General features: G+C 42.0%; 1 protein-coding gene across 1 annotated transcript; it reads right to left on the reverse strand.

The window, feature by feature from the left end:
- Positions 1 to 12,511: 12,511 nt before the first annotated feature.
- LOC134602696 (fatty acid hydroxylase domain-containing protein 2-like) lies at positions 12,512 to 49,502 on the reverse strand. The gene is made up of 9 exons (XM_063447845.1): positions 49,399 to 49,502; positions 35,126 to 35,170; positions 31,791 to 31,882; positions 29,068 to 29,171; positions 23,886 to 24,007; positions 23,484 to 23,689; positions 21,241 to 21,346; positions 19,769 to 19,935; positions 12,512 to 13,331 (listed from the first exon to the last, which is right to left on the reverse strand). Exons 2-9 carry the CDS (start codon positions 35,168 to 35,170, stop codon positions 13,175 to 13,177), a joined length of 999 nt encoding a protein of 332 aa, XP_063303915.1. The 5' UTR covers positions 49,399 to 49,502; the 3' UTR covers positions 12,512 to 13,174.
- Between the last annotated feature and the right edge of the window lie 22,587 nt (positions 49,503 to 72,089).

The raw sequence follows: 72,089 nt of genomic DNA on the forward strand, positions 1-72,089 counted from the left end.
TCATTTGGCCAATCTCATGGTGTAATTGTAATCCCTCATTATGCACATTATCTTTACCTCACATTGGGTTCACTTATATCTTTTTAGGCAAGTTTATTTTAACCTTCATAGATATCATATTGAAACTGCTCACATTATTATTATTATTATTATTATTGCCATTTATATAGCGCCAACAGATTCCGTAGCGCTTTACAATATTTTGAGAGGGGGGGATGTAACAATAAATAAGACAATTTCAAGAAAACTTACAGGAATAATAGGTTGAAGAGGACCCTGCTCAAATGAGCTTACAGTCTATAGGAGGTGGGGTATTAGAAACATTAGGATAGGAAATATCAAGTAGGAGTGAAGCAGAGCTGGAGGAGAGAGCAAAGCACTATCCCATAGGGACAGGTATGTAAGGGAGAGATTACTCTGGGAGGCCATACGCTTTTAAGGCCCTTCTTAAATGATTGAAGACTAGGGGAGAGTCTGATGGCAGTAGGCAAGTTATTCCATAGGAGAGGAGCCGCCCGTGAGAAGTCCTGCAAGCGTGAGTTGGCCGTACGGGTGCGAGCAGCGGTCAGGAGGTGGTCGCGGGCAGAGCGGAGGGTACGAGGAGGGGCATACCTCTGGATCAGTGAAGCGATATAAGAGGGGCTGGAATTGTTCAGTGCTTTAAATGTATGGGTTAGCACTTTGAATTGACTCCTATAGGATACAGGGAGCCAATGTAAGGACTGGCAGAGGGGCGAGGTGTGAGAGGACCGACTGGATAGGAAAATCAGTCTAGCTGCAGCATTCATTACAGACTGTAGCGGGGCAGTACGGCTTTTGGGGAGACCAATCAGGAGAGGGTTACAGTAATCCATGCGGGAAATTACTAGAGCATGGACAAGCTCCTTGGTAGCATCTTGCGTAAGAAAGGGGCGGATGCGGGCTATGTTTTTGAGTTGGAACCTACAGGACTTGGCAACAAACTGGATGTGAGACTCAAAGGTGAGACCAGAGTCAAGTATGACGCCAAGACAGCGCGCTTGTAGGGATGGACTTATGTGGATATCACTGACTTGAAGGGAGAGTGAGAGAGGAGGATCAGTATTAGGAGGAGGAAAGACAAGGAGTTCAGTTTTAGAGAGGTTAAGTTTGAGAAAGCGTGACGACATCCAGTCAGAGATGGAAGAGAGGCAAGCAGTGACACGTTGCAGGACGGCCGGGGAGAGGTCCGGTGAGGAGAGGTATATCTGAGTGTCATCAGCGTACAGGTGGTAGTTGAATCCAAAAGAGGCAATAAGTTTTCCAAGAGAGGCAGTATAAAGAGAAAATAGAATGGGACCAAGGACAGAGCCTTGGGGAACTCCAACCGAGACAGGGCGAGGGGAGGAGGTATCCTTGGAAAAGGAGACACTAAATGAGCGTTGGGAGAGATAGGAGGGAAACCAAGAGAGGACAGAGTCACAGAGACCGATAGCAAGGTTGTGAGTAAATGTTAACCTGGTCTTGTTTCAGGTCCAATGCCTTTACACATGGCCATACTGGGCCTTCATTTCATTCCCATCATATGGCCCTCTATGGGCAGCCCAACAGGACCAATTCAGCCCATCATTTGGGCTTTGCATAAGTACCTTTCTGCATCATGGGGGTTATATGTATACACCACTCTTTCTTACAACATTTCATTACACCACTTATACTTGCTAGGCTTATACCAACCATACGACAGAAGAAGAGTAAGTGCTAATTAACAGTAGGGCAGCAACCCTAAAAAGGGAAATCCCTCAGACCCTTTTAAATACAGAGAAAAAATGACAGAAAAAGCCCTTATTTCTATTTATTTTTCTATCATTTCTTTTCGCTTATACCAACCAGCCTATACAACCCTAACTCGGTCTGCAAAACTCCATGGTACGTTAATTCCTTATGCTATACATTGTATCCTTACTTCACATGCTGTCACTTTGTTCTTGCACAGTATTAGCAATGTTATGTATCAAGTCACCTACATTGAGACACCATATAATATATTGTGTTGGTTGTATACTGGTCATCCTTTGGCATGGGCCTTATAGTTAGCCTCCACTGCATGCCACATAACCATCCTTCTAACCTAACTACTATTCTTACCTTTACAGATGGACTGGACAAAACACTAGGGCTTCACTTTTGGCCACTTCACAACACCTGCACCTTGTTATGCTTATCCTTCTTTTGTTTGTTCTATACATCCGTACCCCTCATACAGCCCTATTTCTCCATCCAGCAGCTCAGGACTAACATTGAGAACTCTGCCTTCTGCTACAATAAAGAGGCCTCACTAGGCCTTCACCCCATACGTTTACACATACTTTTACACATGGCCATCCACGGGCACTACGACAATTTCGGCTCCTCATTTGGGCAATAACATATGTCAATTTCCTGAAATACAACCTTTCATACTACATTCCAATATTACACATGGCCTCGTTAGGCCCACGCAAGTATTTTCCATATGGCCTTCTCTCGACATACTCCCGAGAACCTGGAATCTATCACTGTGACGGTCTGTCACTATTTTAACTGTTTAGTGCTTCCACTTTAAGGCACTTGCTAGTTCTGGCATTTCGCTTCCTGCAACACGCTATGGGATTTGATTAGATGTGATGGTTGGTTATTTCTCAGGCAGTGGCGGAACTACCGTGGTCACAGGGGTCGCAGCTGCGACCGGGCCCATCACACCAGGGGGCCTGGCTGCCCTACAGAATGGGCCACCCTTTACTGCGGGTCCCACCAGTTATGTAATGGGGCCCAGGCTTGCACGGTGTAACCGCCGGGGCTGCATTGAAGGGGCCCATTGGGTGGCCCATGCTGTTAGGGCCACCGGATGCTATGTATTTCCAGGGGGCCCAGTCAGCGCTTTAACAGCGCAACCGGGCCCCCTCTGATGATGTTAGAAGGTGGGAGGAAGTGACTGCCCCGGTCACTTTCTCCCAGCAACCACCAGGAGCCGCGCGCGAGGAAGGAGAGGAGGGAGTCAGCGTGGGAACTATGACCCCCGTCAGGCTGAGCCACTGGACCCCAGGGAAAGGTATGTGTGTGTGTGTGTGTGTGTGTGTCTGTCTGTGTGTATGTATGTCTGTGTGTCTGTATGTGTGTGTGTCTGTATGTCTTCTGTATGTATGTGTGTGTGTGTGTCTGTATATGTGTCTGTGTGTATGTGTGTCTACATGTATGTGTGTCTGTGTGTGTATGTGTCTGTGTGTGTGTGTGTGTTTTTATGTGTGTCTGTGTATGTGTGTGTGTCTGCATATGTATCTGTTTGCATGTGTGAGAGGAGGGGGACGGTAGACGTATGGGGGAGAGTGGCAGGGGAGTAGACAAGGGGGGGGGCAGGCAATTTGCCCTGTGGTTTCTAGTTACGCCTCTTTTCTCAGGGTGTTCTTTTTCATACATTGTTCAGGTCCTTCTTGTGGAAGTATGTGCAGTGGGAACTCATCCCTAGATTCAGTACAATCTGGTATCAGGTACCAGCTTTTGATGTAAACTGTTAATTTTCAGTTACTCAATATGTCTGCACTGTTATGTTTTATATTATACCTTTATGTCACTATCCTCAACTTGATTATTTGTGAACTATACCCTCACCTCTTGACATATACTTCACAGGGGTCTTGTTGTTCAATTATTCTGATCACCTCCTTAATGGCCTATATCATTATGCCAAGTCTCACCAGGTATTCTTTATACCGACCATTGCATATCTGGGGGTACTTTTGCATTTATGGTCAACTGAGTCATTTATTACATTGTTCAATTTCCTTTGGTTAGTTTGGTAACAGATATTAATAGAGTATTTTGTGTCCTGGGCTCATTACACTTACCGTATATACTCGAGTATAAGCCGAGTTTTTCAGCCCATTTTTTGGGCTGAAAAACCCCAACTCGGCTTATACTCGAGTCAAGGTCTGTATTATGGCAATTTGCATTGCCATAATACAGACTGGGGGGAGAGGGGGGCTGGCAGAGCTGTACTTACCTTTCCTGCAGCTCCTGTCAGCTCTCTCCTCCTCCGCGCCGTCCGTTCAGCACCTCGGTCAGCTCCCAGTGTAAGTCTCGCGAGAGCCGCGGCTCTCGCGAGATTTACACTGGGAGCTGACAGAAGAGCAGAACGGACGGCGCAGAGGAGGAGAGAGCTGACAGGAGCTGCAGAACAGGTAAGTACAGCTCTGCCAGCCCCCCTCTCCCCCCACTGAACTGCCACTGGACCACCAGGGAAGGAGAGCCCCCCTCCCTGCCATATATCAAGCAGGGAGGGGGGACGAAAAAAAAATAAAAAAAGAAATAAAATAATTAAATAATTAAAAAAAAATTAATAATAAAAAAAGGGGTATAAGGACCACTATGGGAGGGGGGGGGGGGTATAAGGACCACTATGGGAGGGGGGGGGTATAAGGACCACTATGGGAGGGGGGGGGGTATAAGGACCACTATGGGAGGGGGGGGGGTATAAGGACCACTATGGGAGGGAGGGGGTCGGTTAAGGACCACTATGGGAGGGAGGGGGGTATAAGGACCGCTATGGGAGGGAGGGTGGGTATAAGGACTACTATGGGAGGGAGGGGGGGGGGGGTAAGGACCACTATGGGAGGGAGGGGGGGATAAGGACCACTATGGGAGGGAGGGGGGGGTATAAGGACCACTATGGGAGGGAGGGGGGTATAAGGACCACTATGGGAGGGAGGGGGGGTATAAGGACCACTATGGGAGGGAGGGGGGTATAAGGACCACTATGGGAGGGAGGGGGGGATAAGGACCACTATGGGAGGGAGGGGGGGGGTATAAGGACCACTATTGGAGGGAGGGGGGTATAAGGACCACTATGGGAGGGAGGGGGGGGTATAAGGACCACTATGGGAGGGGGTGGGATAAGGACCACCATGGGAGGGAGGAGGGTATAAGGACCATTATGGGAGGGAGGGGGGGGTATTTGGACCACCATGGGAGGGATGGGGGGGATAAGGAACACTATGGGAGGGATGGGGGGGATAAGGACCACTATGAGAGGGAGGGGGTGGGATAAGGACCACTATGGGAGGGGAGGGGGAAGTAAGGACCACTAGGGGAGGGGAGGGTAAGGACCACTGGGGGAGGGGTGAGTCAGGACCACTGGGGGGGGGAGTGAAGGAACACGGGGGTGGGGAGGTAAGGACCACTGAGGGAGGAGGAGGGGAAGTCAGGACATATGGGGGGGGAGGGGGCGGCAAAAAATTTTTTGCCTACGGCGGCAAATATCCTTGCACCGGCCCTGCACACACTGCATTCATGCACACACACACTGCATTCATGCACACACACACACTGCATTCATGCACACACACACTGCACTCATACACACACGCTGCACTCATACACACACACATACGCACACACTGCATTCATTATACACACACTGTAAATAAATATTCAATTAATATATTTTTTTTAGGATCTAATTTTATTTAGAAATTTACCAGTAGCTGCTGCATTTCCCACCCTAGTCTTATACTCGAGTCAATAAGTTTTCCCAGTTTTTTGGGATAAAATTAGGGGCCTCGGCTTATATTCGGGTCGGCTTATACTCGAGTATATACGGTACTTTACCTACCTTACCGGCAATCTCTGTTGCATTTTCATTAGTGTTGGTGTCGTAGTTCTGAATTATAATTATTAAGTTCTTGGGTCTCTCTCTCTAGTTGGATTTCGGTTCTGGACCTCCGTAAACATTTTCTTGTGCCCTCCACTTTCTATTCACCTATTCTTACCACCAACTTTTAGCATATCTTTCATTTATCTGCCAGGTGTATATCTAATCATGCCACATTTATTGTTTTGCATTTACGTTTTTCAAGTCACCACCAAGTGATTGGCTTAACGATACTAGCTCCCTTATTACAAAAACCACTCGCTCTACAGAACTTATCTTTAGCTTGGTCTGGCTCTTTGGGTACCCTAAGTGGCTATACATAATTTTCAGCTCCTTGTGCCATTATATAGATGTCCCATGAGGCCAACTCCCATCCTCAACTACGGAGGTATTAGTTCCTCAGGCCAAATCATAGTTACTGCCTCGCATCTCTGCCCTCTTGGCAAAAGCAGTTAGGGCCTCACCTGTCACAGCCAACTTATTTTGAATCCTCACCAAGAGGCCAACATCCCGCCACAATGCTCGTTGGCAAACATACCCAACGGGCCAAATCCTAGGTAGAGTCTCTCATCGCCACTTGGCAACTAGTTAGGTTTACAAGTCACCAATTTAGGGTCCACAAAACATTGCATTGATACAATAGGGTACAATAAAATACAAAAACAATATTAATACACAATATATACAAAATTTAACATAGAACACGTAGGAAATATATAATCAACCATAACACGTGCATTCTGTTTTGAGGTATGTAGAGAGGGATCTCTTAAAGGACTTTAGGCTTGGGGAAGATTTTAAAGTGTGCGGGATGTCGTACCATAATTGCGGTGCTCTGAAAGAAAAGGAGGATCGGGCCGCTTTCTTTTTGTATTGAGGTAGACTAAATAAAGTGCTAGTGCTGGATCGGAGGTTATAGAAGGTGGGAACAGCCGAGGAGAGCATTCTGCTCAGGTAGGATGGGAGCTTCCTAGAAAAGCTCTTAAACACAAGGCTGGAAAGATGAAGAGTGCATCTGGATTCCAGCGATAGCCAGTTTAGTTCTTTTAGCATGTCACAATGGTGGGTCCTGTAATTGAATTGTAGCACAAATCAGCAGAACGAGTTATACAATGTATTCAGTTTATTAATGTGGGATTGCAGTGCAGGTGCGTATACTACATCCCCATAATCATTTATTGGCATCAGCATTTGCTGTACAATCTTTCCTTTACTGTAGGGCTTAGGCAGGATTTGTTTCTGTACAGGGCACCTAGTTTTGGATAAAGTTTAGATGCAAGGTTTTCTACGTGGAGGCCAAAAGATAGATTGGGGTCTAACAACCTACCCAAGTATTTGAAAGAGTGGTCAGTGTCCTATTTGAATTTGTTTTGATGGATAGGAGGAAATTGTGTAACTTGTGTAATTTAGGTACTGTTCCAAAGATCATTGTGACAGTTTTGTCAGTGTTTAGGAATACTTTGTTTTTTGAGATCCACTTTTCTACCTCTGTGAACTGGTCTTGGAGCACAGCCTCAAGCTGCGGTAGATCGGATTTGCTTGCATAGATTACTGTGGCGTCTGCGTTCATGTGTACATTTGAGGATTTGCAGACATTAGGCAGATCATTTATAAATAATGTGAATTCACACATACTCCCAAGGCGTACCGCAATTTTGAGTGCGGTAACCCTCCAGAGTATAATTATTGTTGGGTTTTGACCAGGTCCCTGGTGTCATGCACTCAACTGCTTGCAAGAGGTCTTTTTTTCTGGTTTTCGTCCAATCAGCATAATTAATGAATTTTTAGTGAGAGCAGGTGTGTATGCAAAAACATTGCAGTTTACTGACGAACAAGCAGCAGCTATCCTGTTGCCTTAATTGATTCTGAAATAGATTTTGAACTTCATGCAATATACCTTTCTAATTATTAAAGGATAAGGCTTCTGTATCAGGAATATGCCCAAAACTAGTGGGAATAACCCTGAAATGTGTAGAAGGTGGGTAGCTATTTCTAATAAATGTGCCTTGGAGTATATGTTACTGGTGATTGAGGAGGTGGGAGATTAATTAAAAGTTCTATTTTTATTTTTTTTTTTTTTTTTTTTATCTATTGAAGTCCAATGTATAAAGAATACAAAAAATTGACATTATTATAATAAATAGTTTACAACAGTCACAATATATCAGAAAAAAATTCAATTTTAATTTTAATCATCAAGCATTCCAGTCCTCATTCATACTCCATTCATCAATCATTCTGGTGCAGGGTCAGAAGAGGGTTGTTCAGGGATTAACAGTTAGATTCGATTATTCGTATTGGTCACAGTTTAATGTTCTTGTTTAAGTTTTTATATCGTATTATAGGAAAATGTTTGCCAATTATCCCATATTTTATCAAATAGATTCAGTTGGTTATTCATCGACTAGTAACCTTTCTCCATGGAACACTGGTAATTTATTTGGGTTGTGATATCTTGCCAGTTTTTGTACCCTTGACTTTCCATTTGGGGAAAGTCTAAATGGAGAAGACAAAACTGCAGAGTCAATAGTATCTCTTTCCCCAAAATGTCAGAGAGGAGTAATTTCCGATTATTTTTCAAAGTATCTAGCCCAGAACACTCCCACCAGATATGAAGATGGGATCCCTTAGCATTACTACATCTCCAACATTGGTCAGAATAGTCATTATATATTTTATTTAATTTTGTTGGAACCATGTACCACCTGTATAAAACTTTAAAGTACAACTCAATCAAATTTACGCAATGTATACCCTGTTTGACTTGTTTGATACTTTGTTTCCAAGTCTGTACCTCGAACATTTTTTTTAAAATCTAGTTCCCATTTCAATATTGGAAACTCTTTAACAAAAGTATCGTTAATACTGAGACATTTCAGTGTACGGGATATTCTCTTTTGAGGGTTGTGAGTTTCTGAGAAATCAGTAATATCATTATGATCTAAAGTTTGTTTACTAGATATGTAGTTTTTTACTCTCAGGTATGTAAACACTTCACCTAGAGCGAGAGGATATATAGACTGTAACAGGTGGAAAGGAATTATGCTGCCCTTAGAGAAGATGTTCAAAAGCTGGCTGATACCGCATCTTCTCCAGCTACTCAATCGAGATCTCTTATATTAATTTCCAGTAGTTCTAATGGAGAAGAAAGGACAATTCCATTTATTTGATTAAATTTTTTCCTTATGTTTTTAACTGTACTCAGTCGCCTTTATAATAGGATGTTTTGTAATTTTATCTAATGGGCATCTTTTATCTATCCAGAAACAATCGTAAATAAAGTCGGCTCTAAACTCGTATTAGTTATTATTTTTTATCCCAGGCTAGATAATGGGATAACATCTGGAAATCCCAAACCTCCATTTCTTCCTGATTTCTTAATTTATTGAGAAATTCTTGTTTCTAGTGTCCCAATAATACGTTCTTTTGTGTGTTTAGTGTATTTTGGTATTGACCAGGCTTTCTCTTGTCTACTCTGTTTTGTTCTGACGTTTCCTTGTATTATTTTTATCTATCCCGACGTTCTAAGGACCGGTTTAGAGACCTTTTTATCTGTTTTCATTCTTCTGGTGGATTTCATTCTGTGTGTTGAGTATAAACGTTACAGAATGGAGATAGTCCAGTACTACAACTTTGCAACCAGTTTCAACCTCCAGCTACAAATGCAACTATTAAAACCTTTGTCCAAAACCTACATTTTGAATTTGACATAATTCTGAATATAAAGTGTGTCCAACATTCAAATATCACCAAGAAAGAAAGATTAGCTCTCTAGAGAGGACGTCTAAGGACCCAACTATTACTATTTGCTCAGCGGACAAAGAGGGCAGTAGATTTATCACTAATTATTCTGATCACCATATAGAAATACTAGACAATTGCTAGTGTGGGCACCTAGGAGGAAGCAGACTGTAACCCTTGTGCGCAGTCCCAAAAGAACATTTATACCACTTTACAGAGTGGCCTGGACAAGAGAGTGAGTGCGGATTAAACCTTCAGGTGCTCTATTTGTCACCACGAATGTCAGCAGCCTTTACATGACAATACTCCATGAAGGAGGAATTGAACCAGGAAACATATTGGTAGCGTTGTTATTATGTACAGCGAACAGATATATTAATGGGTTGACAATGCCCCACATGTACCCTAATGTCTACATGTATGTGCATGAATTTAAACATACTTAGATAGACTGGGGTACCGGGCACTCAAATGGCAGATGAAATTTAATGTTGAAAAATGCAAAGTTATGCACTTCGGGGTAAAGAATACACAAGCAACGTTTACCCTTAATGGAAGCCAATTAGGGATAAAAACACACAAAAAAGACTTGGGAATTGTTATAGATAACAAACTATGAAACAATATGCAATGTCAATCAGCAGTGGCTAAGGCATGAAAAACGGCATTCATTCTCGGGATGAGAATATCATTTTGTCTCTTTATAAATCACTGGTAAGACCACATATTGAATATGCTGTGCAATTTTGGGCACCTGTTCTAAAGAAGGATATTATGGCACTAGAAAAAGTGCAGAGGCGGGCTACAAAATTAATAAAAGGAATGGAACATATCAGCTATGAAGAAAGGTTAACAAATTTAAACCTCTTTAATTTAGAAAAACGTCAACTTAGAGGGGATAACATTATACAAATATATTCGGGGCCAATACAAACCATTGTGTGGAAATCTATTCACAATCCAGACTTTACATAGGACACGAGGTCATGCGTTTAGACTGGAAGAAAGAAGATTTCATCTAAGGCAAAGGAAAGGTTTCTTTACTGTAAGAACAATCAGGATGTGGAATTCTTGCCTGAAGAAGTGGTTTTATCAGAGTCCATACAGATGTTCAAACAGCTACTAGATGCATACTTGCAAAAACAGAATATTCAAGGATATAATCTTTCAATGTAGGGCAATAACTGCTTGATCTAAGGATTAATCTGACTGCCATTCTGGGTTCAAGAACGAATTTTATTTTTAGCTTATTGCAAAATTGGAAGTGCTTCAAACTGTTTTTTTTGCATTCTTTTGGATCAACAGCAAAAAACTAATTTGAGGAAGGCTGAACTTGATGGATGCAAGTCTCTTTTCAGCTATGTAACTATATATTTTGTCTCTCTACAAACAATAGATTAACTGTTAACTGTTAAATGCACTTCAATGGTTACCTGTTTCTAATCTCGGCAGATTTATCTGAAATTCTCCACAATTTGCAGTTTCTGGATAGGAGCTCTGCAATTGATAATCCGTCATGACAGGTTGCCTGCTGGCTGACCTTCTTAAAAGCATCTCTACAAGTGTTGGCATTTTGTTGTAGGCCCTGCTTTTGACTTGGATACATGTTTCAGCATTTATTGATTCCTTGTACATATGGCAGTTATTTAAAAAAAAAAAAAATGATCTACAGCTCTTTGGATTATTACAGGAAGTGTAAAACAGGATGGTCTTTATTTTATCAGAACAGTTTGCCGTTATTACACCATTGTCTATTTTTTATGGTATAGACAAAAATATTTACATATTGTTTATCAATGTCTAGATTTAATAAGTGTATCAATGATTTCTAGAAATCTTTATACACAATATACAGGAATTCCTAACAACCTTTGTGTTGAGTGAGCTATTTTTTTTAATAATACTGTTCCTAGAATTATTTAGTACACTAACTTAGGAATCATCACAAGCTGTCAGATATGTTTTTACCATGAAGGGCAGTATGTGTATTATACAAAAATCTTAGGAGTACTGCAAAATAATTAGAGAACATTTAGTTTCCTTTCTATGCCATCCACATTGAGCTACATGACTATTCCTGCGAATATAATTTAGTTATAATATAGCATAATGCATCCTAGATTTGGATACACAATTTCGCTACATCTTAACAATTAGGATAATTTATAAATGGGTTAGCTCCTTTAGTATCTCTTTATTAAAATCTACCTTTCAATCTTTCACTACCAATTTGTTTTTTTTGCCCCATATGAGGAACACTTTCTGTTTATATTTTTATTGAAATGGTTAGATTTAGCAAGGCATCTTCTAAAGGGACATTTTAGCCATCCCGGATACTACCCTTATGGCTAAAATCCACCATATTTGTCAGTGGTAGTTTGGTCCTAATTCTACCCCTGCAACACACATTTGGCTGCAGGGATAATAATGTAGAGGCTAGCAAGCAGCTATTAGTTAAATAATTCTCTATGGGTTTAATATGAACTGGTGAATAAACACCTCTGATAAAAGAGGAATGTATCTATGTGTTGTAACGTCCATTATTAATTTTGATAAATTAATCCGTATATTGTTGATGACAAAGGTTTTTGTTTAGTTTTTTTTTAAATTTGACTTATCTGGAAATCTCCAAGAGTCATCTCCTTTTCCCTGACTGATTAGCACCAACATTCAGCTTCTGTGGGTTGTGCAAGCTTCTTGATATGATGTGCATGTTGAGAGTTGTAGAGGTTGTCAGCTGATGATTTCCTGGCTAAATGTACACCATATAATATGTAACTTTTACGTTTTATTGATAAATTAAAAATAAAAGCCCTTTCTCTAGATATCGTACTACAACTTTTATAATGACTTTAATTGCGATTTCCAGCCACATTAAAATTACTATTACAATTAACAATTACTATACAATAGCTTATTCATTTAAGGAGAGATATGATTACCATTCAATAGTCAATAAGGATTTTTTTCTAGTTTTTTGCAAAATTGGAAGGCACTTCAAACTGAGTTTTTTGCCTTCTTTTGGATCAACAGTAAAAACAGATAAGAGAAAGGCTGAACTTGATGGACACATGTCTCTTTTCAGCTATGTAACTATATACAGATGAAAACTAAACACAAAACAACTGCAGCCATGCATCAGATTTAATCTTAATACAGTAGCATGTGGATTGGCACATTTTATAAAGGAAATGTATTAATATATTTTTAACTCATCAGAGAACTGGCAATACAACTATAATTATAAACTATAACCGGTTATGTAAACATAATTGGGATTTCTTATTAAACTGATAATTGTCTGAGAATTTGCAGTATTTGTTTTAGATTTGTAGATTATTTTTTTCATGAGATAATTTGGACTAAAATGTGTACTTCACCTGTCAATTATCCACAATTTTCGGGTTGACAGGGTCTCCTGTAAATCAAATACCAATTTATCTAAAATTAGAATTACACATAAAAAAAGAATCCCAAAGCTACAAATATTTTACCTTTGGCTATTTAGAAATGTGAGACTGACTCCTGGAAACATAACTTTATAGAGACAGTGTAATGAGTCTACAGGGTATAGAACCAGTGCAGTAAAACAAAGCCTAATCTACCACATTTCCATGTCTATTTAGGATCCAAAACAATAGTAAAAGAGGTAAGGGGTCTTGAGTAATTTTTTTGTTAATGATAAGCATGGATCCTTGGACAATAAAGTTAAATCTAGGATAGCCTGCTTTGTGTAGTTTCTAAATATGAGTCCTGCATTTTCACAGTCTCTGAGAGTTACACACTAGATTACTGGGATTTTTTGGTGGTTTCAGGAATGCTTTGATTTAGTGGGGTAAGGTTAAGTAGTAAGATGTGTCTGTCATAAGCCTTAGTTTGTTTAAACACCAAGTCTGTCCCATGCAGTCGATCCAGAACTCCCAAAACGCCATAACACTGGTTAAACCTAAAATGCAGTAAATGATAATATTAGTACATTTTAACTTCTGATTCTAATTCTAAATGTCTAAATAGTAAAAATACAATCTAAAGTGTGTTACATTGTCTAGCGGTTCATGACTGCGATGCATTTTTGATGGACACACTTATAATTGGAGTTTTCAAAAAGCATAAGGGACCTGCTAAACTTTTTTTTTTTTACAGTCTGTTGGAACAGGTAAACACATTCACAAGCAGTTCACGTCCTTCTTATACAGTCGAGACAGCGGTCACCTGTGACATTAACTAAACATTACATACCAACTTTTACTTTACATGTTATAACTCTTATGTGTTCTGGTTTGTTAAATATTTATCGCTGCTAACGGATTTGCACATTGACATAGTTAGTGCCCGTCTTGAACAAACTGCAGGCGCAAAAATTTGCACATAATCACATGAAATATAACCATAAATCGAATTTACAGAAAGAAAATTTACAAAACAGACAAAAGAAACGGTTACAGGGATAATCAACGCTTCCATACATTTGCAGTCACATTTGTCTGTAACTACCTGACTTAACACCTGTGTTGGTGCTCTATTGATACCAAGGCCCCCTTTAATGTAAGGACTTAAAGTGCTCCCCCCTTATTAAGTGCTAAATGTCTCCTCTCAGGCATCCCATCTGAATTCCCCTCACTTTCACCTCGCCCAGATTTATTCATGAGTGTCATGTTTACCCGCTATCCTGCATTGAAAGTCGCTTCCCTTATTGTGCATAGTAATGGTACTTGTGTGGTTTTCCATATAATCTAGCTATAGCATTTTCTTTGGCCATTAGAATGTGTATAATCATTGCAGTTTCCTGCCAGAGTATACCATTGGTCATGATATGTAGCAAATAGATTTCTGGTTGTGGGGGCACCTATATGTTTGTGACATTAAATATCAGTTGTTGGCTTTGTTTCCACAGGATAGCAATCGTTTTGCAGTACCAGAAGATATAAGCTATGGACCCCTTCCGCTGCCCCACACCTCCAACACATCCTTGTGTTCACCCAGGGTATATACGTGCCAGTCGTTTGGGTGTCATGCACCAGCGCAGCAACATTTTGTGTGTTGCTTCTATATGTTGTATGTTGTATGTGGCTGCCTTGGTCAATTTCATAGCCCCATACCAATGGGAAGAATCCCATTCATTGTTTAAATCCTTCTCCCGTTGTATCATGAAAGGCAGTTTAGCGGGTTTTGCTATATTTAACAATCTCCTATAACATATTGAAAGAGGCTTAACCCAGGATTGGCCCCCAGACATAACTTCCCAAATTCATGCACCTTGGATGCTTCCACAACTACCACTTGAACTTTCATTAAAATTAGTTTAACCCTGAGGTACGTATACAACTCCCTATTTTGAAGAGAATAATTCATTTGTATATCCAGGAATTGGTGCATGCCGTGCCTGTTATTAAATGTTAGAATTGGTTATCCCTGGACTTATCCATGTTGATAAGTTTAAGTCCCTTGTGTAACATGTTAGACTATGCAAGGTTGCATAATAGGGGTATGTGTCTCTTCCCAGAAGTCTAGGGGCCCAGTTCCTCCACATCTGCAGGGAGGTTTGTGTTGTGGATAGAAAATTAGGTCGGAGGGTTAAGCATGATGCGCTACCCAGATAAGGTCCAGTATCTCATGATGGGGTGCAATGGATTGTTATAATATATGCCGCAATGGTGTGATGGTCTTGCCTAGTAGCGCCGCTGTCTGCACCAGTAGAGATGCTATATAATATTTCTGAATATGAGGTATTCCTAAACCCCCCTCTGTCATTTTACAGCTCATTGTGTTCAGTGATACCCTCGGGGGTTTACATTTCCAGATATGTGCATTGATGGTGTTCTGAAAATCAGTTTGAACTGCCTTAGGGATCATTATTGGTAAAGTTCTAAAAATAAATGGTATCTAAGGTAGGATGCACATCTTAACAGAGTTAATCTGTCCCACCCAAGATGTAGTCCCCCTGTCCCAGGGCTCTAATGTGTCTTGTACCACTTGCAGTAATTTACAATGGTTGTTCGCAATCTTAACCTGTTTCGAGGCTGATAACTGAATACTAGACATGTGCAATTAGTTTCGGTCCGAATATGAATTCGGACGAATTTCGGGCAATTCGGACATTTGGGTACTTCCGAATGTCCGAATTGCCGAGGTCCCGAAGTTCCGAAATTAACGAAGTGCTGAAGTTCCGAAGTGCTGAAGTTCCGAAGTGTCAAAGTGCCGAAGTTCTAATATACTTACCCAGTGAAAGAAGAAGAATGTTACATTGTATACAATTTTAAATAAAAAGTATACAAACCTAGCCAGGATTCACCTGTAAGCATTTGCAACACTTACAACAATCAAGTAACATACATTCATATAAAATGTAAGTGACTTGGCCAGTCAGTGTAATGACAGGAATGAATAAGTAGATAACTCCCTAATTCCCACGGTATTCGGGAGCTATCTACTAAAAGGCTGAAAGACCTAAATTGGTCTTTCAGCCAAATTTACTAATACTAAGTAAAGATTACTTAGTATTAGTAAATGATGCCCCTACTCGCTATACCGCGAGTAGGGGCATGTCAATTAAACAGTGAGCAGCCTGTGGCTGCTCACTGTTAAAAAAAAAAGAAAGGTCCCCCTTCCCGAGCCCCCACCCACGCTTTTAAACTAAAGGGGGGACCAATTGCCCCCCCGCCCCTGAGCGGCGGGTGGGGGCCCTAAATTATAATAAGGGGGGGACCTAATGTCCTCCCCCCTGGCCCCCACCCCTGAGCGGTGGAAGGGGGCCCTACAGTAAAATAAAGGGGGGACACCTAATGTCCTCCCCCCTGGCCCCCACCCCTGAGCGGTGGGTGGGGGCCCTAAATACTAATAAGGTGGGGGACCTAATGTCCTCCCCCCTGGCCCCACCCCTGAGCGGTGGGTGGGGCCCTAAATACTAATAAGGGGGGGACCTAATGTCCTCCCCCCTGGCCCCCACCCCTGAGCAGTGGGTGGGGCCCTACAGTAAAATAAGGGGGGGGACCTAATGTCCTCCCCCTGGCCCTCACCCCTGAGCGGTGGGTGGGGGCCCTAAATACTAATAAGGGGGGGACCTTATGTCCTCCCCCCTGGCCCCCACCCCTGAGCGGTGGGTGGGGGCCCTACAGTAAAATAAGGGGGGGGACCTAATGTTCTCCCACCTGGCCCCCACCCCTGAGCGGTGGGTGGGGGCCCTAAATACTAATAAGGGGGGGACCTAATGTCCTCCCCCCGTCCCCCACCCCTGAGCGGTGGGTGGGGGCCCTAAATACTAATAAGGGGGGGACCTAATGTCCTCCCCCCTGGCCCCCACCCCTGAGCGGTGGGTGGGGGCCCTACAGTAAAATAAGGGGGGGGGACCTAATGTCCTCCCCCCTGGCCCCCACCCCTGAGCGGTGGGTGGGGGCCCTAAATACTAATAAGGGGACCTAATGTCCTCCCCCCTGGCCCCCAGCCCTGAGCGGCGGGTGGGGGCCCTAAACACCAATAGGGGGGGACGTATTGTCCTCCCCCACGGCCCCCACCCCTGAGCGGCGGGTGGGGGACCTAAAAAAAAATGTTTCCCCCCCAGGTGACTAGGGGTCCCCAAACCCCTAGTCACCCCCTCCCCCGCCCCCAAAAAATGATGTCCCTACCTACCCCCCTCACCCTAAAAATAATGAGGGGGAGACCTTTAACTTAGAACCTGTAAAAAAAAATGTAAAAAATAACTTACCATTCGATGTTTTCTTTCTTCTAAAATCTTCTGTTTTCAGCCCCAAAAAAGGCCAAATAAAAAACCATAATAACCGACGCAATAAAAAAAATAAAAATAAATAAATAAATAAATAAATAATCCATCTTCACCCATGGAGGGCTCCGCGCAGACTGAGCTCTGAAAGGCGGGGGAAGGCTTATAAAGCCTTGCCCCGCCCTGCAATTAGACTCAGAGCACTCTGATTGGTGGGTTTAAGCCATCCAATCAGAGTGCTCTGACAGGTAAATGAAGAGACTGACAGGTAAGTCTCTACATTTACCTGTCACAGCACTCTGATTTGTTGGTTTGAAATCCACCAATCAGAGTGCTCTGTGTCATTTTACACAGCGTGGGAAAGTTCTTTGGAATTTTCCCACGCTGTGTAATTTGACTCATAACTCTCTGATTGGTGGATAAAGTAACCAATCAGAGAGTTATGAGTCATATTACACAGCGTGGGAAAATTCCAAAGAACTTTCCCACGCTGTGTAAAATGACACAGAGCACTCTGATTGGTGGATTTCAAACCAACCAATCAGAGTGCTGTGACAGGTAAATGTAGAAACGTACCCGTCAGTCTCTTCATTTACCTGTCAGAGCACTCTGATTGGATGGCTTAAACCCACCAATCAGAGTGCTCTGAGCCTAATTGCAGGGCGGGGCAAGGCTTTATAAGCCGTCCCCCGCCCTGCAGAGCTCAGTCTGCGCGGAGCCCTCCATGGGTGAAGAAGGATTATTTTTGTTTGCGCTCTTTTTTTTTTTGTTTGTTTTTTAATTGCGTCGGTTATTATTGGGTTTTTTATTTGGCCTTTTTTGGGGCTGAAAAAAGAAGATTTTAGAAGAAAGAAAACATTGAATGGTAAGTTATTATTATTTTTTTTTTACAGGTTCTTAGTTAAAGGTCCCCCCCCCTCATTATTTTTGGTGTGAGGGGGTTAGGTAGGGGGATAATTTTTTTTTGGGGGGGGGAGGGGTGACTAGGGGTGGGGGCTGGGGTGGGGGCTGGGGGGGAGGACAATAGGTGTCCCCCCCTATTGGTCTTGAGGGCCCCCACCCACCGCTCAGGGGTGGGGGCCAGGGGGGAGGACATTAGGTCCCCCCTCCTTATTAGTATTTAGGACCCCCACCCGCCGCTCAGGGGTGGGGGCCCGGGGGGAGGACCTTAGGTCCCTCCCTTTTTAGTATTTAGGGCCCCCACCCGCCGCTCAGGGGTGGGGGCCAGGGGGGAGGACATTAGGTCCCCCCTTATTAGTATTTAGGGCCCCCACCCACCGCTCAGGGGTGGGGGCCAGGGGAGAGGACATTAGGTCCCCCCCTTATTAGTATTTAGGGCCCCCACCAACCGCTCAGAGGTGGGGGCCGGGGGGGAGGACAATAAGTTCCGAAGTGACGAAGTTCCGAAGTTGCCGAAGTGTTGAAGTGCCCAATTGCCGAAGTCCCGAATCGCGAAAATTCCGAATTTCGGAATGCCGAACCGAACCAAACATTTTCCCCATGCACATGCCTACTGAATACGCAGATATTTTATGGAGTCCTTTGTCCACTCAAATGGGTACTCAGTTTTTAGTTTTTGTATAGTTGATTGAGGCATGTTTATGGGTAAGGCTTGGGTTTTGGTGATATTATTTCTATAGTACGACACTTTGCCGTAGTCCCTCAATAAATCCATCAACGGTAATTTTGCATTTTGTGGGAACTGCTAAACGTAAAGGAACACTATAAGCACCAAGACCTATAACCTGATTTGCGCTGTGCAGTGTTTTGAACACACTAGCCTCCCACTGCTTTCCTATAGAAAAAGAGGCTGAGTGACATCCCAGAGACGAATCCTGCTTGAGACAAAGGTAAATAAGGTTTTTCTGATGAAATGAAATTGTACATAAAATTTGGGCTTTCATTTATCTAAAGCATGATGTTAATGTGAATTAGGAGTAAAGCATGTAACAGCACTATACTCCAAATTTATGCAGCCTGCTGTATCCTCTAAATTAAAAATGCCCTTGAGGTAGGTGTGTTTACCCACATCCCACCACATATTTTTGTTGGAACAGGAAGGAGAAACTTTGCCTGTAGGCTTCTTTTTTTCAACAGATTGCAAACATGGAGCAACTTAAATCTATTTAAAGAGACGCGATAGTTTTGGTGACTATAGTGTCCCTTTAAATATACATCCAAACTAATACATAGTAGTCATTCAGTGTTTGTTGACTTTTCAGGCTTATATTTTACAACTCACTATATTCCCCTGAAACATGTAAGATTTTTTTGTTTTCTCTCAATTTGCCTCAGAATTGCTTTTCTGTATACATGAATGACAAATTAGAGACAAATTTGGGAATTATCTCTGAAAACTATGATTCGGAGATAAATGAATAATTTCCTCTGGGTTTATGAGAAGGGAAGCTGACACTGAGAATTTACATGTAGACTGTTAATAGTATATTTTATTACATTTCTTGGTCAAACAATCTTGGAAAATAAATTCTCACACATATTTTACCTCCAGACACACTCAAACTAGATATTCGTATGTATGCTCTCCTAGATGCCAACTTTATTTCCCTTCCTAAGTGTCTATTCACGCAAAACACAGGATTTTCTCCCCACAACGCACGTAAAATGACAATCCATGAGATGAATTATGGAGATATAATACTTACTTGAGATGATGGAAATCATGGAATTCTGGGGATGGGAGGAAGGGCAGGTGGTAGCCGCAGTGTGAGATTGTGGTGGAAACCAAAGCAAGACAGAACCATAACATAATGGTGGCAACATGAGATCCCATCAGCATTGGACCAACCATGGGTGGCAACATGTTAGATAACTGCAAAGATGATGGATATGGTAAATAAAACACAAAAAAGAAACAAAACAAAAACTATTTTAGATTATTGTGGAAAACATGGGCAATCTAGATAACCGTACAGATGCTGCAGATAATACGGCCTTCAGTTAAAGTTTTAATTTGAAATCTCAAAGTTCATTATTTTATTTTCAAAACTTACTTTTGTTCTATTTTAAAATATCACCTTCTTGTCTTACTACTTGTTTCATATTGTACAATTGATAATATTCAGCTTTTCACTAATTGGGCAGAGTGACAACAAAGAGCCAACTGTAAAGCTTGGTAGATAAAGAATAATGGTCTGGGGCATAAATTAATGCTATTCCTTGATTTTGTTGTAGTAGTTTGGGGAAAGTCTATTCTTAGTTACTTACCAAATCTATTTATCATAAATGTCTTAAATTTTAATAGGGCTCAATAACTGAATGCAAAGTTATATTCAAATATACATCCAATGCTAAACTAACGTGAAAAGAAGAAAAAAAAAAAAAAAAGGGAACACCTTGAACAATCCAAAATTTTAAACTATCTTTATAATATTAATCTGTCCTAGTATTTACCTCCCTTTTTACCCTCCCACTTCTCCTTCCAACCAACGTTTTTAATATTCCTTTCCTATATCCGCATGAAAATGCTGCAATGAAGAAAGAGGTCCAAACGGAATTGGTTTATTGAAATAAGTGTAGATGAAACAGAGTGGCCTGCATAGAAGAAACTGAGTTTAACCCAACCAAACACCTTTCGGATAAACCAAAATGCCGTCAGTGTCCGAACTATGTTTCAACATCTAGTTGAAAGCCTTTCTAGAAGAATGAATGCAGTTAAAGAAGCAAATGTTAATTCTCACAATTTTGGAATAAGGTGTAATTTCAGTAATGACTGATTAACCCTATTAATTATCCTACTCATTTTGTATGTTTTTTTGATACTCCAACAAAATAAAAGAGAAACAAATAGAATTTCCACTATTAATTATTAACTAAACTTAACATTCAGTGATTGTTTTACTGTAAAAATATTCTTAAATTCTATACTATACCATGCATTAACAAAACAAACACATATCTGATAAACACATTAAATACACGAGAATAAGGGGATAGTATGGTTCTGCACAAATACATTTACACTTTAAGCCCAAAGGTCCACGTAAAGTGATTCAACTGATAGGAATCATCAGTTGGGTATTGGCAAGTCTTGATGGAGTAGTGGGTCCTTATCTACTGTTAAATGCTACGTTACTTATAGAAATATTTATATATAGGGCTTTTTTGATATACGTACTATGTGCTCCAAAGGGTGAGCATAGAGTGACACAACTCCTACTGGAGCAGTCCATTCGTGGTGCTTCTTGTGGACATGTTTGTATAAACTAGGGTGATGGACCAACCTACATCAGAAGAAAAATACATTAGTCATTCAATAGTTCTATCCATGATATGGGTCCATTCATTTGTGTCGTGAAACTTTAACAGAACTGAAATGTATATATACACTCGTCAGCCACAACATTTTAACCATTGGCAGGTGAACTGAATAACATTAATTATATTGTCACAATGGCACCTGTCAATTGGGTGAATATATTAGGCAGCAAGTGAGGCATGTCAGTTCTTGAATTTAATGTGTCGGAAGCAGGAAAATGTGGAAGCAAAAATGTCGGAGTGACTTTGACGAGGGTCAAATAGTGATGGCTACATCTCCAAAATGGCAAATATTCTGGGGTGTTCACAGTATACAGCAGATAATACAAAAAAAAAAAAAAAGTGGGGCAAGGAAGGACAACCCATAAGCCCGGCTCATTGATGCATGTGGGGAGCAAAGGCCATCCCTTATAGTCCTATCACACCAAATAGTTATTGTAGCTCGAAAAAGTGAAAAACTTAATACTGGCCATTACAGAAAGATGCCAGAACAAAAACTGCATCACAATTTGTGGAGCATGGGACTGGATAGCCACAGACTGGTCAGAGTGCCTGTGATGACCCCTGTCCACCACTGTAAAAGCCTTTAATGGGAACATGAGTGTCAGAACTTGACCATGGAGCAATCGAAGAAGGTTGCCTTGTCTGATGAATCTTGTTTCTTTTGAATCAAGTAGATGGCTGGGTGCGTGTGCGATGTTTATCTGCAGAAAAGATGGCACAAGCTGCACTATGGGAAGAACGCAGGCCACTGGAGGCAGTGTTATGCTGTGGGTGATGTTCTTCTTAGAAACCTTGTATCCTGGCATTTATGTGGATCTTACTTTGACCTGTAGCACCTAGCTAGAGATTGTTGTAGACCACGTACAATAGTGTTCCCTTATGGCAGTGGACTCTTTCAGCAGGATAATGCACTCTGGCAATTTGCAAAAATTGTTCAGGAATTGTTTGAGGAACATGACAAAGGATTCAAGGTGTTGAATTGGCCTCCAAATTTCCCCGCACTCATTCTGATTGAGCATCTGTGGGATGTGCTGGAATAAATCAGATCCACGGAGGCCCCAGCTTGCAACTTGCAGGACTTAAAGGATCTGCTGTTAATGTCTTGGTGCGAGGTACCAAAGGACACGTTTAGAGATCAGACATGATACTAAGCAGGTGGTTTTTATATTATAGCTTATCAGTGTATATAAAAATGTTAGTATATAAACTAAGATGAGCGCACAAGGTTAAATTTACCCAAGTACATTGAGATGCAATCAGAGGGATAGGCAGGAACTTTTACTGTAAATCTATATCTGTTTAAGCACCGCCTTAAAGGGTAGCCTAAGCATCATAACAACTAAGGCATGCTGTAGTGATTATGGGGATAGGAGTCCCCTTTTGCCAAGGTAAGCAGTCAATATGTTTTTGAATGGTCTGAACTACTCTTTAGATATACTTAAAGGGACTTTTCATCTTATTGAATTGGTTATGGTGCCTGGAATCCACTGACATTGTCCCTCCATTCACTGTTAAACCATTTTTGAGCAAAATAATACTGAAACTTAACACCCTCACTGGAGGTGTGGCTAAGGCAGAGATTGCACATTTCCTCCTAGTTATACCAATTCATATCTGACGGGGCACTGTGATAGGCTGAAAGCAATCAGCTGACACTCTCAGCCAATCACACCCGCTCACTGCTGCTGAAGCTATTGCTTCCTTATTACTCTGAGCAGCACAAGGGGATGAGTTGCTGGGAATTCTTGTTTAGCATTAAAATATTAAAAATGGAATGGAATGGTGCCCAGGGGACTCCAGACACTATAACCACTTCAATGAGATGAAGTAGTTACAATGCCTACAGTGTCCCTTTAAAGAGGATGCTCACTTTCAGCATTAGATACATCAATGTCATGTCTAATTAGATGGCATTTTGTAAAAAAAAAAAAAAAACAGGCGGAATTGATTAAAATGGTCCACTTACTGATAGGGAACTATAAATTTAAAAAAATGTTTCATGCAAAAGGGTTGGAGTAACCCTTTAATAGAGCCCCAAATGTGAACATCACATACAGTGTTTATTTTCTTTAGTCTAACATTGCGCATTGTGTAACTGACCGATGTGAGTAATAAAAGAGTATTTCTTCCACCAGTACAAAGACCGCTAACTCCAATAGGACCCAGTGGAATGTTGGTAACTCTGTGCCACATGGATTCCCACGACTTTTCATAAATGGATACATGAGAAGAACCATTGGGAAAGAAATTAGGAGCTGGTTTAAGAGTACAGTGATCACAGCATGTCGGAGCTTGGCAGAATCCACCTGAGAAGAAAACACATACAGATAATTGTAAAAAGATTGGCACTTACAGTAAACATGACAAAAGATGAGAGGGTAAGTTATAGAGTCAGATGGTGACATAGTGAGAAAGTACATGAGACAAGCTAGGTAACATTGGAGATAAGTAGGAAAGGGACTAATCACAGATTACATCATATACTCAAAAATCTGAACATACTGGATCATTCTTTTCAATCTGGATTCTGTATCGAGTGATGAAATTAGGCTTTCCAGTCAAGTCGATAATCATCAGGACTGCATTATACATCCAGAAAGACAGGCTTGGTATCACCATGGCGCCTGCAGGTTAAATGGATTTATATTTGTTAGCTTAATTACTTAAACTATGCATTGGGGTTATTTAGTTACACCCGAATTATATATTTGTGCTAACATAAAAGGGTTTCATATTGTGAATTGTGCTGAGTTAAAAACTAAATGTAAGCTTACTAATAAATAATTTTTTCCTTTGTGATGTCATGGTCAGGGCCGGCCTTAGGGGTGTGCGAGCTGTGCGGCCGCACAGGGCGCCATGGAGCAGGGGGCGCCCTGCGGCTGACACAGCTCACACATGGCCGGCGGAATAAAAAAATTAAAAATTTGCGGCGGGGGCGTAGCTTACCGTGCGGCGGGGCGGAGCTTACCGTGCAGCGGGGCAGAGCTAAAAGCGCCGGAAAACTGCTGCAGGGGAAGCACGAAGGAATCCCTGATTCCCCCAACAGCCAGAATCCAGGAGCTGCACTGCCTGTCTGCCTCCATAATTAACAGAGGTAACTATGTGACTGTCTGCTTGTGTGTTTGTGTGTCTGTGTGTTTGACTGTCTGCCTGTGTGTGTGTGACTGTCTGTGTGTGTGTGAGTGTGTGACTGTCTGTGTGTGTGTGTGTGTGTGTGACTATCTGTGTGTGTGTGATTGTCTGCCTGTGTGTGTGACTGTGTGTGTGTGTGTGTGTGACTGTCTGTGTGTGAGACTGTCTGTGTGACTGTCTATATGTGTGTGTGACTGTGTGTGTGTGTGTGTGTGTTACTGTCTGCCTGTGTGTGTGGCTGTTTGACTGTGTGTGTGTGTGACTGTGTGTTTGACTCTCTGTGTGTGTGACTGTCTGCGTGTGTGTGTGTGTGTGTGTGTGTGTGACTGTCTGTGTATTTGACTGTCTGTGTGTGTGACTGTGTGCCTGTGTATGTGTGTGTGTGACTGTCTCCCTGTGTGTGTGGCTGTCTGCCTGTGTGTGTGTCACTGTCTGTGTGTCTGATTGTCTGCCTGTGTGTGTCTGTGACTGTGTGTGTGTGTCTGTCTACCTCTGTGTGTTTGGCTGTCTGCCTCTGTGTGTTTGGCTGTCTGCCTGTGTGTGTGTGTGTGGCTGTCTGCCTGTGTGTGTGTGTGACTGCCTATGTGTGACTGACTGGGCAGACTAGATGGGTCTAATGGTTCTTATCTGCCGTCACATTCTATGTCTGTGTGTGTGTTTGTGTGTGGCTGTCTGTGTGTGAATGCCTGCATGTGTTTGTGTGCGTGTGTATGGCTGTCTGCCTGTGTGTGTGTGTGACAGGGTGTGCATCACATACAACTGTTGCAAGCTGGTCACACCACGGGAAGCACATGATGGCTGTTCCCAACTGAAAGATCTTGGTGAGCATACTTTCTGAGGGTTTATCCAAATGATCTTCCGAGAAGGAACAATCTAGGAATGAAAGTAGATCTCCATGCCCAGACCATTTGATTGGATGGTGAACACACATCTGGGTGAATACACAGATGAATTTATAGCAATAGAAAGAGAAACTATAGGAAAAGAACCCATGAATCATTGCAGGCCTCTGCTCTTCTGCAGTGACTTTGACAGAATAATCACAGGGTGAAAGATCCCCTGAACCTTGAAAAAACAAAATAATAAAACATACAGAGTTCTATGAAGTCCAACAATTTCTGAAGCTGGCAAAACCTAACATTTATTTGAACTTCCCCCTTATTTTATCTGTATATCTGTGAAAGTGTGTCTTTCTGTGTGAGTCTCTAGATGTATATTTGTGAGTGCATGTCTACATGATGACTAATGTAAGACCTTTGAATTGTATTTATGGATTGCTGGTTCTCATATGAGATAATGGAATGCAATTTTGTATACACACACACTGTTAAATATTTTTTTATGAGATTGCTAGTGAAAAAAGTAACTCAAATATTTCTTCCAGTTAGTCCTCTACAAATTCCAAGTATGGACCCTGCACTGTGCTGGAAGTCCTACTCAGAAAAGGAGCATTGCAAATAGGATGTGTCCAGGCACTAAACACAGAATGATGGTTTGTGTACACTGAGGTCATCTTATCACTACTCACAGAGCTGCTTGCTGATAGTCCTACTCCCCAGCTTTCTTTTGTAGTACAGCGCTGTATACAGAGAGCTAACCTGTTTATTCAGCACTCAATTTACTGGAGTGATGGAAGAGTGTCTGGGGGCGAAAGAGGCTGTCACTGTGTGTTCATGTGTATGTGTTTAACCCTTTCCCTGTTGAAAGGATACCCTTGGAAGTTCCGGCGCCGAAATAGAGGCATGGCTTCAATGGGGCTCACCAGGCCCTTGGGAAGACAGTGCAAACAGCAGGTGGAGGGCTAGACTCCAAGTGAAGGTGAGTCAAGGGAATATGTGCGTGTGCTGTGTGCATACGGGGCAATGTGTATCTGTATGTGTTTGTGACAATGTATGTATTTATGTTAACACACACAAACACCAACATCACACACAAATGCACCCCTACATTCAAACGATAACATTATACAAAAACACGCCCCTGCATTCATACACCAAGACTGTACATAAAAAGAGCTATGTGTAAAATCACCAACACTAGACTCAAACACACCCCTGCATTCAAATACGAACACTACAAAAACACACCTAACAATGCACCCCTGCATTCAAACATCAGCACACACTCCTTACAAAAATATGCCTACATTCACAAACAAACGCTGACTGTACATACCTACAAGCCTGACGGATAGGCAAATGGTAGATCTACAGCTGACAAAGCATAGTCAGAGTTGTACAACAGTTGAGATCTTCATCTATCTATTTAGCTAACTCCTGCCCTATAGGGGGCCCAATTAGTTGTTTGGACCAGTGCCCTTTCTACTTTAGTTCTGCCACTATCTACATCTGCAATAAAACTATTTTCTTAACTGTAACTTTATTATTCAGTAAATAATTTCTTTTAAAAATTTTCCTATCCAACAAAAATATTTGTTTTTGTTTCAATTCAATAATGTGCTACCTAGAAATAGTGTAACAAAAATACATTAAACATCACTTTCCAGGACACCCAAAATAATTTTGGAGGTGTGTTGATTTTTTGTTTTGTTTTTTGCCAACTGCTTAGTATTGAAGAGGTTATGATGAAAAACTGCATTACAACATTCAGGGTAAAATAGCCATGTGTGACTATAATAGAGTAGGAGAATGTTTCCAAATTAGCTGTTTTAGCCTATACTTTTAAATGCAGTTATCAGTTCACTACACTTCACTGTTTGATGAATATACCCCTTTGTAATGGACCACCTTCCGTTAATGGACGCTTCCTAGCTTGCGCCGAGGACCACAAGCACCGCACTGGACACCACAACCGCCGCAGACTCCACAACCGCCATAGCTTAACTGGAGCCTGGAATCAGCTTCTGTCCTCCAGGACCGTGTGGGGAAGACCTCTCCTCCAGGAGAGCGTATCAGGAACAAGAGCTAAGTGATTAAAGCTCAAGGGAGTATGCAGAGCATAGCAATCCCCAGTGTGATGTAGCAGTTCCCTCCAATAACGAGACAAGCTACGTATTGAGGGTCAAGAAGATCTCTGATGTTTAATGGCAGGTACTCTGCTTTTATGCAGTGCTCCCCTGCAAGGGAGACGCCCACAACCAATTAGACGTTAACCAATCAAACAATGGTTACAACCCACAAATTCCCTCCCCTCTGCTTGGGAGATAATTGAGTTTCTTACTGTATCTACTCAATTATCTCCAAGCTAAAACTTATACTTTTTATACATTTTTAAAACTTTCTCATTTTACATAATTTTACATTTTACATCGTTCATCTTTATGAACAACACAACTTGTGGAACAACATATTCAAAATTCGTGAAAATCCGTTCAGTGGTTCCAGAAATATTAAAAAGTCTCTTTGGACAGACCGCACGCCTGTTTGCATGCCCAAAACAGTTCCACAGATTCAGGCTGTGCGGTCGGTCTATTTCTGCCCTGAAAATAACAAAGTCCCATCCGAAGGCGGTGTTCGAATCGTCGAACTCACTTCGACTTCTGTCAAAGTGTCGAAGTGAAACCGGGGTTGTGTTTCTGTGGGGTTCAATTGTCTACTGGGGGTCTATTTTACACCCAAAATGACGAAGTCCCGTTCGAACGTGTGTTCGAATCTTCGAACGGGGCTTAGTCTCCAGCCGCAGTGTCGAAGGGCAGGGGAAGGTACAGGTCAGCGGTGTTCATTCAAATGTGTGTCCGATTTCCGTTCCAGGCATTTGACGGCACACATCGCTGACCGCGTTCGACTGTATTAAAATGGCCGCCGCCACGTGTTCGACTGTCTAATGGCGGCCACTTCGACGACTTCGGCACTTCGACTACATCCGAAGTGCCAGTTTAAAAGTACAAACCCTTTCTTTGTACAACACAGTTAAAGGGCCATAAACAGTATACAAAAATCCATTATGCCCAAATGCAGTTCTTAAAGGGCAATACATTCCAGGCCCATAGTCACAGGGCAGCAGGCTAGCGATCAGTCCTCTCCAATGCCCAGTGGCAAATGGCAGTTTGTCACACCCTTAATCTTTAATAATTAGGAATGGCATAATTTCTCGAATGCTGATGTTCCTTACAGTGCATATATTTCTGGGACTGAGAAAGTGTTGCTTATCTATGCTCACTCCCTACATATTTTAAAGACTAAATGAAAGGTACACTCTAAGCACCAGTGGAATGATGTATACACCAAAACCACTTAATTAAGCTAAAGTGGTTTTGGTGCTTATAGTGTCCCTTAAAAAGTGCTCCATCTAATGTATATGTTACTCTGCCCCTTTTTGAGGAAGTCCAAACCATTTAGTGCAGTCCTTGATTCATGGCACATTTAAGGCTACATGTTCACTTGCCAATGACTACTGGAAATTTTGAGGCCTGATTTAGGGGACAGGATCATCAACTTTTATTCAGGCCTGCTCTCTGTCCTCTCTGAAGTAGCAAATTTGGATATCCAGGCAATGGAATGACAATGTTCCCCACTATAAAATGATACCTTTATTTGACCACTGAAAACAGATGAAAGTCAGCATTACAGCCGGTTATTTGAAGGCTACTTACCTAAACTGAATAATGCCAGCTCATTGCCACCAAAGTAATCGTGAAGTTTCCCCCACTGTGACTGCCAGAAATCTCCTGATGCTCCCCAGAATCTTTGTAAGTGCCTAAATAATAAAAAATGATTTATAGCCTTCAACTGTCCAATGTGTATGATTAACAGAAGAAAACCATTATTGATCATGTTTAACATTAAGTAACGATAGCCTCAATTAATACAGTTAAATGGGTGTAGGACTGCGGTACTACGGAAGGAAGAGAATGGAGTCCAAGAACAGGTGGATTTTCACATGTTTGGAAAGTATTAAAGGAACATAGCTGACAGTGATGAAACGGTTTGTTCCAGTGCGAGGGAACGAGCTGATGTCATATGTGTTGTGGATAGCAATAAGGATATGTAGTGTTACTGCAGTAGATAAAGGAGAATAAGATATATGTAATGAAATAAAGTGAAAATGTTCAGGTTTAATTGTGGAGAATTGACCGAGGAAACATACGTTTTAGATCACATAAGACAAGCTCAGGAAATAGCTAAAATAGCCATGCTATGAATCTTGGTTTGTAGAGAATGTTTCCAAATTGGCCTAAGAATTGCCTTGCCAATTTCCTATAAATCCCAGTCCAGTGAATAAACCCAAAACCATAAATTGATCATAGGCCAGTGCTGGCCTTGACAGATGAAGGTGATATCCAGTAACCAGTGATAATATTGAAGTTTGATAGAAGAATTAGAATATTTGTGCAGTCTGATGACCTCGCAAATCCATTAAATATCACATTGTGGTAAATGGCAGAGAATTGAGCAATGAGACTGCAAGGGCATTATCTATATACCAAAACTGCTACATTATGATATAGTCTAAGATTTTAAGGGTGTGAGTGGGATTACAGCCAGGCACAGGGCTGTTGTGAAAACATTTCGGTGACTTACTAATAAAAGTATGCATTTTATGGAAATAAAATGCAATTCAGAATTTTAACAATATATGTTCTTTACCCAGACTCATTTCTAAACACATTTATTGTAGTTTAAAGACACATTACTGTAAGTGTTATTGCTGTGAAGCTCTGTAAAACACTCAGACACACAAACAACATGGACTCATAGAAAAGAGAGGCATTAGTAACAGGACAGAGAGATTTGGGCACAAAACCGGGACTCTCACCCCTAAATAGGGACACGTGGGGAATATATAAAATGGAGGTGCCTAGTTGCAGGATAACGAGATATTGACTGCTACCTCTATTTTTACTTTTCACACATCACAGATTTGTTAAATCAAGGAATAAGCAAACAGAGGACAGTTTCAGTTTAAATATTTTCAGACTTAAAGGAACACTATAGGGTCAGGAACACAAACATGTATTCCTGACCCTATAGTGTTTAACCCACCATTTAGATGGTTTACCCCCAGCTTAGTCCCCTTAGAAAAATTGAAAACTCACCTTGTTTTCAGCGACACTGGCCCCAGCCCCGATCAGCTTCCTTGGTGACATCATCAGAATTGCCAATTCAATGCTTTCCCATAGGGTAAGGGAAAGCATTGGATTGCCTAAAATTGGCAAGGGGGCGGGGCCAAAAACAGTTTTAGCCAATCCTCACATCTTTATAGAGATGCACTGAATCAATGCATCTCTATGAGGAAAATTCAGCGTATCCAACATCTGAGGAGTGGCCACTTGGAAGTGTCTCTAGGGGGCAATGTAAACACTGCCTTTTTTTTTTTTAAAGGCATTGTTTCCATTAAAATGCCTGCAGGGAATGATTATACTCACCAGAACAACTACATTAAGCGGTAGTTGTTCTGGTGACTATAGTGTCCCTTTAAGTTAAAATTCTACAGAGAAAACTCTACAGAGAGTTCTATATGATTATTATTTTTTTACACTATCAGTTGCAAGACAAATTATTTGTGTCTTGATATTGACATATGATATTCAGCATGTTTCAATCCAACTCTATTCAGTATTCTTAACATTATTAGTTACATATTTTGTGACAGTATCAAATGTGAAGCATTGGGGGGGGAAGGGGGGGATTCTGTTACGTAACCACATATGTTACACGTTTTATGTGATATTCTATATATACTATTAATATTGTGATGTTAGGGATAGGCTTATGGGAGTTAGGGGCCTACGGTTATGTAAACTGAGGTTAAGATTACAAAATGAATGCAACTAACATAAATCTCAACCACACAGAGTCTGGCTCAGAATGATAGTAATTGCCTAGTGTTCTTGTCAAGTTAATGTGACTGAAATTAAAGGGAAATGCTTTTAGATTGCACTGATTCAGCTGTGACATCAATCATAATTTGTGAAATATCATAAAACCAATCATAAATTCATTAATCTACAATGTATAAGTTATAAGACAAGTTTTCTATCTGTAGACTGATGCTTCCAATCTTGGTGCGAGTCTGTGCTGTCAGCAATGCTTCACGCTCGTGTGCAGTACTGGTGAGAAGGCACCAACAGTGCACTGAGCATTTCATTTAGGCAAATGATCAACAATGACTGAATTACCACCTTTCTATTTTATTAAATTCCCTTTTTTTGTTTTCCTCTGGATACAAACTGAACAAGATTAGTTGTTGTGAATAAAGACTTTCAACAGTCGGTAAAGGTCTCACAACTAAGGTTTCCATAGAGGTAATTTGCAACTAGCTGAAAGTATATTTTGCTATCAAGGACATACTGAGTAACCTACCGTACTTACTCACCATGTCAGTGTGTTCCTAAAAGCTGCAAAGGTCAGAAGCCCAGTGCCCAATACAAAGGCTGTCTTCTTGACAGAATCCCATAAGTTGCCATCCTGACACAATAAACAGAAAGAAATCATTAGGCTACCTGCTAACATAACAGTAATTCACAATCCATTTTACAGTGTAGGATTCCTAATAGCTGTAGAGCTACATGTTTGATCCTTTTTAACAAACTATGGCTGGGATACATTTTAATGATAGAAAGTGTAAATTGTGACTTGATCACTTAGTTATTACTCCATTTCTCAAACATAAAATCCACAATTCTACACAACTGTCCTAAATTTTGAGACTAACTTTTAAACACAAAGATAAACTGTATTATCTGTCTAATGGAGACTCCGCTGCCATAGTTGGTGGACCGGTCTGTTTACATGACTAGATCTCAAAGGGAGACGGCACAAAATAACAATAAGTTGAAAGTATTCATTCTGAAATATAAGATCTATATATCCTTCTGCAGTCTTCTTTGATTTGCACTGCATGAGACAAAACTAATCAGTTCCTATACTAGAAGCCCGAAGCAAATGCGCTGTGGTTACTATGGGTGGAAAACAAAGGGACCACCTGTGGGAGGTCTTTTCTTCTCTCCCTTGTCAATTACACATCCTCCTCGGCATTGACTGACAGCTGTGAGAAAAAATATTTTTAAATAGGGTTTTCTCCTAATCTATGTATTTGCTGACAAAACTGCTGGCACAATGTTTAGATAAAATCGTATGCTCAATCTAATGAGCATAAATTGTTTGGTGCATGACAGGTGCTCATGAATTGCATCTGAGCCAGTATTCTTTTTATTTACAAAGATGTACATCACATCTTACCATCAGACCAACATAACCACTTAAGGCTTTATATTTTCTTTTTGACCTCTTACCCAGACATTGGGATTAACACATAGCATATGGTGACATTTCCAAACTGCTAACTCTTCTGAGATACAATGTCATTTTAAAATACTGTGAATTTAAGTATTTATTTCCAAATGCTACTAGAATGGTAAGACATATTCTGGTATGCACAAAGCGTTCTACAGGCATTACAAAATCCTTCATTTTTTCTTAGTGAGGGCGAGACCACAATAAAGACCGTGCAAGTAACTTTTTCCTCTATTCATATTCCAGAAGTTCTCTTTCTGCCCCTTTTATATCATCAACATCATTATGTGTGTTTCGTTATCAGCAACTGTATCTTCAAATAACAATGCATCCAAAGTACTCAGTATTGTAGCTTAATTTATAGACAAACTGATACCTGATAAACTGGGGATAAACTGCACTATATATATTCTTCTGGAATTCCAGTGTTAAGGAAAAATCTGTAAAACACTGTGCCTTGTAGTACTTTAAGATGGATGGACAAATGTGAGGGAGGAGGATGTGTAATGAACTTTGTGATAAAAACTCAACCACTTTTATTTTTAGAAGCACGGAAAAAGAAAATAACAAGCATAGTCCAGAGTACATCTGGTGTAGGACATATGAAATCGTATTGGGAGAGGTAAAATAATCACTTTGCTGACTAACAATGCAAGTATCATGGAAGATCACAACAGATAACTAATCACATATGACTCCAATTAGATGTGTGTGTCATCATTAAACTGGACACTCTCCATGGGCAAAATAAGTGAGAAATTAGAGTTATAGGGATAGGAGTCCCCTTTTGCCAAGGTAAGTAGTCAATATGTTTTTGAATGGTTTAACAGTTTAATACTGGCGGCCATGGTCTGAACTACTCTTTAGATATACTTAAAGGGACTTTTCATCTTATTGAATTGGTTATGGTGCCTGGAATCCACTGACCTTGTCCCTCCATTCACTTTTAAACCATTTTTGAACAAAATAATACTGAAACTTAACCCCCTCACTGGAGGTGTGGCTAAGGCAGAGATTGGACACTTCCTCCTAGCTATACCAATTCATATCTGACGGGGCACTGTGATAGGCTGAAAGCAATCAGCTGACACTCTCAGCCAATCACAGTCGCTCACTGCTGCTGAAGCTATTGCTTCCTTATTACTCTGAGCAGCAAAAGGGGATGAGCTGCCGGGAATTCTCGTTTAGCATTAAAATATTAAAAATGGTTTAACACTGAATGGAAGGGTGTCCAGGGGACTCCAGACACTATAACCACTTCAATAAGATGAAGCAGTTAAAATGCCTACAGTGTCCCTTTAAAGAGGATGCTCACTTTCAGCATTATATTTGAAAATCATATCCAAAAATATTAAATCAAGGCTATAGTTAGTTAAAATTCAGACATTAGTCAATAACCTACTGAGGTTTTTATTTTTTTTGCTCCCTTCCTGCATATCTTTCTGTAAAGTGGGGGTATCATATCTGGAGGTTCTGTCCATATTATCTTGTTTCTTGTAATACATTCTATACAAACTCATGAACACAGAATTTAAAATCTTTCTGGTGGTCTAGCAGGGGTTAAACGTACCTGGTGATCTAGTGGGGATTAAAGTCTGTGGTGGTCCAGAGGGAGAGTGCATGATCTGCTGGTCTGCATCACCACTAGGTCATACCACAGTAACAGAGTAATTGCCTGTCCAGTCCCAGAGCGGCATGTCCAGGGCGATGGATGGGAATTCTTCACTCTTGACATACAGATGGACTTGCACAGACACACGCAGACAGGTACACACAGACAGAGAACTGTACACACAGGCACAACAGACACACATTTACACAGACCGGTAGATATAGGCACACACAAACAGGTACACACATTCATTAATGCACACATTAAAACAGGGTACCCTTGTACCTTAGAGGATGTCTAATTTCAGGAGGTGGGGGAAGGCAGAAGTCCAGTCACTGTTTCAGGGTCAGCTGCTGCAGGCCTCCTGTACTTTGCTGGGCTGTTCCCCCGTCTCCTGTCATTACTGCTTATGCCCAGGCTGTTCTAGGTCTGTGTCTTCATGCCTGTGACCTGACTCCTCAGTGAGTCTTGGCAGTGAGTGGAAGCAGCACACTGATAGAAACATACATAAAATACACTTTATCATATTCCCTATGTTTCTCTATCACTACACTGCTTCCACTATCACCAGATACAATACACACTAAGTATAGTGGACAGGAAGAGAACAGAGCAGGCAGGCAGACAAAAGATTTCCCCACATTCAGGGATGGAGCCATCCCAGGAGATGCATCTGTTGATGAGGATGTGTTCTGGATTTTGCATTTTTGAAAGTGCATTTTTGAGGATTTGTCCTAAATTAACACAGCCAAATGTACCCAAATATGATGGTGGCTCAATTCCTAGAGAACAATAAACCATACCTGACTGCGATTTTCTTGAAAGTCAGAGGTCTCCCTTTTCCCCATCTGCAAATAAGGAGAAAGATTTTTATTACCTAAAAAAACAATGCTGGTATTGTCATATAGTGAAAACTATGCACATAGATCTTATAATTTCTCTGCCGTTTATATATTTTAAAATCAGATTGTGTAATTCAATTATAGACAGACATAGGTGGGGGGGCTTTTCTGAGAACTTGTTAATAACAATTTATGCAACTAAAATGCAATTTAGAACAGAATAATGTATCCATTTACACAGACATATTACTAAACATACATCATGAGTATTAATGCTGTGCAACTCTGTTATACAGTCAGACACACCAACATGGATTTTCTAGAAAAAAGGGCCATTAGGATAAAAAAGAGGGACACAGGGATTTGGATCCAAAATAGGGGTTGTCCCTCCTAAATAGGGGCACTTGGGAGTCCCTAGGTCTGTGACTTTGGAGCCCCTGAGGGAGTTGGGAGGTATGCATCGTAAAGTGACAGCTGCATTCAATGACATGGAATACACTTTGCAGAAAAATAAACAAACCTCGGATAACCTTTATATTATATTGCTGTGTTTATCTCAAACATACTGTCCCTCTCTAGATTTTCACTCACATTTCACTCAGAACATTGAAGACATCTGCTACACGTCTTATCAAAATCAGATTAAAACAATATTTCTTGCCTTTTGGAATATGATATACAAATGGATAAACAGGAGGTGCGGTATGTATTTCTCTGTCTGCCAGCTTGCTTGAGAACTCCTAGGCCAGTGATTAAGTAAAAACAATATGGCCCTACTGTGTTTAAGCCCAACACTGCGTCAAAGTACCTCAATATCAGTGAGTACTACACTAATTGTAACATGAAAAAATCTAATGAAAGAAAACAAAAAACACATACAAGTTTATATACTAAAGCGGGAATTATTGTGATTTTTTTTTTAATGGTTTATTTTGACAGTGCACTAGTGATTACATAGCTTGGTAATGGTATGAGTAAGCATAGGTACATCGATAATAAACAATGATAGTTTGCATAAGAAGTCAAAGCATACTGCACTGTTGTTTTATGTTTAAAGTTGTGTAAAACCACATAGGAACAGAATAATTAGATATCTCAGCCTGCATGTCCAAACATCACAAGGTACTGTCATTTACTTCTAATATCTGAACAGAGAGGGGGACATCACATATGTCTGAGGAGCCGACTTGGCTTATGTAGCAGTAAATGACAACAAAATAAAAATGTAAAAGAAAAATCGATAAGTATGTCTATATAAGACTCTTACTAGTATTACCCCAAGGGTACCTGAAAGGTACAAAAGTAATGCTGGGGTCGCTAGGTCTATTACATCCCTGTAGGGAATTACCTTCTTCCCGGTACCATAAATAAGCATCTGATTTTGTATCATTACCGGGGTCAGGAAGGGAGTTTCACATAATACCAATGCAAATCATGCCCCGATATGTGGCTTCCTAGGAGCCAGCATGGGAGAGTGATACCCCCTGTCACTTCTAATAACTAAATAAGGGTGAGTATTCAATATATCAGAAAAGTACCAGAAAACTTTAAAAAAATAATGCAAAAATAAACATTATAGGAACAGAGAACATTTTTTAAAAAGCTGAAGCTGAAGCTCATGAGCCATAGTGATCTTCGGTGGTGGAAATGGATGGAACCTGGCGGTCATCCACGTGTAGGGAAGGTGACTTGCCAAAGCATAGCCTTCAGGTTACTCTCACTGGTGCAGAGCCGTGCGGGTAGTGAACTCCATGATGGTCCAGGTGTGTCAGTCTCAGTCCGGCTACTCTCTGTGGCTCTCTGAAGCCCAGCTTGTTCAGATGAGATTCCAGTTCAGTGTAGCTCTGTGCTCGGTAGGTGGTGCCCATGTGGGTGAATAGGAGCAGCTTCGGTATTCCCCATCCGTACAAGATTTCTTTTGATTGAAGGAGCTGTAGTAGCGGTCGTAGTGACCTGCGCCATTCTATGGTGCTGCAAGTAAGATCAGGGAACAGCAACAGAGATGAGCCCTCAAAGTGTAGTGGGGTCTTCCCCTGAGCGGCTGTGAGCAGCAGGGCTTTGTCAGATAGTGATTGGAATCTGCTTATAAGGTCAGCATAAGCAGCTGTTGGTGCTACAGGTGGTTTTGGCAGACGGAACATGTCATCCAGCTTCATCGCTTTGGCCTGCTTCGGCGGCAACAGAGTGCTGAGCAGTCTTCGTAGATAATGTGGTAAGTCAGAGAGACCTATCGAGCCCGGGACTCCATGGATTTTAAGGTTATAGCAACGTTTTTGGTCCTCTATGACATCCACTCTGTGAGCCTGGAGTCTTGGGTGCACGAGGCGGCCTCCTGCAGAGTAATCTGAGAGGTGGCACTTTCAATGGCGGTTTTAAAGTAGGCCATGTCTGCCGATCTATTGGCTCTGAGCTCCGCAAGCATGTCTTTCAGCTGGACATCCCTGACCGGTTTGGCAGAGGTAAGTTGCCTACCAGTAGGTCTCGTTGGTGGATTGAGGAGTGCCCCCTCACACGAGTCGAAAGGGATGCCCTCCGAGGTATATGAGGACTCATCCTCTACTAGCGCCATCTTGTCCCATGTGGCTCTTTGTAAACCCCGCAAGAGTTCACCGATATCTTGGCTTGTTAGGACCTTATCAGCCTTAGGTTTTGTGTTTTTCCTTCCCACTATCGGTGTTGGGTAGTTTGCTCAGGTAGGTACCAGTTTTCATGGTTAAATCCGTTATCTGAGTGAGCTAGGGTCGGAGCTCAGGGAAACATGTCTGCTCTATTCTACAGTTGGCTCCGCCCCCCAATTATTGTGAATTAAAAGTGAATTTTACAAATGCCTAAATAGCCAATTTTCTAAGTCAACTATGCTTCCCATTCAGCTTTTGTGGCCTTAAATTTTAAATCCACTTTGAATTCCCGACAATTATCACTAGTGAATAACCCTGATAAAGTCAAACAAGGAATAGTGTGATTGCCTGAGGCTTGGCTGAGTAATGAGACTCACAATATAAAACACATTTCTTGTGTTCCCTTGGGAAAAAGATTTAACTGAATAGATAAAGGAGAATGTTCTACTTGTTCTGAAAAATGTGAAAAAAACTTGCGGAATGAAAAAAAAGCCTGAAATCAGTGATATAATGAAACAGCTTTGTAATGGCTACAGTACATATATATTCATCAGTTCTCTCAGGTTTGCTAATAATGACCAAATACTTTGGCTGTAGTGTAGGGAAGCTTACGTCATGTGACATTTATTCACTAAGCAATCTTATCAGGAGGTAACTGTACAACAAGTACAATGTACATATGGATATTGCCTCTATAGGGTATGTAGCTGAGTGAATGCCTGATGGTTAATTTATATGGAAGTTACTGAGATTTTTGTCTCACTATATCTACCCCTATCCCCCACTACTGAAATGTCCCCACTCCGCTATCTCTCCAACCCATCTCCCCACACTTGTTCTGTCTCAAACTCTACCCAACACCATTGTTTCCCCAATACCCTCTGTTAATTGTTCTTCTCTTGCATATGTCCTTCCATCCCTTACTTGTCTCTCATCAAAATCCTACTCACCACTGGTGTTTCTTCCTCTAAACCACAAATCTCCCCCTATTGTCTCTGCCTCCAGTCTAATACTTGCCTTAAAGGGACACTATAGTCACCTGAACAACTTTTGCTTAATGATGCAGTTTTGGTGTATAGAGCATGCCCCTGCGGTCTCACTGCTCAATCCTCTGCCATTTAGGAGTTAAATCCCTTTGTTTATGAACCCTAGTCACACCTCCCTGCATCTGACTTGCACAGCCTTCCATAAACACTTCCTGTAAAAAGAGCCCTATTTAGGCTTTCTTTATTGCAAGTTCTGTTTAATGAAGATTTTCTTATCCCCTGCTATGTTAATAGCTAGCTAGACCCTGCAAGAGCCTCCTGTATGTGATTAAAGTTCAATTTAGAGATTGAGATACAATTATTTAAGGTAAATTACATCTGTTTGAAAGTGAAACCAGTTTTTTTATGCAGGCTCTGTCAATCATAGCCAGGGGAGGTGTGGCTAGGGCTGCATAAACAGAAACAAAGTGATTTAACTCCTAAATGACAGTGAATTGAGCAGTGAAATTGCAGGGAAATGATCTATACACTAAAACTGCTTTATTTAGCTAAAGTAATTTAGGTGACTATAGTGTTCCTTTAAGTATTGACATTTTTTGACAGCAAAAATTTACTAGTCAATCTCAGCAAGGGTTCATTATGTAAAGGGGCCAGGATGTATGTGTCTATCCCTGCCTCCAGAGTTTCAGAATAGACTAAATAAAACTGCCTAACTTGGAACACTGGGTCCTATAGCTAAAGTAGGCACTAACAACTCAGTAAGCTTTATGAGTCCCACAAAATGGTGCCTGAGCCAGTTGGAGACATTTGCTGATGTCCACAACGGTCCCATTACTGCATTATTGTGGTCGGCCCGTCACTACCTCATACCTTCGGTCCTAACTGGAGTTTCCAAGTGGTAAAATCTGTCCCTGGACACCACTGTCACTAGAGGGTATGGCCTTGTGTGTAATCGTTCACACAACAGAGTGAACAGAAAAAAAAATGTTAAAGAAATATAATGAGCAGAGCAATTGTAAAGTGTTTTGTCAGAAGGTTATGGGAAGCCACACTAAGGACTTGCAAAATGGTGAGATGTGAGAGTATCAGTTAGACAGATAAGACAGATGTTCAGCATTCATTACAGATTAAAGTGGAGCAATACATGTATTTGGTAGGGACACTTGGGAGTACGTTAGAAGATTCAAGGCGGGAACAAGTGCGTTCGTTGCATCTTGCTCTGGATAGGGGTAAATATGATCAATATTTGTAAAATTAATGTTACAGACAGACTGAGTAGAGGGAGAAAAAGACCAGTAGCATACATTTGGGGGGCTCTCCACACTGGGTGACACAGAGGGTTAACACAGTAACCCTGTCCTTCTTCTCACTATATGTACTGTGCCCACGCAGCTTCTGGTTAGAGGTATTCATTATCCTCTACCTGGATCTAGTAGGATCTAGACAAGGTTAAGCATTAATACAGGCATCGGGGGCAGACTGATATACCAGAGGTACCCAACAGGCTTTAAATTGGTTCAACATGTGTTCTACTTGGTCCATGTCACCTCTGCGACTCCAAAGAGCATGGGGAAGCCTAGATGACGTGGTCCCTTTAAGGGCATGATGTCATTATTTTCACATTTATTTAAGGATGCTCACTGAGAGCGGGCAGTGTCCTAACTTCTTTGCAGGAGCCTGCAGTTTTGCACGTGAACCAGCAGATTGGAGCAGTTCGCCGGACAGAAGGTAAGTCTTTTATTCCTTGCGTTCAGGCTGAGAACAGGAGCAGTGAGGAGGCACGGTGCATTCTGCCTGCTCTGCCTGAGGGGAGCGGAGCAGGCGCCAGCTGCAGGTAAGTCTAGGACAACTGTTACGTAATTAGTAAAATTTAGTGTTTTTCTCATATGTGGGACACTCAGTGATGAGTGCAAATATATCAATTCCATGGAGCTGATGTTCTCAACCTAATACCGCCATCCAAATATGGACAAAATGTACATTATTAATGCAGAAGTGTAAATTTTGGCAAAAAATTTGGCAGTTGCAGGACCACAGGAGCCTAGGGCACTGTATTTTATGTCAGACCGCTCCAAAATAGTTTGACACAGAAACAGGGATCAGGACCTAAAGCCTACTAGCACTGGTACCACTACAACGGTAGTTATATGCCCGTTTCCACTGAGCATTCGGGTCGGTGCGGTCTGGTACGCTATTTTGAGTGTTTCCATTATGAAAGTGGACCATACAACCAAACCAAACTGGACCATTCCTGGGCCCCCTTCAGATGTAGGTCCATAGGAAATGGTATGGTGCAGTTAGGGCGGAGCTACTCACGTCACACTATACAATCCATTGATTGGCGGACAGGAAAACGTCAATGCTCACGACAAATGACACGCTAGGCACTTGGTCTAAATCCCGCATGCCCCCTGGTGATCCGACTTGCAGTGGAAACGTTAACCTGAGGAGGCTGGATTATTCTAACCCTTCCGAACTGTACCAACCCAAACCATACCGCTCAGTGGAAACAAGGCAATAGCTATGTTGCTTAGATTGCCCCTTTAAGCTTCCAGTTTTGCCTTTTTTCCCTCTCTATCACATTTTTTACATTAAAGGAGCACTATGGGGTCAGGAACACAAATGTGTATTCCTGACCCTATAGTGCTAAAACACAGCCCTGGCCAATCAGCATCTCTTCATAGAGATGAATTGTATCAATGAATCTCTATGAGGAAAGTTCAGTGTCTGCATGGAGAGGAAGGAGATACTGAATGTTTGGATGCATTTTAGGCAGCCATAACCCAAGAAGGATCTCTAACAGCTATCTGAGGAGTGGCCAGGGAAGTTATCACTAGGCTGTAATGTAAACACTGCATTTTCTCTGAAAGGACGGTGTTTACAGCAAAAAGCCTGAAGGTAATGATTCTACTCTACCAGAATAAATTCAATAAGCTGTAGTTGTTCTGGTGACTACAGTGTCACTTTAATACTATGCCCATAAAAAAACACATAAACAAGTTTTGAAAACAGTCATTCACTATTCATAAAATAAAATGGTGTCCTGTAGAGATAAGTACAAGGATATTTCCACATTAGGAAGTCAAACTGTGATCAGAATTTGACCTGGTTTAATTAAGCTGCAATGGTATCCAGGTACAAAATTTGGCTGCTTTCAAAATTAAAATATTTCAATTCACACAATATTAATAGTTTTATATTTACTTAGTGCACGACAGAGACAATTTTCGATACACTGTACATAGTGGTTTGATTCCTGTACACTTTATCTATGTATACAGAGCTAAATCATGGGTTTTCTGTTATCTGGACTTTTTGGTTATAACTCTCATATTGTTCTTCAAGCCTAAGGCTGACAGAGTATTATGGGAGTTGTAGCACAAAACCATTATGAGATTATCATTTGACATGTCGAGTCTCAATATATTTGAGATGGCTACATATCATTATCGACGTTATCTTTCTACATTGTGGTAATCGATTGATCAGCCTAAACGTAAGCAAATAAAAATGCATTTTTCTTAAAAGGAATCTAATATGAGAGAGTCGCTAGGCTCAGAAGACAGAAATACACAGGCAAGCCCAGGATCATATTAAAAAAAAATAAAAAATCCTGTGTTGAAACATACTTAAATGGGGGGGGGGGGGGAATTGAGGATAGAGAACCCCTCTAATCCAATAAAGATGTTATGAGGTCTGGTGTCCATGGTCATTGTCCTACATTAAAAGGATCCCTTACCTTAAAACATCTCAACAAATTTGATGAGGTGAGGGGTCCATGAGCCTTACCTCAGGCTGCTAAACCATTTTTGAACCGTTTAACTCTGAATACATGTTTCCAATGCCAGTTTGCACTTCCTCCTCCTTAACAAATTTGTTATTGTCACGGTAATATACCCCAACACGCAAGAATAGTCCAGATAGTCTAGAGGCAAGAAAACAAGATACGTCTTACCGGACCTTAGAATGTCCGGACTTAGACCAGTACAAGAAAAGACAGAGTCCAGAACAAGCCGAGGTCAAGGGAACCGAGAGACAGCGTAAAGTAGAACAAGCCAGGGACTGGTACACAGGAGAGCAAACCGGCAGATAGACAAGCAAGGATAAAGAGAAAGCGGAGTCAGGAACAAAGCCAAGGTAAAGCATCAAAAAACCAACTGAACGATACAAGCACTAAAGGGAACTGAACAGAAACCACGATAGGGCAAGGTACTAAGGAAACAGGTGAGTATAAAAACTCTAGAGTTCACTTTGATTGGCCCCTGTCATATCCACGCCCCCAAAACGTGAGTTTATGGGGAATGTGGCATGACAGGGGCCAATGGGAGACTGTTTTAAATTTCGTCTCCCACTGTCCCTTTAAGAGCACGCCCGAGACACGCGGCACGCTCTTAGAGGCAGGCAGGACACGTGACCGCTTCTCATGGTCACTGCCCGCCTTCCTGATCTCGCCGTCGGATAAGCCACGCGTGGCTCGTGCAGGAGCAGGACCGCGCGCGGCGGGAAGAGAGGACCGCGGCCGGCCCCTGGAGAGGGTAAGTACTGCTACAGTACCCCCCCTGAAGACACGCCCACCGGGCGGGGAGGACCAGGCCTGGCAGGAAAGCGAGAATGGAAAGAACGCACAAGGCGAGGAGCGTGAACAGCGTCAGCGGAAATCCAACTGCGTTCCTCAGGCCCATAGCCCTTCCAATGCACCAGATATTGGAGGCGACCCCGAAGAAAACGAGAGTCGAGTATAGCGGCCACTTCAAATTCCTCATGGCCCTCCACAGAAACTGGAGGGGGAGGAGGAACATGCCGGGTATAACGGTTGCACAGGAGGGGTTTTAACAAGGAGGTATGAAATACGTTAGGAATGCGTAGATTCCTAGGAAGATCCAAGGCATACGAAACAGGATTAACCACATGTAAGATACGAAAAGGACCAATAAAACGAGGAGCCAACTTCATAGAAGGCACACGAAGGCGAATATTGCGAGTGGAAATCCAAACCCGGTCCCCCACGGCATAGGATGGAGCCGCCCTGCGATGCTTGTCTGCCTGAACCTTCTGGCGAGCAGCGGAATCCACCAAAGAAAACTGAACCTGCTCCCAAGTAGTACGTAAACCAGCCAAATGTTCATCCAGAGCTGGCATGCTCTGTAAGGAGAATGCAGCTGGAAGAACCACGGGATGCCGGCCATAAATAACGTAAAAAGGGCTCTTACCGGAGGATTCATGAGCAGCGTTATTACGAGCAAACTCAGCCCAAGGAAGAAGGTCAGCCCAATTGTTCTGATGGTGGGATACAAAACAACGAAGATACTACTCTAGTGATTGGTTGGCACGTTCAGCAGCTCCATTAGACTGGGGGTGGTAAGCGGAAGAAAACGAGAGAGAAATACCCATCTCTGAACAAAATGCTTTCCAGAATCTGGAAATAAACTGGCTACCCCTATCGGACACGATCGAAGTGGGAATACCATGCAACCGAAACACCTCCCTGGCGAAGACAGAGGCAAGTTCCTTGGATGAGGGCAACTTGACAAGAGACACAAAATGAGCCATCTTAGAAAAACGATCCACTATCATCAGGATGACAGTTTTACCATTCGAAGGGGGCAATTCAACAATAAAATCCATGGATAGATTGGACCAAGGCCTCTCGGGTATGGGCAACGGATGCAACAACCCACAAGGAACTCTGTGGGAGGACTTCATACTGGCACAAGTAGTACAAGCATGTACGTAATCGGTGACGTCCTTGTGCAAGGAAGTCCACCAGAAATATCTAGAAACTGCTGATAATGTTTTAGAAATACCCGCCTCTCGGGGACATCAACGAATAGTTTATCAGCAGGCCTCTCTCCAGGTGCCATGTTTTGTTTAGCCTGTATAGCTTGTAAGAGGGAAGAATAAATAGATAGAACAGTAGTAGCTATTATTCTGTCGGGGGGAATGACAGGGGTAACATCAATTTCTAGTTTGTCAACAGTTTCAAACTGTCTGGACAGAGCGTCTGCTTTAGTGTTACGATCACCTGGTCTGTATGTGATTATGTAATTGAAACAAGATAAAAACAGAGACCACCTGGCTTGCCTAGAAGACAATCTTTTTTGCTTCACTAAGGTAGGAAAGGTTTTTGTGATCCGTAAAAATGAAGATGGGATCCTTAGTACCTTCTAGTAGATGTCTCCATTCCTTGAGTGCCAAAATGATAGCAAGGAGTTCGCGAATGCCTACATCATAATTATTTTCTGCTTTGGACATCTGTCTGGAAAAGAAGCCACAAGGGTGCAATGGCTTTTCAGGTGAATCTCTTTGAGACAAGACAGCACCTACCCCTATATCAGAAGCATCAACTTCAAGAATAAAGGGTAAGGAAGGGACAGGATGCTGTAAAATAGGGGCAGAAGCGAATGAAGCCTTCAGGAATTCAAAGGCCTCAAGCGCTTCTGGTTTCCAGACATGAGTATTACCATCCTTTTTGGTCATTCTGGTTATAGGTGCTACAATGGCAGAAAACCCTTTAATAAAGCGCCTATAATAATTTGAAAAACCCAGAAAACGCTGAATGGCTTTCAAACCCTGAGGTAGAGGCCATTCAATGGCAGAAAGTTTCTTGGGATCCATACGAAAACCCTTTGCAGAGATTATATAACCCAAGAATTGGACTTCTGATTGATCAAATTAAAATTTTTCGAGTTTACAATATAGACCGTTAACAAGAAGAGTCCTCAACACTAATTTAACATGCATGTGATGAGTCTGTAAATCAGTTGAATAAATTAATATGTCGTCCAAGTATACTATTACGAATGTGTGTATGTACTGACGTAGGACATCATTAATAAATTCTTGAAAAACTGCTGGGGCGTTACAAAGACCAAAGGGCATCACAGTATATTCGTAATGACCACTCCTGGTATTGAATGTGGTCTTCCATTCGTGATCCTTTTTGATACGTATGAGATTGTAAGCACCCCTAAGGTCCAATTTAGTAAAAACCGTGGCATGTTTAAGCCTATCAAATAGTTCTGTGATCAAAGGTATGGGGTACGCATTTTTGACGGTGATTTTATTAAGGCCCCTATAGTCAATACAAGGCCTTAATTCGCCATCTTTCTTGGATACAAAGAAGAACCCAGCCCCTGCCGGGGAAGAGGATCTTCTTATAAATCCCTTTAGTAAAGATTCTTTAATATATTCCTCCATAACAAGATTCTCTTGAGGAGACAAAGGATATATTCTCCCTTTGGGAGGCATAGCACCAGGTAGTAAATTAATAGCACAGTCATAAGGTCTGTGAGGTGGCAACTTTTCAGCCTCCCTTTTATCAAAAACAGATTTAAGAGACAAGTACTAAGGGGGTATAACAGTAGACACAGGAGGAATATTAGTAGAATTCAAAGGGGTGATTTTAACAATACAAGACTCTTGGCAAGCATCACTCCAAGATACTATTTGTCCTGACTCCCAGTCAAGATTGGGATTATGAGTACGCAACCAAGGATACCCTAACACGAGGTGAGAGGAAGGAGAAGTAATGATCTGAAACCGAATGGTTTCAGAGTGTAACACCCCTGTAGACATATGTAATGGTACAGTTTCATGTGTGATAACTGGAGAGCATAATGGTCTACCATCTATGGCCTCAACGGCCAAGGGTGTCTCCTTCTCTCTAGTGGGTATGTTATTTTCCTTAACAAAACCGGAATCTATAAAGTTTTCGGCCGCTCCAGAATCAACCAGGGCTAGTATATTCCCTGCTATGCAGTTTCTACCAAGGTGCAGGGAAACAGGGAGAAGCAATTTATTAAGAGGCAAATGTGAGGGCTCTGATGTCACACCCAAGGCCTGTCCTCTATACGGTCTTAGGTGCGATAGTTTTCCGGACGCACGGGACATTCTTGTCTCATATAGCCCCTCCTACCACAATAAAGGCAAAGTCCCTCTTTTCTCCTATAAAGCTTTTCGGCGTCAGTAAGTTTAGCAACCCCTAACTGCATGGGTGTTCCTCCTCTGACCCTTTAGATCCCTCGGGAGTCTCAGCTCTAGGTGAATTAAAGGGGACAAACCGTCTATTTCTGGACTTGGTATATAGCCTGTCACGAATCCTGTTATCTATATCGATGAGATAGTCAATAAGGTCCTCTAAGGGTACAGGAAGGTCCTTAGCTGCTACCTCATCCAACATAGTTTCAGATAGGCCTTCCATGAACGCAGTAGTAAGCCCATTGTTAGTCCAATCTACCTGTGAAGCAAAGGTACGGAACTGAATAGCATAATCGGCTACAGATTTAGATCCTTGCTTAATTCTCATTAACGCCCTGGCGGCATTCTTTGACCTTTTAGTCGTGTCAAATGTTCTACGAAAAGCCATGAGGAAGCTATTGAAATCATGTACCATAGGCCCATTAGCCTCCCAAATAGGATTTGCCCACTCAAGTGCTTTATCAGTAAGCTGGTGCATAAGAAAACCCACCTTAGATCTATCAGTGGGAAATGAACGTGGATACATTTCAAAGTGGAATTCCACTTGATTAAGGAATCCCCTACATGTCTTAGCATCCCCTCCATACCTAGGTGGCGGGGTTAGATGTGCTGAAGCATTAGGCATATTAGCTGTGTCTGGTACAGGGGTTACAGGAGGCGCAGGTACAGGTACCGGAGCTGTTCTGGATAAAAGTGTCTGGATGGCTTGAGCCATTTGATCCATACGGTGGTCCTGTTCTGCAAATCTAGCCTCATGAGTGGCCATCTGTTGTCCTAAACTTGCGGGGTCCATGGCCCTATCGTTATGTCACGGTAATATACCCCAACACGCAAGAATAGTCCAGATAGTCTAGAGGCAAGAAAACAAGATACGTCTTAGAATCAAGATACGTCTTAGAATGGCCGGACTTAGACGAGTACAAGAAAAGACAGAGTCCAGAACAAGCCGAGGTCAAGGGAACCGAGAGACAGCGTAAAGTAGAACAAGCCAGGGACTGGTACACAGGAGAGCAAACCGGCAGACAAGCAAGGATAAAGAGAAAGCGGAGTCAGGAACGAAGCCAAGGTCAAGCACCAAAAAACCAACTGAACGATACAAGCACTAAAGGGAGCTGAACAGAAACCATGATAGGGCAAGGTACTAAGGAAACAGGTGAGTATAAATACTCTAGAGTTCACTTTGATTGGCCCCTGTCATATCCACGCCAACAAAACGTGAGTGTATGGGGAATGTGGCATGACAGGGGCCAATGGGAGACTGTTTTAAATTTTGTCTCCCACTGTCCCTTTAAGAGCGCGCCCGAGACACGCGGCACGCTCTTAGAGGCAGGCGGGACACGTGACCGCTTCTCGCGGTCACTGCCCGCCTTCCTGATCTCGCCGTCGGATGAGCCGCGCGTGGCTCGTGCAGGAGCAGGAACGCGCGCGGCGGGAAGAGAGGACCCCGGCCGGCCCCTGGAGAGGGTAAGTACTGCTACAGTTATAAAGTGAGGGGTCATTGGCGTCGCCTTACCTCAGGTTGTTAAACCGTTTTAGAACAGTTTAACCCCGAATATGTGTTTCCGCAAACTTGCCCTTCCTCCTGCGGCCTGCGCTGCAGCACCTCATGCTATGCTTCTGCTTAGGCAGCAGTGATTGGCTGAGAGCATCAGTATACACCTTCCATGTATTATTGGTTGCTCATTGAGTGTTACAGGAGTTATACCTGTACCCTTCTGATGTCGACTCTGAATATAGAGTTCTATTTATGAGAAGCAAAAAGGAGTATAAACGCAGGGTTTTACTTGTGAGTAGCATAAATGTGTCTTAATGGAGGTGTATATTTGTGTGCAGTAATATTGTGTGTGAATGCAGGTTTGTATTTGAAAATCAGTGTTGAGGAGAGAAATTCCCTCCTACCCAGTTTACCTGCACAGATCTCTTTCCCACCAACTGTTTGTATTTACCCCAATCCCCCTCATTAACACAGTTGCACGTGATGGCAGAGAGTGCTGTGTAAAGAGATGGGCACGTTATAACGGCGTACTCAGAGAAACGGCATACTCACTTGACTTACCAGACAAAACTGAACAGGTGAAGAATATTAGAACTCACAAAACGCGTTCTTTTATGTACAAGACTATTATGCATGCGCAGTGGTGTGTGCACCAAAATATTCTTACTGGAAACCTAAGTAAAAAATCTCTCGATGCACGAAAAAAAATATATATCTTTAGTACTTATTTAAATTCAAAAAGTAAAACAAAGTGTACTGCTTCAATAAATCAGTCTAACAATTATTTAAATGATCTAAACATTTAGCAGGTTAGTATACAAAGTGACTGAAACATCTCAAGCTCTGTATAAAGAAAGCCGTAAATCGCTAGAGCTTTACGAATATGTATTATTTTAATATTAATGAGAACAGGGTGCTTGAACCGTAAGAGAAAATACAGCACCGAACTAACAATTAAACCCCCCACGCAGCCTCGTAAAGAAGAACACCAGAGCAAGCAATGGGTTGCTCTTGCATATCTTTACAGCTTCCTCCAGTAAGAAATGTTAAGTTTCCTTCTTCCTCAGCTGTTGGATGCCCTTGGAATAACAAGTTGTGATTTATTTAATGTCTATGTCCACTGTCCACCCCCTGGTCCCCAGGATCTTAAGTCCTTACCTCTCTACCTGCTCTCTCTGTCTTCTGTCTTCACTGTAACAGGCATCAGGCTAATTCTCTACTCTTTATTGTCATAAAGAGCAGACTGCCTCTAGAGCTGACTGAGACTCCACCTCTTTGTAATACTAAGCCAAAGTGCATTCAGTTCTAGTTTCTGAAACACCTCTTAAAGATACAGCTCCAGTATCCCAACTACAACAAAGAAATAAGATACATGTGGTGCAGTGTTCTTAACTCCTTCAACACTAGTATTAGGGGGTGTTCCTTACATGTTATTAGTCCTGAATGTATTAGGATATTACTGTCAACATGTAAACATGACAAGATGCAAAATGTTTTTTTTTCTTCCGGGTACTTCCTTTAAAGTGACATAACCCTGAAAACATTCTGTTCATTGGCTGCAAAGGAAAAGAGAGGATGGGGCAGCTGGAATGACTGCCTGACATTTTACCATTCAGAATTTCACTTGAAAAACTAATCGCATTTGATTCAGGAATTTTATTGCAAAAAAAAAAAAAAGGATTTGTATGCTAAGAAGGCTTAAACATAAGAACAAAATATTAATCTTGCTAACAAATACATCAAATAAGCGTCTGAATATGTTAACCTAAATGTATCCAATAGGGAGAAAAATGCTTTAGACTGGCTAAAATATATATATATATATATATATATATATATAAGTATATATATACTTATGCTTAGAAAAAACCCATGTAACAGGTAATTGTAAAATGCAAGTAATCGGGTTCCATGGTTGAGATGGACTGTATATTGGATACATTGCATGATTATTTCAAATATGCCTAATGCTTCTTTAACCGTTGGCTAAAGGGATACTCTAAGCAACAAAACAACTTTAGCTTAATGAAGCAGTTTTGGTGTATAGATATGCGGTCTTAGTGCTCCATTATCTGCCATTTAACCCCTTAAAGTGGCACTGTCATGCCGAACTTACCTTTCCCCAATTGCTTCCTCTTCTCTCCCTCGGTCAGGATCTGTTATTCATTTTTTCCTGTCTGCTCTAGTTTTCTTTAAAACATAAGACAAAGTAGGGACTATTTTTTACTATTTTGTCTTACGTATTTTTCCGACGCTTGGCCAGCTTTGACCCAGGGGAGGAGCAAATTCCCACAATTCTCACCTTCCTCCTGCTGCTTCATTCGGCGTTCGAACGCTGGCGAAACTAACGAATTTCATCCTAACAGAATGAGAACAGTTCGTTCATTCAGGACTTTTGTTCGGATCGGAATTTCATTTGACTGTATGAAACTCCTATCCTATTCGTGCCGCGAGTTGATAGCTCCCTAATTCCAACGGTATTAGCTCTCTACTAAAACGCTGAAAGACTTATTGCTTAGTATTAGTAATAAATCTGCCCCTACTCGCTATAACTGGTTGCTCACTGTTGTAACCCCCCCCCCAACTACTTTAATAAAGTGCCCCTTAGTGGGGCACCTATAAAAATAATTAACAGGAGCCCCCACTCATGCACCAAGAGTGGGGACCACCAGACTAAACGGGAGACCTAGTGTCTTCCCTCGGCCCCCACCCATGAGCGGCAGGTGGGGGCCATGAGATTACAATGGGGGGAGGACCTACTCCCAGCCCCACTGTCCCCCATCCATGAGCAGCGGGTGGGGGCCCTTAAGTTACAATGGGGGAGAACCTATTGTCCACTCCCTCTGGCCCCCACCCATGTGCAGCAGGTGGGGACCTAAAATACAACAGGGGGGACCCATTTTCCACACACCCTGCTCCCACCCATGCGTATCGGGTGGGGGCCCTTAAGTTACAATGGGGGGGACCTATTATCTACCCCCCACCCATGAGCGGCAGGTGGGGGCAAAAGTTACAATAGGGTGGGGACCTATTGTCTCCCCTCCAGCCACCACCCATGGGTGGCGGGTGGGGGCCCAAGTGACTATGGGTGACAGGTTGGGGCTAAATGTAGAAATTTACAAATGTAGAAATTACCCCCCCTCCCCAAGACCCTAGTCACCCCCTCAAATAAAGCCAAATAAAAATACATAATTCTGTTGAATTCATAAAATGGAAAAAAAAACTTGCACAAAAGAAAAGAAATTCAAAAAATTAAAATAAAAAAAATTGCGACGCAAAAACCACTTGAAAAGAGTTCGACATGAAACCGGGAATGGCACTTCTAGCCTACTAGCAATGTATCCATTTCAACAGGCTGTAAGCTATACAGTTGTAATCACAATTATTCAACCTTCATTGAAAATCAGGTTTACTGTCAAAATTTACAGTTTTGGCTGTTTGCAAAGAACAAGTCAAACAAAAGCAATTGAAATAGCTCAAAACAATGAATGCTTCATGTGGTTTTCCCAAATTTAACTAAAAATGCAACTTATTATGACTTCTCCAGTCTCAAAATTATTCACCCCCCTAAATAGAATCCCTCACAACAGCACAAATATGTAAAACGGGTATTGTCTCAAGCACACCTGATGCAACTAATCAAGAGCTTCATTAATTGCACCAGGTGTGCTTGAGCTGGAACACTTGAAATAACTGAAGTCAAAACAATACTTCACAAAGATAACCCCTTAAGGACCGAGGACGGTTCAGGACCGTCATCGGCATTTTTGCATTGCCGACCGAGGACGGTCCTGAACCGTCCTAACGGTCCAATGTACTTACCCGATCGCCGTCGTTCCCCCGGCGGCGATCGGCGGTGCTCCCGTTGTGGGGAGACTGCCTGCAGCCCAGACAGTCTCCCCATGGCGGATTAGGACCCCTGTGGCCATGTGATCGCCCAACAGGGCGACCACATGGTCACAATAGGTGTCCATGTCTCTGCCTGCAGGGGGACTGTCTGTGCTGACAGGCAGTCTCCCTGCTTAGTGTAAAATCATAAAAAAAATAAAGTTTAAAGTTAATAAATAAAAATTATAATTATATATGTGTGTATATATATATGATATATAGACGTATATTATATATATATAATATACGTCTAAATATCATATATATAATGTCATACTAAGTGTATTTTTATATTAATATGTACATATATTAATATAAAAATACACTTATAATTAAATTACACACGTGTATATATATAATATATATAATAACTATATATATTGTGTATATATTATTATAAACTACAAATAATAAGTAATTTAAATTAAACTAAAAAAATTAAAAATAATAATAAAAATTTTAAAAAAATTATATATCTATACGAAATTTTATTCTAACTGTATTTTGATATTAATATATATATATTTATATCAAAATACACTTAGAATGAAATTGTATATATATCTATGTATATATAAATAAATAAAAAGAATACGAACTATTCATATGTCCATATACAAAATTACATAAATAATTATATAAATATACACGTAGACTTCAAATATATAAATATGCATATATATTTAAATTCTACGTGCGTATTTATGTAATATTTTTACATAATTAAGTTATTTTATTGATTGCAATTTAAGGGACCTGCCTGCCAACCCAGGCCGAAAGTTCAGAGAATTTAATTTGCTATCACTGTATTTTACCCTGTAACGTTCTACGACACCCTAAAACCTGTACATGGGGGGTACTGTTTTACTCGGGAGACTTCGCTGAACACAAATATTAGTGATTCAAAACAGTAAAACATATCACAGCGATGATATTGTCAGTGAAAGTGACTTTTTTGCATTTTTCACACACAAACAGCACTTTTACTGATGATATAATTGTTGTGATACATTTTCCAGTTTTGAAACACTAATATTTGTGTTCAGCAAAGTCTCCTGAGTATAACAGTACCCCCCCATGTACAGGTTTTATAGCGTTTTTGAAAGTTACAGGGTCAAATATATGGGTCATATTTTTACATTGAAAATGGCCAGGTTGGTTACGTTGCCTTTGAGAGCGTATGGTAGCCCAGGAATGAGAATTACCCCCATGATGGCATACCATTTGCAAAAGTAGACAACCCAAGGTATTGCAAATGGTGTATGTCCAGTCTTTTTTAGTAACCACTTAGTCACAAACACTGGCCAAAATTAGCGTTCAATTTAGTTTTTTACTTTTTTCACACACAAACAAATATGAACGCTAACTTTGGCCAGTGTTTGCGACTAAGTGGCTACTTAAAAAGTCTGGACATACCCCATATTGAATACCCTGGGTTGTCTACTTTAAAAAAAATATGTACATGTGGGGTGTTATTTAGCGATTTATGACAGATAATAGTGTTACAATGTCACTATTGATACATTTTAAAAATATAGGTTTTGAAACCTCAATATCCTACTTGTACCTATAGCCCTATAACATGCAAAAAAATAGCAAAAAGCATGTAAACACTGGGTATTTTTTAAACTCAGGACAAAATTTTGAATCTATTTAGCAGTTTTTTTCATTCGCTTTTGTAGATGAGTAAAAGATTTTTTACATAAAAGTAAAAAAACATGTATTTTTTTCAATTTTTCATCATATTTTTTCATTTTTTAAAAATTAAATTACATGAGATTATATAAATAATGGTATGTAAAGAAAGCCCCTTTTGTCCTGAAAAAAACAATATATAATTTGTATGGGAACAGTAAATGAGAGAGCGGAAAATTACAGCTAAACACAACCACCACAAAAGTGTCAAAAAGATGCCTGGTCGCAAATGTACAACATCGCAAAAAAAGTCCGGTCCTTAAGGGGTTAAAAGAAGAGATCATCACCCTTCAAAAACAAGAAACAAGATACAAAAGGCTAATAAATGCACTGCAGGTTACTAGAAACACAGTTGGAAGCATAGTTTGCAAGTTCAAAGTTGAAGGAACAGTGGTTACACTGGATGGGGTAGAAAAAGGAAGCTATAAATCTCAATGGCTGCAACCAGATTTCTGAGAAGGCAGGTTGTGAAAAACCCTTGAGTGACTCCAATAGACCTGCAGCAAGATCTGTAGGAACAGGCACTGAGGTTTCAGTGAGCACAGGAAGGCATTCTAAACGCAGAAGGTTTTCAAGCCATAACTCCAAGACGCACACCACTACTGACCCAAAGGTACAAGTAAAGTTGACTCCGATATGCTCAAAATCATATAAATAAACCACAGAAGTTTTGGGATTCTGTTTTGTGGCATGATGACATTAAACTGGAACTTTTTGGCCCAATGGATCACTGGTATGTCTGGAGGAAGAACATGAAGCATACACTGAAAACAGCATCATTGGACCATCCAACAAGACAATAATCCAAAGCATACCTCAAGTTTCACCAATGCTTACTTGCAGAAGAAGTCCTGGAAAATTCTACTTTGGCCATCACAGTCATCTGACTTGAATTCCATAGAAAATCTCTGGTGGGATTTGAAGACGGCGGTTGCAGCACGTAAGCCCAAGAATATTAATGAACTGGAGGCAGTGGCGTACACACACTCCATGGGGCCCCGGTGCAAAACTGATCCGTGGGCCCCCCCCCCCCCCACCGTGAACCTCTCTCCCCTGACTGTGGGCCCCTCCCCCCCCGACACATACATACAGACACAAACACATACACACACCCCCGACAGACACATACATACATACACACATGCAGACACATACATACAGAGACACACACGCAGACACATTCATACAGAGACACACACAGACACATACAGAGACACAGACATACATACACACATACAGAGACACAGACATACATACACATATACATACAGAGACACAGACATACACACATACAGAGACACAGACATACACACATACAGAGACAAATACATACATACACACATACATACATACATACAGAGACAGACATACATACACACATACACACATAGACACAGACATACATACACACATACAGAGACACAGACATACATACACACATACATACACACATACAGAGAAACAGACATACATACACACATACACACATAGACACAGACATACATACACACATACAGAGACACAGACATACATACACACATACAGAGACACAGACATACACACATACAGAGACACAGACATACACACATACAGAGACACAGACATACATACACACATACACAGACACAAATACACAAAATGTTTCCTACCATGTGTGGGTCCAGTGGTGGCTCAGCCTGATGGGAGTCAGAGTTCCCACTCTGACTCCCTCCTCCTTTCAGTTTCCTCCCACGCGGGTTCTCAGTATGCTGGGAGGAGTGACGTGCGGTCACTTCCTCCCAGCAGTGATGATGTCATCACAGGGGGCCCGGTCGCGCACTTAAAGCGCTCAGCGCAGACCGGGCCCCCCGATGGACCCCTTAACATGCGACCCCGGCGTTTTGCCGCACGGGCCGGGGCCGCAAAGTGTGGCAACCGCTACCCGGTCGCGGGGGGCCGTAGGGCGGCCGGGCCCCCTGGTGTGCCGGGCCCGGGCGCAGCTGCGACCCCTGCGACCGCGGTACGTACGCCACTGACTGGAGGTCATTACTCATGAGCAATGGGTTAAAGTTCCTCAGGATTCCTTGCCAGAAGCTGTCTGGCTATGCATCTTGTTTACAGCAGGTCATAACAGCAAAGAGTACTCTACTACGTTCTAAAGATGTTTCCCATGAATGGTTTGAATCATTTTGAGACTGGAGTAGTCATTATAAGTTGCATTTTCAGTTGAATATAGGGAAACCACCTGAAGCATTTGCTGTGTTGAGCTATTTCAATTGCTTTTGTTTAATTTGTTCATTGCAAACAGCTGAAAGTCTGTAAATTTTGACAGTAAATCTAAATTTTCAGTGGGGGTTGAATCATTTTGATTACAACTGTATAGTGCATAGACTGTACCTTTAATAATATGTGCACGTATTGATAATTTCCTTCTCTAATTATATATAATAATAAATGAGACAAAATATGTATAGGAAGGAATGACATGTGTTTTTTAAGACGCTGCCAGACATGGATTCTGTTTACTGGTGGTGCCAACCTTTTTCCTCACTGTAATCCTTCCAATCATGTCTAGTAGTCCTTACAACCCAGTAAATATAGGGAAAAGGTCACAGAATTACACTTGCAGCTCATACATTCCTCATTCTCCAAATCAGAACAAATTAATGTGCTACAGTGAACAGTCACACAATATGCCCACTCATAACTATTTTTTTTTATTTTATTTTTTAAATATACTTTCAAAATATCTGCAAAAATAAATTCCTTAACTCTTAATATACCGGATGGGTGAACATATTGATACACAAATAGCAAAATGCAATAAAAACACACCATATCTTTTAAAAGAATTGTTAAAAAAAAAATACTGTATAATTCACGGTACAACAAAAATATTTTTCTATGGGAGACTGTGGTCAGGGGCAGAGTTGAACAGCCTCGATCAAAGTTCACCATAGAGGGGATATTTACTAATGTAAAAGTTGAGAATTGCATAATAGTCTCCTAATATTTTACATGTACTCATGTACTGTAGATAAAAAATGAACTCTCTGCAAAATCAACTATCTGCCACATGTAATCTGCGGTTTTATATCTTTATATCCAAACAATGTAACTCAAGGTTAAGATAACAGTTGCATTGATTTATTTAATACAAAGTAAGTTGACAACTGGTCTGCAAAATTTAGGGTAAAACAGCTGATCTTGGGTTTTGTTCCAGCATGACTAGAATATATTTTTGTAAGTCAGTTGACAACTCACCACAACTGCCTGTTTACTGAATATACTCTTAAAAAATAAAAAAGTAACATCAATCAAAACATAATCTGCTGCTATTACTAATTTCAGTATATTACATCTGGTTATGTCAAATGAGCTTCTTAAAATATATACATTAAAGGGACACCATAGTCACCCGGACCACTTCAGCTCAATGAAGTGGTCTGGGTGCCAGCTCCCCCAGGTTTTAACCCTGCAGCTGTAAACATAGCAGTCTTACTGACAGCCGCTAGAGGCGTTTCCTCAACGCGCAATGCGAAAATTGCATTGAGCACGCAGAACGTTTTTAATGCGCGCGCGGCTCTGGTTGTGCATGCGCATTCGGCTCCACTCGGGAGCTGACGTCAGAGGGGAAGGAGAGGTCACCGGCACCGAGGGAGCCCGACGCTAGATAAAGGTAAGTGACTTAAGGGGTTTCAACCCCTTCAGCCCAGCGGGAGGGGGGCCCTGAGGGAGGGGGGTACCTAAGGATTTTATAGTGCCAGGAAAACAAGTTTGTTTTCCTGACACTATAGTGATCCATTAAATAAAAATAAAGACAATCATCATAATCATAAAGACAATAACCAAACACCACTTAGAGAAAAACTCTACACACCAGAACAACTACAGCTCAATATTGTGGTTCTGGTACAAAGAGCCTGCCCCTGCAGCCTCTGATTTGTAATCACTGTCCTTTCTGTGAAAAGGCAGTATTTACAGTTATTGCTAAGGATACCTCTAGTGGCTGCCACTCTGACAGCGATTATATTATTGTCCTGCAATAGCAGTGGCTGCATCCACATTGGCGCAGTGTGAAATAAAAGGTTTAAGTCAATTTTATTTTATTTTATGGGGCCCATAAAAGTAATCAGGAAGAGGGAAAGTCTAACATTAGAAATACGTGTCCTCTTAATCCTGCACAATAAAACATACGTTTATGGCTAAAGGACACTATAGTGTTATTGATACAGGTTTGTATTCCTAATGCTATAGCTTTCAAAAGTAACAGTTTTCATACATAGAAAGCTAATCATTGATTTACAATGTCCAGATATTCCTGCTCTACCTATAAAGTCAGAAATTTTGATTGATGTACACATAGATGAAGGAGTATTTCTTACGGGGGTTAGGATTGCCACCTGGGGGGTATTTTACCAGCACAGCCGGTAGTAGATACTGTGTGGCCAGTGACGATATTGCAAAAATACCGACAATACAATTTCCGGTAGTTTTCTGTGAGGATAAAGGCCTACAATATCAGAACCAGCCACCTGTAGCCCATGGAGCAGCGTAGCTAAGGGGAGTGGGCCTTGACATTGCCAGGAGACAGGCCATCTAAGGGTCAGTGGTTAGGGATGGGCCTAAGGATATGGAGTGGGGTGGAGTTATAAGGGGAGTATAGGTAGTGGCCATTTTAGATATAAGGATCACTTTAATCTAAAGTTGCACTTACCTGTTGTTGTGGCAGGATTTGTGTGGCTTTTTTCTTTGTCTCCTCTGCCGGTTGTCAGCAAGATGGCCGGGGAATTTCCGGGGGTGGTCAGGGAAGAGTTGCTTAAGGAGGTTCAGTTGGGCAGGGTGGCGGGGCCATTCAGGGAGCCTCCCTTACCTAACTTCACCGTTGGGGGTGGTACCCAAGAAGGAGCCCGGCAAGTACCGCCTGATTCATCACCTGTCCTACCCCAAGGGGTCGTCCGTTAATGACGACATTGACAAGGCCCTTTGGACGTGGGTCGTTGTTGGCTAAGGCGGACGTAGAGGCGGCTTTTCGCCTTTTACCAATTCACCCGAAGTGCCATCACTTGCTGGGTTGTCACTTCGAGGGGGAGTACTACATGGATTTATGTTTGCCCATGGGGTGCTCCATATCGTGCGCATACTTTGAGAAATTTAGCACGTTTCTGGAATGGGTGGTGAAACTGGAAGTGGGCACTAGGATGGTAGTCCATTATCTGGATGACTTCCTATGTGTCGGGCCTCCCGGATTGGAGGAATGCCGCAGGGGATTGAGGACATTGGAATGGGTGGCTCACGTTATCGGAGTCCCCCTGGCGGGTGACAAAACGGTGGGACCTACAACTTGTCTGGCCTGACGTAAGACCTGAACCTCAGCGACTCCCACCTGTCGATCCTTTTTACCCGATCATCACCCAAACCCAGTCTCGCCGCTTCCGTAGCCGTGCCAATCCGAAAGGAATGAGTCCCGAATTGGCCTGGGTCCACTGTGTATCTGAGTGTCAGTGTGTGTAGCTGTCACTTCCTCCCTGCCGGCTGATATCACAAGGGCTTGGACGGTTCTTAAAGGGCTGGCACCTGACCGCGCCCCTGATTAGTGGGTAATATGGGTGTGTTTGGGGGCACAAATCATACACAATATAATGGAAATCACTCACACACACATGAGATTTTGTGTGAGATTTCCGGGATATTGTGTATTACTTGCAGGTATCAGGGAGCCGCACTCAACATGTGGGAGTCTCCCGGAACTACCGAGAGACTTGGGATGTCTGGTATTCAGCAGCCTGTCTATGTGTATTCAGCAGTGTGTGTGAGTATTTAGCAGTATCTGTTTGTGTATTCAGCAGCATCTGTGTGTGTATTCAGCAGTTTCTGTATATATTCAACAGTCTGTGTGTGTGTGTGTGTGTTCAGCAGTCTGTGTGTATTTAGCAGTGTGTGTGTGTGTATGCAGATGCCTAAAGGGAGAATGGTGAGAGAAATAGTACCAGAATATCCATCTCTGTTATGAATGGCATGTAAACGCATTTTAGACACACACTCACAGTATAAATAAAATATTGTAAGGTGCGCTGTCTTTAAGACAATAAAAATACTTTTAAATATATATTTCTTAAACCACGTAATTATGTGAGTGTAACAGGTATAGTGCAAACTTTGTGTGCATAATTTATTCAGAACGTGCACTACACTCTGTGCTACAAAACTTCTTATAAAGTGCAATTTATGTAAAGTGTTGTGTAAAATGTGTGCAAAAACCTCTATGACATGCATGGAATTAAAAATACTTAAAACATTCCTTAATAGGATATAATATTCAATGTACATGAATGTTAGGGCCACCGGATGGATATGGATTTTCAGGGGGCTCGGTCAGCGCTGGGCGCTTTAACAGCGTGACCGGACCCCCTGTGATGACATCAGACAGAGCTGGGAGGAAGTGACTGCCCCGGTCACTCCTCCCAGCTATCAGAAAGCCATGCGGGAGGAAGGAGGAGGAAGTCAGAGTGGGAGCTCTGACTCCCATCAGGCTGAGCCCCCACTGGACCCCAGGGAAAGTCACCCTCCTGCAAAAGGTAGGAAACAGGAGGGTGACTTAAACATTTTGTAAATGTGTGTGTGTCTGTCTGTGTGTGTCTCTGTATGTGTTTGTGTGTGTGTGTGTGTGTGTGTGTCTGTGTATGTCTCTGTATGTATGTGTCTGTATCATACATACAGACACATACACACAGAGACACACACACACACACACACACATACATACAGAGACACACACACATACAGAGACACACATGCATACAGACTGTATGTGTGTGTATGTGTCTGTGTGTGTGTCTGTTTATATGTGTGTGTCTCTGTATGTAAGTGTCTGTGTGTATGTCTGTCGGGGTGTGTGTGTCTGTATATATGTGTGTGTCTGTCTGGAGTGGAGGTGTCTGTATGCATGTGTGTCTGTATGTATGTGTGTGTCTGTCTGTATGTGTGTCTGTATGTGTGTATGTGTCTCTGTATGTCTGTATGTATGTGTCTGGGGGGGGGGGGCATGGATCGGGGATGGGGGGGGGACAGATCAGTTTCACACTGAGGCCCCATGGATTGTGTGTACGCCACTGCTACCGGCTTTGCTATCTCTGGCTCGCATTCAGGGCTGTCCACACTCACTGTAAGTCCTTCCTGGAAGTGATATAACCAAGGATAGATTGCGTAAACTTCAAGATAGAAATTTGTTCTTTCAATTGAATGCAGACCCTGAAATTGGGTGGTAATTTAATTAATTGGGAGACATTCCCCTTTAACCCTTCAAAAAGTAGAAATACATTTTTGGGCTAAGTACACTTTAAGGTGCTGCTATATTTGCACAATTGCAAATGACTGTTTAGAGCCTATATGGCATAAGGAATATTTTGTACACACTCACTGTATACAGACACTGACACACACTTACACAATAGTATGCACACACAGTTATGCACATTTAGAAAACATCACACTGCTATACACACAATTCTATACAAACTCACTCATCCAGACAGTATATACACACACTGTGTCACGTACACAATGCTATACATAAAGATAAAAAAAGTACACACGTTGTAAGTAGTTTTTTTTGTGATTTAGGGAATTTTCTCCTTCCAAATATACTCCTGTAATACACCTGTAATTTGCCGTTTTCATATGCCATGATAATGATTGTCACTGCATTACTGGCTCCAGCTATCGCGTCGAAGCAAGCCTGTTTATAAGCTTAAGCACAACAAAAAAATAAAATTAAAATAAACCATAGCAACATATTGCAGGGGCAAGTTAAAATGTGAGAATGTTTTATTATTTCTGTATTGTTTTGTTTTCTCTAAATTTATTTTTCAGACTTTATCTATATAATGCTTTAACAAATGGATAATTTAAAGCCTGTAGTGCAATTATTAAGACAATCCTGGCCATACACACTAGTGAAAGGTAATGTATCCTTTCTAATTAAATAAATACATTATTTTTCTTTTAGCAATTATTTAGTATAACTGACAAATGTTGCATATGAATCTCAGTCTCATTGATTTTGATACTCCATGTGAACGTTTTGTGCAAAATAGCCCTAAAGTTTCATATATCACTCAGCCTCAAAAAGGATGTAAAAGAGAAAGATATTTTCCAAATACAGTCGTCACAATTCTGGGCAAAACCTCCTTACTGACTGTCATTTTCCAGATATCAAAATACAATAAATAATTATTAAAAAAAAACACTCTAAGCACCATAACCACTACAACCCACTGTTGCACACTGGTGCCCCAAATGCAAGAAGTCAAACGTTTTTTAAATAGTTTAACTTCTTATGGGCCAACCTGGCCCCACTCCCTATAATCCACTGATTCAGTCAGAGAGCTGGAAGCACCTAAGCAAGAGCTTCATTAGCTCTCCTAAGCTAAGCCCATTAGCTGAGAGCGTTATCTAAATGCTTTCAGTCAATTAAATAAGCACTGCACCACTAGGCTTAGCTTGGACAGACCACTTCCAGCTCTCTGTCTGAAGAAGGGGAGGGCATGGAGTGGAACCTGGTGAGAAAAAAGTCTCATTCAAAAGCTTTAGTTTTGAATTAAACAATTGCCTTACTCTGCAGGCTGAAAAAAAGCAGGTAAATATGATTATTATCAAATATGTGTCCAAAAAGTGGAACAAGCGCATAGATCAATACCAGCCAATGGTGGTTAACAAGGCATTTGCATCGGATGACACTTTCAGGGGGGCGGCACAAAACTCCTGCCCCCCAAGCGCCCTGGCAGAGCATGAGGCTGGCTACTTTGGATGCTTTAGCATGAGGCATCACAAAGAAGAGCCAAGGAGTTCCCTTCCAGGCATATCGACTCCAAGGGCTACAACAACAACAATGACCATTCAAGAAATGCCCAAAGGCATTTTCCCAGACTGGGACTCATTGAGACTCCGAGTTTGTAGCATTAAAGTGCAGGCCTGGGGCTGGAGGGCACCTCACCTTTTAATATTTGTTTTATTCTTTACTACCTAGCAATGGATTTATAAAGGAGGGATTAACTGCTAAATACAATGTTAAAAAAATAGTAACTCAATCATGTAAAATATATTAGTTTACATGAAGTTGGAAAATTAACTTTTCCATTTAATCCTCTTGGGGAAAGCATTTTAATTTAAAAATCCACCTAATTTCCTTTTGTGATCATTTTTAATTATGGTTTGTAAATTTGTTTTAAAGTATTTGTTTGCACTTCCCTTAAGATTATTCTTAAGATTATTATAAGACCAATATTGGGCCACGTTGAAACAGTGGTCGACTTAAACACAAAATGGCCACATGGCATGAGTAAAATCCCATATTTAATTATTAAATAGATTATATTAAGTAACCTTAAAAATAAATGTCTTATGATGAGTGCCACGACTATGATTAGGTGAAAGAAAGGCTTTCACCCAATCATAGCTCTAGCTATCACCCTGGAGGCATATCAGCAACAATTTCAGGATCTGAGAAAGACTTAAGGGCTAACCTTCACTGAGTGGGGCCACAAGATGCAGCAAACAGTCAAGAGCTAGATGCAGGGTGTAACAGAGCTCCCTGTACCCTGGCTGGGTACCTCCGCCAAAGGACTGCTTCCTTGCTGGAACAGGGGAAAAACCTCAGCGCATCTGCTCCCAGTCCCCGTGGCTTGACTGGGGTCTTGCAACCTCTCCATCCTGGAGCCGAATAGGGGACTAGCTCTATCCACTCCCAGGGACTGGACGACACTCAGTCCTGGGAGCTCTAGTCCTTACAAAGACTTTCCCCGCTGAGTCACCCATGCTTGAACAAGCTGGAACAGTAATTAGCCTTTTCCCCTCCCAGTAACCAGACGACACATAGTTCTGGGAGCATTTTTATACAATTTCAGACACAGTTAATCACGCCCCCGACACTCCCACACAAACAGGATAATCCCTCTCCTGGACCTAAAAGAGGACTAGTTACAAGTTGCAAATGCCTCCTCTGTGCCTGAGAGATAATTGAGTCAGGAACTGAACTAACTCAATTATCTCCAGGCACAGAAAAACATACAGTATTACAAAATCTAAAAAATACATTTAAAACACATAAAACCCCCACAAACGTTACATCCCCTGATAGCCCCGATCTGGGCGACCAACATTTTTTCGTGGCTTGACTGGGGTCTTGCAACCTCTCCATCCTGGAGCCGAATAGGGGACTAGCTCTATCCACTCCCAGGGACTGGACGACACTCAGTCCTGGGAGCTCTAGTCCTTACAAAGACTTTCCCCGCTGAGTCACCCATGCTTGAACAAGCTGGAACAGTAATTAGCCTTTTCACCTCCCAGTAACCAGACGACACATAGTTCTGGGAGCATTTTTATACAATTTCAGACAGTTAATCACGCCCCCGACACTCCCACACAAACAGGATAATCCCTCTCCTGGACCTAAAAGAGGACTAGTTACAAGTTGCAAATGCCTCCTCTGTGCCTGAGAGATAATTGAGTCAGGAACTGAACTAACTCAATTATCTCCAGGCACAGAAAAACATACAGTATTACAAAATCTAAAAAATACATTTAAAACACATAAAACCCCCACAAAAGTTACATCCCCTGATAGCCCCGATCTGGGCGACCAACATTTTCAAAAATCACCCAGATCGGTTCAGGGGTTTGTTAGTCTTTTACAGGTTTCCCTGCAGGGCTCAGAGACTGTGGGCAGGAGGCTGGCAAGCAGGCTCCTCCAGGAGCTCGTGGTAAACTCATGTGGGAAGGGGAGTTTGTCACACGGGGGTACCAGGTAACTATTGTGGCTGAGGCGGTTCAAGTCATCCTTTTTGATTGGGATTGTTTGGGATTGGGTTCAGGATCGCCGGCCCTATTCAAAAAAACAACCAACTTGGTGGAGGAGTATCAGGAAACCCAACGGTCCACCTCTACGACCATTCAGCCAATCAGCTGACCCACCCACCGCCCATAAAAGTAATACCTGCTCCTGAGGATAATTTGCACTAGTACCAATCGAGGACCCACTCCAACCCGCATTTATCTGCCTAGGCAGACCATACCTCAGTGCTACGAATGTGATCAGATTGGCCATCTCTGGCACAAGTGTCTCAAGATGCAACCTATGCCCACCTGGAAGCCAGCAACCTTCCAGCTGAGACGGCTTTGGCTCACTGTTATTCGGAGGTCTCAGGAAGTAACATCACTACAGAAACAAGGTTTCTCGAGGAGGACTGGGGAGTACTTTCACGAGGCTGACTCTTTACAAGCAGCTTCTGGCACCAATCTTTACCATCATCGGTAGGCTTGATAGGTGAATGGGCTGGGTACCCAAGGATTACAGGACACCATAGCTACAAATTACCCTGGTTCAACCAATTTCATCAAACTAACCGAGACAACTGGCTGGAGATCCAGTGGCGCTCTGCATAGCAGATGAACATGTGTATCGGCTACTAACTGCTAAGGTTCACCTTGATCGGGAGGTGGATGCTCGGGGTGTGGATATAGGCACTATGAGGAGCCTCGAAGCTGAAGTACTGTTGGGGAATGACCTAGGCTGGTTTACCTCCTCATACCAACCAGAACCTACTAATGCAGCATTTTCAATGACCACCCAGCAACAGGCTGCAGAACAGTAGATTCCACTCCATTTCCCCCAACCTTAATGTGACTATCCTGAACTAAAGTAAAGGTCCTTGCTTCCTTAGGCACCAAGGGATCCTACAGAAAATGTTTACTCACCTACAGCACCATAGCCAAACCCTTAACTGACCTAAAAAAACCTTCCCCAACAGGCCCTGTGGTTTCCCGAGAGCAATGTTGCTTTTAAAACCTTAAAACATGCATTAACCAATGCTGTCCCTGACCATAATGAAAGATTCCTTGTCCACACAGATGCTTCAATATTCGGGTTGAGGTTTCCCCTCAACAAATAGGGAATGCCTTTGCAAATTATTATGCATCTTTGTATAATTTACCAGAATCTAAAATCTCTAAAGAGGAGCTTAACTCATTCTTTAATAAAATTACCCTCCCATTAATTAAAAAAGAAAAATTAAAAGAACTTAATAAATATATAACAACTGAAGAAATTAAGTCAGTAATAAATAATTTAGTTAGTGGGAAAGCTCCTGGCCCTGATGGCTAAACTGCTCTTTTTTATAAAACCTTTGAATCTCAATATCTCCTATGCTATTTAGATTATTTACTGAAATAAAAACGACTAAAAACATATCATCAGAATTATTAAGCGCTACTATATCAACTATCCCTAAACAAGGGAAAGATCCAAATTTTGTCTCTAATTACTGCCCAATCTCTCTTATAAACTTAGATATAAAAATACTTTCAAAAATTCTTGCAAATAGACTAAGTAAAGTTATTACAGATTCAGTGAATAATGATCAATCAGTTTTTGTAAGAGGCAAATCGGGCGGCGATTATCTTCGGAAAAATTGCGAATATGACAATGAAAATTAATAAAGAACATTTACCAACTGTTTTCATGAGTATCGATGCTGAAAAGGCTTTCGACAGAGTGGGATGGAAGTTTTTAGCTAAAACTCTGACAGCATTTGGAATTGAACGGTTATTTAAAGATCTAGCTATGTCATTATACACTTTTCCCAAAGCAAAAGTATTTGCAAATGGCTTGAACTCTCAATGGTTCGATATTAGGAACAGAACACGTCAGGGGTGCCCCTTGGCCTCTCTGATGTACGTTCTTTCTATTGGACCCTTAGCGGCCCTTATTAGACAATCTAATAATATCTCAGGAATTGTAATGGGGGACAGCGAGCAAAAAATATCGCTATTTGTTGATGACATAATACTTACCTTTACCCAACCGGAGAGCTCCATTCCTTCAGCTATGGAATGTATAGACGAATTTAGTCGTTTCTCCAATTTTTTTTTTTTTTTTATTCTTTATTTTTGGTGTGCAAAGGGAGTACATACGATTGACATACGCCACAACAGCGTGCATTTATACTGGAACATATGCGAGTAATACAGTGGCTGAAAGAAAGTGCACAATTTTTTTTTTTTCGAAGAGCATAGTAATAGGTGTTGCGGTCACCGGCCCGCCGAGCCTCACGGTCGTGCCCGACCGGCACGACCGCTCCGACTACACGAGCTTACCTGCTCGTCGGCGAGCCGGGAACCGCGCGTGTAGTTCTTCCGGGCATCACGCCCGAATCCAATATGGCGCCGACCACGTGGTCGCGTCTATGGATAGCCCCGCCCCCGAGAATTATACTAACGTGTGCGTGACGTCATGACGTCAACGCACACGCACGTTCTGGGGTCAGAGGTCGCCCTCTGACCAATCATAGCTTAGAGAGGGGTATTTAAACCCCTAATTCACCCTAGTACTTTGCCATGTCGTGGTTTCAGTTTCCTGGTTTCCTGAAAGTGCTAGTTTCGTGTTTCTGATTTCCTGGTATCCTGATCCTTGGCGTTTCCCTGGTTATTCTGATCTCTGGTTTCCCTGACTTGGCTTGTCTTATCGGTATTGAGTATTTTCTGGCTTCCTTGACCTCGGCTTTCCCTTTGACCATTCTCTGTCTCTAGCGTATTAGTCCGGCCATTCTAAGGTCCGGTTTACGCTCTGTCCTGTTATTTTTCCTTTTCTGACTTATGTATATGTTTACATAGATTCTGCGTGCTGGACCACATTACTAGTCGTGACATTACGACATGGCCATGGATCCTGCAGAACTATGCAAACATATGATCGCCTGTGAGAATAGGGTGGAGGATATGGACCACAGGTTAGACCAATTTGCTCAGGCATTTCAGACCTTGCTCCAGAGGACTGCCTATTTAGAGGTCCCTCCTGTACCACCTGTGGTTCCGCCACCTGTAGTGGTTCCCGTACCACATAAACCACCGTCCATAACTTTGTCACCGCCCCCTCGTTATGGAGGTGATTCTAAGGAATTTAGAGGTTTTTTAAACCAAATAGAATACCACTTTGAGGCCTCCCCAGGTTCATTCCCAACAGATAGATCTAAAATAGGCTATCTGATGAACCAATTAACTGGAAAAGCCTTGACTTGGGCTAACCCCTTATGGGAAAGTGGTGACGCAATAGCCCGTGATTACAGTACCTTTCTTACGGCCTTTAAGGCTACATTTGAACCTAAAGGCAGGGAGAGGAACGCTGCCAAAGCCCTTATGAGAATCAGGCAAGGCAGTCGTTCTGTAGCCGATTATGCAATAGAGTTCAGGACATTAGCGTCTGAGGTTGATTGGACCAATAGCGGTCTGGTGGCTGCTTTCTCTGAAGGTTTAGCTGAGAATATACAAGATGAAACTGCAGCTAGAGACCTTCCGGTTAGTCTTAATGAGTTTATTGCCTACATGATAAACATTGATAACCGGCTCAGAGAGAGAGAGAAAAACAAACAACGTAACAGACGTTCTAATTTGTCCATAACTCCTCGTTTCTCTAACCCAGTGGTGAGTAGCCAAACGCCTCTTCCAGAACCTGAACCCATGCAATTGGGTAGTGCTAAACTCACTGAGGCAGAGAGACAACACAGACGTAACGAGGGGTTATGTATGTATTGTGGCAAGAAGGGACATCTAAGATCGTCATGCCCGGTTCGGCCGGAAAACTTGCACACCTAAGGCACGTACGGGGACCGACCTTAGGTGTGATGTATATGTCCCCTAAATTGACTAAGAACCGTTTCCTGATCAAAGTAACCTTATCTTTCGAGAACACTACTGTTCAGTGTGAGGCTATGATTGACTCTGGGGCAGCGGAGAATTTCCTAGACAAAGAGTTCTCTCCTGCCCTTAAGATCTGCCCTAAACATCTCCTGCCCTTAAGACATAAAGAGAAACCTATAGCAGTCGAGGCCATTGATGGAAGGCCTCTTACCCAGCCTTTCATCACACACAAAACTCTGCCAATCACTGTTTCAGTGGGTATTCTCCACTCTGAAGAAATTACCTTTCAAATCATATCTCCAGTCAGAAGGGTTACCTCCTCATAGACCTTATGACTGTACTATAAACTTATTACCAGGGACTATGCCTCCCAAGGGAGGAGTCTATGCCTTGTCCCCCCAGGAAAATCTTTGTTTGGAGGAATATATTAAGGATGCTCTCAGAAAGGGTCATATCCGTAGGTCCTCCTCACCAGCCGGGGCTGGATTCTTCTTTGTCTCTAAAAAAGAAGGAGACCTACGCCCTTGTATTGATTATAGGGGTTTGAATAGGATTACCATAAAAAATGCCTACCCTATTCCCCTTATATCAGAGCTATTCGACAGATTAAAGGGAGCTCGAGTCTTTACCAAGCTCGATCTCCGAAGTGCCTACAATCTAGTCAGAATTAAGGACGGTCACGAATGGAAGACCGCATTTAACACCAGAATGGGACATTACGAATACCTGGTTATGCCGTTTGGATTATGTAACGCTCCAGCGGTATTCCAGGATTTTATCAACGATGTCCTAAGAGAGTACCTTCACATGTTCGTTCTAGTGTATTTGGACGACATTCTCATCTATTCCCCAGACCTAGAGACACATCACGAACATGTGAGAATTGTACTGAAAACCCTGTTACAGAACGGCCTTTACTGTAAACTGGAGAAATGCCAGTTTGACCAAACGGAGATACAATTCCTTGGATACGTTATATCTCCGTCTGGTTTCCAGATGGATCCTCGTAAACTGGAGGCAGTCTTACAGTGGCCATTACCCAAGGGCCTTAAAGCTACTCAACGCTTTATAGGTTTTGCGAATTACTACCGCAAATTCATAAGGGGATTTTCCTCCGTGATTTCCCCTATAACCAATTTAACAAAAAAAGGAGCAAATTGTATATCTTGGCCCAAAGAAGCAAGAGAGGCATTTGAACGATTAAAATCTTTATTTTCCTCAGCACCTGTCCTGACCCATCCTGATCCATCCAAACCATTTATCCTAGAGGTGGATGCATCAGAGACAGGAGTTGGAGCCATTCTGTCTCAAAGAGAGAGTCCTGATACGCCTTTACATCCCTGTGGATTTTACTCTCGCAAACTCACACCTGCAGAGAAGAATTATGACATAGGGAATAGGGAACTTTTGGCCATTGTACTTGCCCTTAAGGAATGGAGGCATCTCTTGGAAGGTTCCAATGAGCCACGTTTGATCTTTACTGATCATAAGAATTTGGCTTATATTGGGGACGCTAAGAGACTGTCCTCTCGTCAGGCTAGGTGGTCATTGTTCCTCTCCCGATTCAATTTCGTAATTACATACAGACCTGGTACTAAAAACACCAAGGCAGATGCACTTTCTCGGCAGTTTGAGACAGATGAAGTTCCGGAACAGGTGATATATCCTATTGTACCTCCTGAATGCCTCATTGCCACTACAGTTTCCGAAGTGTCTTCTCCACTCTTCTGTGCCATAATAGCAGATCAAACTCAGGCACCTGTGGGAAAACCTCCGGACAAATTGTATGTGTCACCTCAGTTTCAAAAGAAGGTACTAGATTTGTTCCATGACAGCCTCACAGCGGGCCATCCTGGAGTCCATAAAACTCTCTCTGCCATCTCCAGGAGATTTTGGTGGCCTGCTCTTAGAAACGATGTCAAAGATTATGTTGGGGCATGTCAAATATGTGCTGTTTCTAAAGTTCCTCCCAGGTCACCTCCTGGACTATTGCAACCACTGCCCATACCTAGTGCTCCATGGACCCACTTGGCCATGGATTTCATTGTGGATCTACCCAGTTCAAACGGGTTTAATACAGTCCTTATGGTCATTGATAGATTCACGAAGATGGCACATTTCGTCCCACTTAAAAAATTACCATCTGCTCAAGATCTAGTTCAAATATTCTTGAGAGAGATCTTTCGGTTGCACGGTGTACCCAAAAGCATAGTATCTGACAGAGGTACCCAGTTTGTTTCTAGGTTTTGGCGTTCCTTTTGCAAACAATTGGGCGTCGAACTCTCCTTTTCGTCAGCATATCACCCTCAAACAAATGGAGCAGCAGAGAGGGCGAGTCAGTCTTTAGAAGCCTATTTACGTTGCTTTATAAATGCCAATCAATCTAACTGGTACGAGCTCTTACCCATGGCTGAGTTCGCCAGAAACAACGCCACTCATGAATCTTCTAATCACAGTCCATTCTTTGTTAATCAGGGTTATCACCCCACTGTTTTTCCTTCTGCATTCTCAGACACAGAAATCCCCGCTTTGAACACCCGTTTAGATTCGATTCATGATACTTGGGATTCCGTCCATTCAGCTCTGCAAAAAGCCTCATTACGAGCGAAGGTCCAAGCTGACAAGAAACGGGGCGCTAATCCTGTCTATATTCCAGGTGACAGGGTGTGGCTCTCCACAAGACATATCAAGCTTAAGGTCCCGTCCATGAAATTTGCCCCTCGGTACATTGGTCCCTTTCGAGTTACCCAACGTATTAATCCAGTGACCTATGCTTTGGCACTACCGGCTCATATGAGAATAGCGAATACTTTCCATGTGTCTCTGCTCAAGCCCCTTACTTGCAATCGCTACACAAGGGTATCCACTCCTCCTCCGCCCTTGGTAGTGGGTGATCAAGAGGAATACGAAGTCCGTTCTATCATGGACTCCAAATTATCCAGAGGTGTCTTGTCCTATCTCGTTGACTGGAAGGGTTATGGTCCCGAGGAACGTTGTTGGGTTCCTGCTGACCGGGTCCATGCGCCCCGTCTTATCCGGTCATTTCACAACCGCTTTCCTCTTAAGCCGGGTCCTTCCCGCTCGGTGCGCGGTCTTCGAGTGGGGGGTACTGTTGCGGTCACCGGCCTGCCGAGCCTCACGGTCGTGCCCGACCGGCACGACCGCTCCGACTACACGAGCTTACCTGCTCGTCGGCGAGCCGGGAACCGCGCGTGTAGTTCTTCCGGGCATCACGCCCGAATCCAATATGGCGCCGACCACGTGGTCACGTCTATGGATAGCCCCGCCCCCGAGAATTATACTAACGTGTGCGTGACGTCACGACGTCAACGCACACGCACGTTCTGGGGTCAGAGGTCGCCCTCTGACCAATCATAGCTTAGAGAGGGGTATTTAAACCCCTAATTCACCCTAGTACTTTGCCATGTCGTGGTTTCAGTTTCCTGGTTTCCTGAAAGTGCTAGTTTCGTGTTTCTGATTTCCTGGTATCCTGATCCTTGGCGTTTCCCTGGTTATTCTGATCTCTGGTTTCCCTGACTTGGCTTGTCTTATCGGTATTGAGTATTTTCTGGCTTCCTTGACCTCGGCTTTCCCTT

This window comes from Pelobates fuscus, chromosome 3 (assembly GCF_036172605.1).
Source record: "Pelobates fuscus isolate aPelFus1 chromosome 3, aPelFus1.pri, whole genome shotgun sequence".
In the NCBI taxonomy this organism is placed as follows: Eukaryota; Metazoa; Chordata; class Amphibia; order Anura; family Pelobatidae; genus Pelobates; species Pelobates fuscus.

Excerpts from the sequence above, each read along its gene's own strand:
- LOC134602696 (XM_063447845.1), bottom strand. The coding sequence starts at position 35,170 with ATGGGGAAAAGGGAGACCTCTGACTTTCAAGAAAATCGCAGTCAG. Across the intron at positions 23,690-23,885 it reads AGATTGAAAAGAATGATCCA|GTGGATTCTGCCAAGCTCCG; the intron begins GTATGTTCAGAT and ends TTTTCTTCTCAG. Across the intron at positions 21,347-23,483 it reads CTCTTTTATTACTCACATCG|GTTGGTCCATCACCCTAGTT; the intron begins GTCAGTTACACA and ends CTTCTGATGTAG.